Genomic DNA, 72,089 nt, shown 5'->3' with positions numbered 1-72,089 from the left:
AGAATTCTTTATCCAACAAAGGTGCCATTCAAAAGTGAGGGAGAGTTTAAAATTGTCACAGACAAATGCTGAGAGAATTTGTTGACACTGCCCTGCAAGAAATACCATAGGGAGTTCTACCATCTGAGAAAATAAGAAAGGAGAGAGAGGTCTGGAGAAGGACATGGAACTGAAGAATATTAATAAGGGTAATTTAAAGAATGAAAAGAGAGGGGGGAAATGCATCTGACAAAAAAGAAAGGTTAAGATGGTTGGTTCTTACTGCCTTTAAAGTAATAACTCTGAATGTGAATGGATTAAACTCCCCAATTAAAAGATACAGACTGGCAGATTGGATTAAAAAGTATAATCCATCAACAATCCTGTTTACAGAGACTCATCTTAGACCCAAGGACACCAAGAGATTGAAAGTGAAAAGGTGGAAAAAAAATCCCATGAAAGTTGTAACAAAAAGAAAGCAGGGGTTACCATAATAATACCAGAGAAAATAGACTTTAAATGCAAAGATAATACAAGAGACAAAGGACAGTATGTATTAATAAAAGAGACAATTCACTATTAAGAAATAACAATCATAAATGCTTATGCACTCAATCAAGGAGCTCCAATGTATATAAGACAAACATTGGCAAAAATGAAGGGAGCAATAAATGTTTCTACAATATTAGTGGGAGACTTCAAAACAACAGTCTCTTCTATAGATAGAACTGGACCGAGAACCAATAAGGAAATAGAGAACTTCAACAATATGATAAATGACTTAAACTTAATAAACATATATAGATCATTATATCCCAGATTACCATGATATACATTCTTCCTAGTACTCGTGGAACATTCCCTAGCATACATCAAGTGCAGGGGGACAAAACAAGTCTCAACAAATTTAAAAAGATTCAAATTATCCAAAGCACTTTCTCTGACAACAATGGAATGCAGTTCAAAATCAATAAGCACAACAGAAGCAGAACATTCTCAAATATATGGAGGCAAAACAATACACTCATAATCAATCAGCAGATAATAGAAAAAATTGTGAGAGATCAGTAAATATCTAGAGAAAAATGAAAATGAGAACACAACATATTAAAACATATGTGATGCAGTGAAGGCAGTGCTGAGAGGGAAATCTATAGTTTAAATGCACACATTAAAAGTGAAGAAAGACCTAAAATCAAAGATTTAACTCAAGACTGAAGAAGCTAGAGAATGAACAGCAAACTAATCCTAAAGGAAGCAGAAAAGAAATAACAAAGATTAAAGCAAAAATAAATGACCTGGAGCATAAGAAACAACAGAGAGAATAAATTAAAAGTTGGTACTTTGAGAAGATCAACAAGCTTGACAAACCCTTAGCTAGACTGACAAAGTAAAAAAAGAGAAGTCCCAAATAAATAAGAAATGAGAAGGGGGGTCCTTGCTATGAATCTCAAAGTAATTTAAAAAATCAAGAGGATAGGAGAGGCGGGGCAAGATGGCAGACTGGTGAGCTGTATGTTTTAGTTACTCCTCCAGGAAAGTAGGTAGAAAGCCAGGAACTGCGTGGACTGGACACCACAGAGCAATCTGACTTTGGGCATACTTCATACAACACTCATGAAAACGTGGAACTGCTGAGATCAGTGAAATCTGTAAGTTTTTGCAGCCAGGGGATCCGCGCCCCTCCCTGCCAGACTCAGTCCCGTGGGAGGAGGGGCTGTCAGCTCCGGGAAGGAGAAGGGAGAACTGCAGTGGCAGCCCTTATCGGAAACTCATTCTACTGATCCAAACTCCAACCATAGATAGACTGAGACCAGACACCAGAGAATCTGAGAGCAGCCAGCCCAGCAGAGAGGAGACAGGCATAGAGAAAAAAAAACAACACGAAAAACTCCAAAATAAAAGCGGAGGATTTTTGGAGTTCTGGTGAACATAGAAAGGGGAAGGGCCCTGAGGCGTATATGCAAATCCCGAAGAAAAGCTGATCTCTCTGCCCTGTGGACCTTTCCTTAATGGCCCTGGTTGGTTTGTCTCTTAGCATTTCAATAACCCATTAGATCTCTGAGGAGGGCCCGTTTTTTTTTTGTTTTTTTTTTTTTTAATCCTTTTTTCTTTTTCTAAAACAATTACTCTAAGAAGCCCAATACGGAAAGCTTCAAAGACTTGCAATTTGGGCAGGTCAAGTCAAGAGCAGAACTAGGAGAGCTCTGAGACAAAATGCAATAATCCAGTGGCTGAGAAAATTCACTAAACACCACAACTTTCCAAGAAAAGGGGGGTGTCCGCTCACAGCCATCATCCTGGTGGACAGGAAACACTCCTGCCCATCGCCAGCCCCATAGCCCAGAACTGCCCCAGACAACCCAGTGTGATGGAAGTGCTTCAAATAACAAGCACACACCACAAAACTGGGTGTGGACATTAGCCTTCCCTGCAACCTCAGCTGACTGTCCCAGAGTTGGGAAGGTAGAGCAGTGTGAATTAACAAAGCCCCATTTAGCCATCATTTCAGCAGACTGGGAGCCTCCCTACACAGCCCAGCAGCCCAGAACTGCCCTGGGGGGACGGCACTCACCTGTGACATAGCACAGTCATCCCTCAACAGAGGACCCGGGGTGCACGGCCTGGAAGAGGGGCCCACTTGCAAGTCTCAGGAGCCATACGCCAATAGCAAGGACTTCTGGGTCAATGGCAGAGACAAGCTGTGGCAGGACTGAACTGAAGGATTAGACTATTGCAGCAGCTTTAAAACTCTAGGATCACCAGGGAGATTTGATTGTTAGAGCCACCCCCCCACGTCCTGACTGCCCAGAAACACGTCCCATATACAGGGCAGGCAACACCAACTACACACGCAAGCTTGGTACACCAATTGGACCCCACAAGACTCACTCCACCACTCACCAAAAAGGCTAAGCAGGGGAGAACTGGCTTGTGGAGAACAGGTGGCTCGTGGACGCCACCTGCTGGTTAGTTAGAGAAAGTGTACTCCACGAAGCTGTAGATCTGATACATTAGAGATAAGGACTTCAATTGGTCTACAAATCCTAAAAGAACCCTATCAAGTTCAGCAAATGCCACGAGGCCAAAAACAACAGAAAATTATAAAGCATATGAAAAAACCAGACGATATGGATAACCCAAGCCCAAGCACCCAAATCAAAACATCAGAAGAGACACAGCACCTAGAGCAGCTACTCAAAGAACTAAAGATGAACAATGAGACCATAGTACGGGAGACAAAGGAAATCAAGAAGACCCTAGAAGAGCATAAAGAAGACACTGCAAGACTAAATAAAAAAATGGATGATCTTATGGAAATTAAAGAAACTGTTGACCAAATTAAAAAGATTCTGGACACTCATAGTACAAGACTAGAGGAAGTTGAACAACGAATCAGTGACCTGGAAGATGACAGAATGGAAAATGAAAGCATAAAAGAAAGAATGGGGAAAAAAACTGAAAAAATCGAAATGGACTTCAGGGATATGATAGATAATATGAAACGTCCAAATATAGGACTCATTGGTGTCCCAGAAGGGGAAGAAAAGGGTAAAGGTCTAGGAAGAGTATTCAAAGAAATTGTTGGGGAAAACTTCCCAAATCTTCTAAACAACATAAATACACAAATCATAAATGCTGAGCGAACCCCAAATAGAATAAATCCAAATAAACCCACTCCGAGACATATACTGATCACACTGTCAAACACAGAAGAGAAGGAGCAAGTTCTGAAAGCAGCAAGAGAAAAGCAATTCACCACATACAAAGGAAACAGCACAAGACTAAGTAGTGACTACTCAGCAGCCACCATGGAGGCAAGAAGGCAGTGGCACGATATATTTAAAATTCTGTGTGAGAAAAATTTCCAGCCAAGAATACTTTATCCAGCAAAGCTCTCCTTCAAATTTGAGGGAGAGCTTAAATTTTTCACAGACAAACAAATGCTGAGAGAATTTGCTAACAAGAGACCTGCCCTACTGGAGATACTAAAGGGAGCCCTACAGACAGAGAAACAAAGAAAGGACAGAGAGACTTGGAGAAAGGTTCAGTACTAAAGAGATTTGGTATGGGTACAATAAAGGATATTAATAGACAGAGGGGAAAAATATGACAAACATAAACCAAAGGATAAGATGGCTGATTCAAGAAATGCCTTCACGGTTATAATGTTGAATGTAAATGGATTAAACTCCCCAATTAAAAGATATAGATTCGCAGAATGGATCAAAAAAAATGAACCATCAATATGTTGCATACAAGAGACGCATCTTAGACACAGGGACACAAAGAAACTGAAAGTGAAAGGATGGAAAAAAATATTTCATGCAAGCTACAGCCAAAAGAAAGCAGGTGTAGCAATATTAATCTCAGATAAAATAGACTTCAAATGCAGGGATGTTTTGAGAGACAAAGAAGGCCACTACGTACTAATAAAAGGAGCAATTCAGCAAGAAGAAATAACAATCGTAAATGTCTATGCACCCAATCAAGGTGCCACAAAATACATGAGAGAAACACTGGCAAAACTAAACAAAGCAATTGATGTTTCCACAATAATTGTGGGAGACTTCAACACATCACTCTCTCCTATAGATAGATCAACCAGACAGAAGACCAATAAGGAAATTGAAACCCTAAACAATCTGATAAATGAATTAGATTTAACAGACATATACAGGACATTACATCCCAAATCACCAGGATACACATACTTTTCTAGTGCTCATGGAACTTTCTCCAGAATAGATCATATGCTGGGACATAAAACAAGCCTCAATAAATCTAAAAAGATGGAAATTATTCAAAGCACATTCTCTGACCACAGTGGAATACAATTAGAAGTCAACAACCATCAGAGACTTAGAAAATTCACATATACCTGGAGGTTAAACAACACACTCCTAAACAATCAGTGGGTTAAAGAAGAAATAGCAAGAGAAATTGCTAAATATATACAGACGAATGAAAATGAGAACACAACATACCAAAACCTATCGGATGCAGCAAAAGCAGTGCTAAGGGGGAAATTTATAGCACTAAACGCATATATTAAAAAGGAAGAAAGAGCCAAAATCAAAGAACTAATGGATCAACTGAAGAAGCTAGAAAATGAACAGCAAACCAATCCTAAACCAAGTAGAAGAAAAGAAATAACAAGGATTAAAGCAGAAATAAATGACACAGAGAACAAAAAAACAATAGAGAGGATAAATAGCACCAAAAGTTGGTTCTTTGAGAAGATCAACAAGATTGACAAGCCCCTAGCTAGACTGACAAAATCAAAAAGAGAGAAGACCCATATAAACAAAATAATGAATGAAAAAGGTGACATAACTGCAGATCCTGAAGAAATTAAAAAAATTATAAGAGGATACTATGAACAACTGTATGGCAACAAACTGGATAATGTAGAGGAAATGGACAATTTCCTGGAAACACATGAACAACCTAGACTGACCAGAGAAGAAATAGAAGACATCAACCAACCCATCACAAGCAAAGAGATCCAATCAGTCATCAAAAATCTTCCCACAAATAAATGCCCAGGGCCAGATGGCTTCACAGGGGAATTCTACCAAACTTTCCAGAAAGAACTGACACCAATCTTACTCAAACTCTTTCAAAACATTGAAGAAAATGGAACACTACCTAACTCATTTTATGAAGCGAACATCAATCTAATACCAAAACCAGGCAAAGATGCTACAAAAAAGGAAAACTACCGGCCAATCTCCCTAATGAATATAGATGCAAAAATCCTCAACAAAATACTTGCAAATCGAATCCAAAGACACATTAAAAAAATCATAAACCATGACCAAGTCGGGTTTATTCCCGGCATGCAAGGATGGTTCAACATAAGAAAATCAATCAATGTATTACAACACATTAACAAGTCAAAAGGGAAAAATCAATTGATCATCTCAATAGATGCTGAAAAAGCATTTGACAAAATCCAACATCCCTTTTTTATAAAAACACTTCAAAAGGTAGGAATTGAAGGAAACTTCCTCAACATGATAAAGAGCATATATGAAAAACCCACAGCCAGCATAGTACTCAATGGTGAGAGACTGAAAGCCTTCCCTCTAAGATCAGGAACAAGACAAGGATGCCCGCTGTCACCACTGTTATTCAACATTATGCTGGAAGTGCTAGCCAGGGCAATCCAGCAAGACAAAGAAATAAAATGCATCCAAATTGGAAAAGAAGAAGTAAAACTGTCATTGTTTGCAGATGATATGATCTTATATCTAGAAAACCCTGAGAAATCGACGATACAGCTACTAGAGCTAATAAACAAATTTAGCAAAGTAGCAGGACACAAGTTTAATGCACATAAGTCAGTAATGTTTCTATATGCTAGAAATGAACAAACTGAAGAGACACTCAAGAAAAAGATACCATTTTCAATAGCAACTAAAAAAATCAAGTACCTAGGAATAAACTTAACCAAAGATGTAAAAGACCTATACAAAGAAAACTACATAACTCTACTAAAAGAAATAGAAGGGGACCTTAAAAGATGGAAAAATATTCCATGTTCATGGATAGGAAGACTAAATGTCATTAAGATGTCAATTCTACCCAAACTCATCTACAGATTCAATGCAATCCCAATCAAAATTCCAACAACCTACTTTGCAGACTTGGAAAAGCTAGTTGTCAAATTTATTTGAAAAGGGAAGATGCCTCGAATTGCTAAAGACACTCTAAAAACAAAAACGAAGTGGGAGGACTTACACTCCCTGACTTTGAAGCTTATTATAAAGCCACAGTTGCCAAAACAGCATGGTACTGGCACAAAGATAGACATATAGATCAATGGAATCGAATTGAGAATTCAGAGATAGACCCTCAGATCTATGGCTGACTGATCTTTGATAAGGCCTCCAAAGTCACTGAACTGAGCCATAATGGTCTTTTCAACAAATGGGGCTGGGAGAGTTGGATATCCATATCCAAAAGAATGAAAGAGGACCCCTACCTCACCCCCTACACAAAAATTAACTCAAAATGGACCAAAGATCTCAATATAAAAGAAAGTACCATAAAACTCCTAGAAGATAATGTAGGAAAACATCTTCAAGACCTTGTATTAGGCGGCCACTTCCTAGACTTTACACCCAAAGCACAAGCAACAAAAGAGAAAATAGATAAATGGGAACTCCTCAAGCTTAGAAGTTTCTGCACCTCAAAGGAATTTCTCAAAAAGGTAAAGAGGCAGCCAACTCAATGGGAAAAAATTTTTGGAAACCATGTGTCTGACAAAAGACTGATATCTTGCATATACAAAGAAATCCTACAACTCAATGACAATAGTACAGTCGGCCCAATTATAAAATGGGCAAAAGATATGAAAAGACAGTTCTCTGAAGAGGAAATACAAATGGCCAAGAAACACATGAAAAAATGTTCAGCTTCACTAGCTATTAGAGAGATGCAAATTAAGACCACAATGAGATACCATCTAACACCGGTTAGAATGGCTGCCATTAAACAAACAGGAAACTACAAATGCTGGAGGGGATGTGGAGAAATTGGAACTCTTATTCACTGTTGGTGGGACTGTATAATGGTTCAGCCACTCTGGAAGTCAGTCTGGCAGTTCCTTAGAAAACTAGATATAGAGTTACCATTCGATCCAGCGATTACACTTCTCGGTATATACCCAGAAGATCGGAAAGCAGTGACACGAACAGATATCTGCACGCTAATGTTCATAGCAGCATTATTCACAATTGCCAAGAGATGGAAACCACCCAAATGTCCTTCAACAGATGAGTGGATAAATAAAATGTGGTATATACACACGATGGAATACTACGCGGCAGTAAGAAGGAACGATCTCGTGAAACATATGACAACATGGATGAACCTTGAAGACATAATGCTGAGCGAAATAAGCCAGGCACAAAAAGAGAAATATTATATGCTACCACTAATGTGAACTTTGAAAAATGTAAAACAAATGGCTTATAATGTAGAATGTAGGGGAACTAGCAATGGAGAGCAATTAAGGAAGGGGGAACAATAATCCAAGAAGAACAGATAAGCTATTTAACGTTCTGGGGATGCCCAGGAATGACTGTTGTCTGTTAATTTCTGATGCATATAGTAGGAGCAAGTTCACAGAAATGTTGCTATGTTAGATAACTTTCTTGGGGTAAAGTAGGAACATGTTGGAAGTTAAGCAGTTATCTTAGGTTAGTTGTCTTTATCTTACTCCCTTGTTATGGTCTCTTTGAAATGTTCTTTTATTGTATGTTTGTTTTCTTTTTAACTTTTTTTTCATATAGTTGATTTAAAAAAGAAGGGAAAGTTAAAAAAAAAAAAAGAAAAACAAGGAAAAAAAAAAGATGTAGTGCCCCCTTGAGGAGCCTGTGGAGAATGCAGGGGTATTCGCCTACCCAACCTCCATGGTTGCTAACATGACCACAGACATAGGGGACTGGAGGTTTGATGGGTTGAGCCCTCTACCACAGGTTTTACCCTTGGGAAGACGGTTGCTGCAAAGGAGAGGCTAGGTCTCCCTATGGTTGTGCCTAAGAGCCTCCTCCCGAATGCCTCTTTGTTGCTCAGATGTGGCCCTGTCTCTCTAGCTAAGCCAACTTGAAAGGTGAAATCACTGCCCTCCCCCCTACATGGGATCAGACACCCAGGGGAGTGAATCTCCCTGGCAACGTGGAATATGACTCCCGGGGAGGAATGTAGACCTGGCATCGTGGGACGGAGAACATCTTCGTGACCAAAAGGGGGATGTGAAAGGAAATGAAATAAGCTTCAGTGGCAGAGAGAATCCAAAAGGAGCCGAGAGGTCGCTCTGGTGGGCACTCTTATGCACACTTTAGACAACCCTTTTTAGGTTCTAAAGAATTGGGGTAGCTGGTGGTGGATACCTGAAACTATCAAACTACAACCCAGAACCCATGAATCTCTAAGACAGTTGTATAAAAATGTAGCTTATGAGGGGTGACAATGGGATTGGGAAAGCCATAAGGACCACACTCCACTTTGTCTAGTTAATGGATGGATGAGTAGTAAAATAGGGGAAGGAAACAAACAGACAAAGGTACCCAGTGTTCTTTTTTACTTCAATTGCTCTTTTTCACTCTAATTATTATTCTTGTTATTTTTGTGTGTGTGCTAATGAAGGTGTCAGGGATTGATTTGGGTGATGAGTGTACCACTATGTAATCGTACTGTAAACAATCGAAAGTACGATTTGTTTTGTATGACTGCGTGGTATGTGAATATATCTCAATAAAATGAAGATAAAAAAAAAATCAAGAGGATACTATTAACAACTGTATGCCAACAAAGTAGAACAACTTAAAGGGAATAGGCAATTTCCTGGAAACACATGAGCAACATAGACTGATGAGAGGAAATAGACCTCAAAATAACCAATCATAAGTAAAGAGATCCAATCAGTCATCAAAAATCTTCCTAAAAATAAAGCTCAGGGCCAGATGGCTTCACAAGGGAATTTACCAAACTTTCCAAAAAGAAGTGACACCATTCCTACTCAAACTCTTTCAAAAATTGAAGAAAAAGGAACAGTACCTAACTCATTTTATGACGCTAACTACTCTAATACCAGAACCAGATAAAGATATTATAAGAAAGGAAAGCTACAAGCCAATCTCCCTAATGAATATAGATGCAAAAATTATCAACAAAATGCTTACAAACTGAATCCAAAGGCACCTTAAAAGAATTATATAACATGACCAAGGGGGGTTCATTCCAGGTATGCAAGGGTGGTTCAACATAAGAAAAACAATAAAGGGGGAAAAATCAAATGATCATCTCAATAGATGCTGAAAAAACAATCGATAAAATTCAGCATCTGTTTTTGATCAAAGCACTTCAAAAGGTAGGAATTGAAGGAAACTTCTTCAATATGTTAAAGGGTATATATGAAAAACCCACAGCCAGCATCATTCTCAATAGTGAGAGACTGAAAGCTTTCCCCCTAAGATTGGGAATGAAACAAGGATGCCCCCTGTCACCACTATGATTCAACATTGTGCTAAAAGTTCTAGTAAGAGAAATTAAGAAATAAAAAGAAATAAAAGGAAATCAGATTGGAAAGGAAGAAGTAAAACTGTCATTATTTGCAGATGATATGTTCCTATATTTGGAAAACCCTGAGAAACTGATGACAAAGCTACTTGGACTAATAAACAAAACCAGCAAAGTGGCAGGATACAAGATTAACGTGCAAAAGTTAGTAAGTCCCCATACACTAGTAATGACCTAACTGAAGAGGCAATCAAGAAAAAAAAATTCCATTTACTATAGCAACTAAATGAATCAAGTATCTAGGAATAAACTTAATCAAGGAGGTAAAAGACCTCTTTACAGAAAATTACAAAAATTTACTAAAAGAAATCAAAGAAGACCTAAATAGGTGGAAAGGTATTCCACGTTCATGGATAGGAAGGCTACATTTCATGAAGATGTCAATTCTAACGAAACTGATCTACAGATTCTACACAATTCCAATCAAAATTCCAACAACCTACTTTGCAGACAGCTAGTTATCAAATTTATTTGGAAGGGAAAGAGACCTCAAATTGCTAAAAACATTCTAAGAAAGAAGAATAAAGTGGGAGGACTTACACATACTGACTTTAAAGACTACTACAAAGCCATAGTGGTCAAAACAGCATGGTACTAGCACAAAGATAGAAATATTGATCAATGGAACTGAATCAAGAGTTTGGAAATAGATCCCCAGATCTATGGTCAACTGATTTTATGCAAGGCCCTCAATCCACTGAACTGGGGCAGAATAGTCTCTTCAACAAATGGGGCTGGAAAAACTGGATATCCATACCCGAAAGAATGAAAGAGGACCCCTACTTCACACTCCTCAAAAATTAACTCAAAGTGGATCAAAGACCTCAATATAAGACACAGTACCATAAAACTCCTAGAAGATAATATAGGAAATATCTTCAAGACTTAATAGTAACAAGAGTAGCTTCTTAGACCTTACATCCAAAGCACAAGCAACAAAAGAAAAACTAGATAAATGAGAACTTCTCAAAATAAAAAACTTCTGTGCCTCAAAGGACTCTGATAAAAAGATGAAGAGGCAGTAAACATGGGAGAAAAAAATTGGAAATCATATATCTGATAATAGACTGATAACCAGCACATATAAAGAAATCCTATAACTCAACAACACTATTATAAACAGTCCAATTATAAAATGGGCAAAAGCTATGAAAAGACATTTTTCCATAGAGGAAACACAAATGGCTAAAAAACACATGAAAAATATGTTCATTTTCATTAGCTATTAGGAAAATGCAAATCAAAACCACAGTGAAATATCATCTCACATGAATAAGAATGGCTTCCATTAGACAAAGAGGAAACTACAATTGCTGGAGAGGATTTGGAGAAATTGGAACACTTATCTACCGCTGGTGGGAATGTATAAAGGCACAGCCACAGTGAAATACAGTTTGGAGGTTCCTCAGGAAACTAAATATTGAGGTCCCCTATGATTCAACAATTACATTACTCAGTATATACTCAGAAGATCTGAAAGCAGTGACACAAACAGACATTTGCACACACCAATGTTCATAGCACCATTATTCACACTTGCCCAAACATGGAAACAACCCAAGTGTCTTTCAACAGATGAGCAGATAAACAAAATGTGGTATATACATACAATGGAATATTATATAGCAGTATGAAGGAGTGAGGTCCTGACTCATGTGACAACATGGATGAACCTTGAGGACATAATTCTGAGTCAAGTCAGACACAAAACGAGAGATATTGTATGTTACCACTAATATGAACTCCCTGAATAATGTAAAATCAGTGTCTTAAAATGTAGTATATAGGGTACCTGGAGATAGACGGAAGCTAGAGAAGACAGAAGGAAATCTAGTATGCACCATTTATCTCACCGATAAACACTACAAATATAAATAAGTGCTTGTACGATCTACTTTCAAGGTATGACATTGGTACCAAGAGTAAACAACAGAGTGGTATATGGGAAAAAACTACCTACTGCCTACTATGGACTATATTTAATGGGAATACCTTACTAGTACTACACTAATACTCGATAATAATTCGGGGGTGATAAGAGCTTTGGTGTGTTTTGGGTTATAATTGTTTAAAATTGATAGTGATGATGATTGTACAACTAAGTGAAGATGGTGTGAGGAATTGATTGTTTTTATCATGGACAAATATGTTCTATGTGAAATTAGGAACCCCCTACTTAATAATTCAGGCCCTTGATCTTTAGGCCTGCTCTTTTGAAACTTGTGACTGCTAAGACTTCTTTCTTCTCATTACCTTCCATTTCTCCCTCCTGCTTTTTAACACCTCCAACCTTCCATTTAGCTGTTTCAAATCCTTTTCCATCTCATGCCAGCCCCTCAACTCCTTATAGTCACTTGAACTTCAGTACCCTTCTCCCCATTAGGGAGTCTCCAGGGGCTCATGGTCAACAAAAATACCATCTGGTAGTAAAAAATGTTACCTGGATACAGACTGGTTATTTGATCCACTCATATGGACTTTGGAGCCACCAGATGGCTGCTTGGTGTCTCCTAAGTCCCTCATTCAAAATTTAGTCTACAGCCTCCACAGGATTTTAATTCATGGCAAAACAAAACAAAACAAAACAAAAAAAATCTTAACGGTCTCTTCCACAAATACTAATGTGGAAGCTTGAGACATCACATTAAAGTAACCTTAACTTGTCAGTTCAGTAGAATCACTCTGTAAAATCATCTGGGTTCAGGTGTTTTATTGGTGGAGTTTTTTTTTTTTTTAACACTTTTTATTGTGAAATATAACATACAAAAAACTAATAAATTTCAAAGTACAGTTGAACAAGTGGTTATAGAGGAAATTTCAAAGTATGGTATGGAATACAGTTCCACAATTACAGATGTTTCCTTCTACCCATTCTAATACATTAGAGACTAAAAAGAAATAACTATATAGTGATTCAGGAGTCATAGTCAATTGTTAAATCCTATCTTCTCTGTTACAACTCCTCCCTCTCTTTTGATCATTCTCTCAATCTTCAGGGATATTTTGGCAATGATCATTCTAACTTCATGTTGGAAAGAGCTGTCAACATTATGGGGTAGCGATATGCAACTGGTTGATGTTCTTGGAGAGACTGGTACCTCTGGGTTTCCAGGCTTATCTCACATAGGAACAATCTGAAGGTTTTAAGTTTCTGAAAAAATGAATGTAATGAGTGAAACTTTATAGAGTCTCAGATAGAGCCATGGATATTCTCCAGAATAGCCTCTTGACTCTATTTGAAATCTCTTAGCCACTGAAACCATATTTTGTTACATTTCTATTCTCCCTTTTGTTCAAGAAGGACTTATCAATCCCACCATGTCAGGGCCATGCTTATCCCTGACAGTCATGTCCCACATTACCAGGGAGACTTACACTCCAGGAAGTCATGTCCCACACAGTGGGGAGGATAATGCGTTTGCAGAGCTTGGCTTAGAGAGAAAGAGAGAAAGAGACAGAGACCACATCTGAGCCACAAAAGAGGGTCTCTGGAAATGACTCTTAGGCATAATTATAAGTAGGCTTAGCATCCCCTTACGGAAATAAGTATCATAAGAGCAGGTCTCAAGATTGAGGGCTTGGCTTATTAAATTGGGAGTCCCTAATGCTTGAGCAAGTATCAAGAATTTCCCAGGTGGGGAAGTTTAATAGCTCCAGTTTAATTTAAATTAAATTAAATTTAATTTAATTGTTTAATTTTTCTTCTCCAGTCCCTCAAGGGACTTTGCAAATACTTTTTTATTATCTGTCTAACATACTCTGGAATGTATCAAGGTATTTCATTAGGCTATATGGAATTACAAGGTCTCATTCCCTATTCTAGGCTCTGTGTGTTTAGGTTGTTTAAATGAACTGGCCAGACAGATTAAATTAGACAGTGTGTACAGAAAAATTTAAATTTTGTACAAAATAAGCATCTCTTCCTTTGATCTCACACAGGAGGTAATGTTTTATAATACAAACATTATAATACTATATGCTGCATTCTGGTTTACATTTGTTCTGACCCACTCAGCTTAGTTCTTATCACAATTTGAAGTCTGATCTCTTTTTCAGCTTCTTTAAGAGTTGCTGTATGGAGTAATGCTGACTTTCAGAGCTGCAGAACTCTAACTTTGAGTCTTAGGTGTTACACAGGTACCCAAATTTCCAGGGAAATGCCAGGTCATACACATAGAGCACAGTATCTCAGAATTTAGAAATAACATTTAAAACTCAGGAATGAATATGACTGCTGTAAAAGCTTATAATCTAGGCCCTAATTTTCTTATAAATATTTTCTAAATGAGATCATACAATATTTCTCCTTTCTTGCTTATTTTGCTCAACATAATGTCCTCATGGTTCATTCACCTTGTTGCATGCTTCACAACTTCATTCCTTTCTGTAGCTGCACAATATTCCATCATAGCTATACACCACAGTTCACTCTTCCAATCTTCAGTCAATGTAACTTTCAGCCACTCCATCCACTGGCTACTGTGAATAATGCCACCATAAACATCAGACTGCAAGTGTCTATTTGAGTCCCTGCTTTCAGTTCTTCTGAGTATATTCCTAGTAACAGTATTACCTAATCATATGGCACTGTATACTTAGGCTCCCGTGGATCTGCTACATTAGCCTCTGGAAGGCATGCACCATTCTGCTACTCTACCAACAATGAATAGGTATACCTCTCTCTCCACATTTTCTCTAGCAGTGGAATCCTATCTATCTATCTATCTATCTATCTATCTATCTATCTAGAATCTGCAGATTTTGTTGGGATATATTCACATATATATCCTATCCAAAATAAAGTATTGTCTCACAGTATCCTCACTAGTTGTACAATCATCACTCAATTTTAGACAATCTTCATTGCTCCAAAGAGAAAAATAACAGATAGACAGAGCCACACAAAAGAGAAAACCCAAAACACCCTGTAACTCTTATCCCTTCCCTCCATGCAACTATTTACCCTAGAACTAGTGTGGTACCAGTGAATATGGGTTGTTAAATATAGTCCATAACATGCAATAGGTAGTTTCTCCTCTATACCACTCTATTATTAACTCCTTGTAGAAGTGTCCTACCTCCAGAGTAGTTCATGCAAGAACTTATTGATATTTGTAGTCCTAATTGGTGAGATACCTGACTTTAAACACCACCTCTCAATCATATTCACCTTCAATACAGCACTATTATTTATAATCCCACTAACAAACTACCATCACCTCTATCCATTCCCATATATTTAAGTTCAACATTGTCAACAACCTATACATATTAGGTAACCACTTCCCCTTCTTTAGCCTCTGTCTATCTCTAGGATCCCTATATTCTATATTTTAAGACTCTCAGTTTAAATTTTTAAGGGGTGCATATTAATGAAATAATATGTTATCTATCTTTTTGTGTCTGGCTTATTTCACTCAGCATTATTCCTTAAGGTTTGTCCATGTTGTGACATGCTTCAGGATCTCATTCCTTCTTAATGTTGCATAATATTCCTTCATATGTATATACTACATTTTGTTTATCCACTCATCTGTTCAAGGACATTTGGATTGTTTCCATCTTTCGGCAGTTGTGAATAATGTTGATACGAACATCGGTATGCAAATGTCTGTTCATGTCACTGCTTTCAGATCTTATGGGTATATACTGAGTCGCAGAATTGTCATGTTATAGGGCAACTTGATGTTTAGTTTTCTGAGGAAGAGTCAAACTGTATTCCACAGTGGCTTTAACATTACACATTCCCACAAGCAGTGAAAAAGCATTCCAATTTCTCCACATGCTCTCCAACAATTGTCGTTTCCTGTTTGTTTAATGGCAGCCATTCTTATAGGAAGGAGATGATATCTCATTGAGGTTTTGATTTGAATTTCCCTAATAGCTAATAAAGATGAACATCTTTTACGTGCTTTTTAGCCATTTGTACTTCCTCTATGGAAAAGTGTCTATTCGTAACTTTTGCTCATTTTATAATTGGGTTGTATATTATTTTGTTCTTTATATATACTAGATATCAAACCCTTATCAGAGCAATGGCTTCTAAATATTTCCTCCCATTGAACTGGCTGCCTCTTTACCTTTTTGACAAAGATTTTTGAAGTGTAGAAATTCTCAGTCTTGAGGAGTTCCCATTTATCTATTTTACTTTTGTTGCTTGTGCTTTGAGTATAAGGTCTAAGAAGCTACCTCCTATTACTAGGTCTTGAAGATATCAAGATTTCCTATATTTCCTTCCAGGACTTTTATGGTACTGGCCTTTATATTTAGGTTTCTAATCCACTTTGAGTTAATTTTTGTGTAGGGTATAATGTAGGGGTCCTCTTTCATTCTATTGGATATAGATATCCAGTTCTCCCAGCTGCATTTGTTGAAAAAACTGTTCTGTCCAGTTCAGTGAATTTGGAGGGCTTGTCAAAATCAATTGACCGTAGATTAGTGGGTCTACTTCCAAATTCTCAATTCAATTCCATTGATCAATGTGTCTGTCTTCGTGCCAACACCATGCTGTTTTGACCACTGTGGCTTTATAATAAGCTTTAAAGTCAGGAAGTGTAAGTCTTCCCACTTCCTTCTTTTCTAGGATGTTTTTGGAAATTTGAGGCCCCTTTCCATTCCAAATAAATTTGATAACTGGCTTTTCCAAGTCTGCAAAGTAGGTTGTTGGAATTTGGATTGGTACTGTGTTGAATCTGTAGATAAAATTGGGCAGAATTGACATCTTAATGGCATTTAGCCTTCCTATCCTCGAACACAGAATGTCTTTCCACCTATTTATGTCTTCTTTGATTTCTTTAACAAGGTTTTGTATTTTCTGTGTAGAGGTCATTTACAACCTTGGTTAAGTTTGTTCCTAGAGACTTGATTCTTTTAGTTGCTATTGTGAATGGAATTATTCACCTCAGTTAGGTCATTATTATATATCCTCAATTAGGTAATTACTAGTGTAGAGAAACATTACTGATTTTCACACATTAATCTTGTATCCTGCCATTTTGCTGAATTTTTTTATTAGCTTAACTAGCTTTGTCATAGATTTATCAGAATATTCCAAATATAGGATCATATCATCTGCAAATAATGAAAGTTTACTTCTTCCTTTCCAATTTGTATGACTTTTCTTTTTCTTGTCTAATTGCTGTATCTAGAACTTCTAGCACAATGTTGAAAAATAGTGGTGACATACCCCCAATCTTAGGGGGAAGAATTTCAGTCTCTTTCTGTTGAGTATGATGCTAGCTGTGTTTCTTTTTTAGATAAGCTCATTATGATATTTAGGAAGTTTCCTTTGATTCCAACTTTTTGAAGTGTTTTTATCAGAAAAGGATCCTGAATTTTGTCAAATGCTTTTTCAGTGTCAATTGAGATGATAATGTGAATTTTTTCCTTTTGTTTGTTAATGTGTTGTGTTACTTTGACTGATTTTCTTATGTTGAACCACCCTTGCATGCCTGGAATGAACCCTACTTGCTTGTGGTGCATAATTCTTTTAATGTACCTTAGGTTTGATTTGTAAGTGTTTTGTTAATAATTTTTGCATGTATAGTCATTAAAGAGATTGGCCTGTAGTTTTCCTTTCTTGTTTTGGTATTATGGTGGTGTTAGCCTCATAAAATGAGGTAGCTAGTGTTCCTTCTTTCTCAGTATTTTAGAAGAGTTTGAGCAGGAATTGTTAGTTCTTTATGGAATGTTTGGCAAAATTCCCCGGGGAAGCCATCTGGCCCTAGGCTTTTCTTTCTTTCTTTTTTTATATTCATTTTATTGAGATATATTCACATAACACACAGTCATACAAAACAAATCGTACATTCGATTGTTCACAGTACCATTACATAGTTATACATTCATCACCTAAATCAATCCCTGACACCTTCATTAGCACACACACAAAAATAACAAGAATAATAATTAAAGTGAAAAAGAGCAATTGAAGTAAAAAAGAACACTGAGTACCTTTGTCTGTTTGTTTGTTTGTTTCCTTCCCCTATTTTTCTACTCTTCCATCCATAAACTAGACAAAGTGGAGTGTGGTCCTTATGGCTTTCCCAATCCCATTGTCACCCCTCATAAGCTACATTTTTATACAATTGTCCTCAAGATTCATGGGTTCTGGGTTGTAGTTTGATAGTTTCAGGTATCCACCACCAGCTACCCCAATTCTTTAGAACCTAAAAAGGGTTGCCTAAATTGTGCATAAGTGTGCCAACCAGAGTGACCTCTCGGCTCCTTTTGGAATCTCTCTGCCACTGAAACTTATTTCATTTCCATTCACATCCCCCTTTTGGTCAAGAAGATGTTCTCCGTCCCACGATGCCAGCTCTACATTCCTCCCCGGGAGTCATATTCCACGTTGCCAGGGAGATTCACTCCCCTGGATGTCTGATCCCATGTAGGGGGGAGGGCAGTGATTTCACCTTTCAAGTTGGCTTAGCTAGAGAGAGAGGGCCACATCTGAGCAACAAAGAGGCATTTGGGAGGAGGCTCTTAGGCACAATTATAGGGAGGCCTAGCCCCTCCTTTGCAGCAACCATCTTCCCAAGGGTGAAACCTATGGTAGAGGGCTCAACCCATCAAACCACCAGTCCCCTATGTCTGTGGTCATGTTAGCAACCATCGAGGTGGGGTAGGCCAATACCCCTGCACTCTCCACAGGCTCCTCAAGGGGGCTCTACATAGTTTTTTCCTTGTTTCTTTTTTTAAATCAACTGTATGAAAAAAAATTAAAAAGAAAAAAAAAAAAACATACAATAAAAGAACATTTCAAAGAGACCATAACAAGGGAGTAAGAAAAAGACAACTAACCTAAGATAACTGCTTTACTTCCAACATGTTCCTACTTTACCCCAAGAAAGTTACCTAATATAGCCACATTTCTGTGAACTTGTTCCTACTATATCCATCAGAAATTAACAGACCATAGTCATTCCTGGACATCCCCAGAACGTTAAATAGCTTATCTGTTCTTCTTGGATTATTGTTCCCCCTTCCTTAATTGCTCTCTATTGCTAGTTCCCCCACATTCTACATTATAAACAATTTGTTTTACATTTTTCAAAGTTCACATTAGTGGTAGCATATAATATTTCTCTTTTTGTGCCTGGCTTATTTCGCTCAGCATTATGTCTTCAACGTTCATCCATGTTGTCATATGTTTCACGAGATCGTTCTTTCTTACTGCCGTGTAGTAGTCCATCGTGTGTATATACCACATTTTCTTTATCCACTCATCTGTTGAAGGACATTTGGGTGGTTTCCATCTCTTGGCAATTGTGAATAATGCTGCTATGAACATTGGCGTGCAGATATCTGTTCGTGTCACTGCTTTCCGATCTTCCGGGTATATACCGAGAAGTGCAATCGCTGTATCGAATGGTAACTCTATATCTAGTTTCCTAAGGAACTGCCAGACTGACTTCCAGAGTGGCTGAACCATTATACAGTCCCACCAACAGTGAATAAGAGTTCCAATTTCTCCACATCCCCTCCAGCATTTGTAGTTTCCTGTTTGTTTAATGGCAGCCATTCTAACCGGTGTTAGATGGTATCTCATTGTGGTCTTAATTTGCATCTTTCTAATAGCTAGTGAAGCTGAACATTTTTTCATGTGTTTCTTGGCCATTTGTATTTTCTCTTCAGAAAACTGTCTTTTCGTATCTTTTGCCCATTGTATAATTGGGCTGTCTGTACTATTGTCATTGAGTTGTAGAATTTCTTTATACATGCAAGATATCAGTCTTTTGTCAGATACATGGTTTCCAAAAATTTTCTCCCATTGAGTTGGCTGCCTCTCTACCTTTTTGAGAAATTCCTTTGAGGTGCAGAAACTTCTAAGCTTGAGGAGTTCCCATTTATGTATTTTTTCTTTCGTTGCTTGTGCTTTGGGTGTAAAGTCTAGGAAGTGGTCGCCGAATACAAGGTCTTGATGTTTTCCTACATTATCTTCTAGGAGTTTTATGGTACTTACTTTTATATTGAGATCTTTGGTCCATTATGAGTTAATTTTTGTGTAGGGTGTGAGGTAGGGGTCCTCTCTCCCAGCCCCATTTGTTGAAAGGACCATTATGACTCAGTTCAGTGAATTTGGGTGCCTTATCAAAGATCAGTCAGCCATAGATCTGAGGGTCTATCTCCGAATTCTCAATTCGATTCCATTGATCTATATGTCTATCTTTCTGCCAGTACCATGCTGTTTTGACAACTGTGGCTTTATAATAAGCTTCAAAGTCAGGAAGTGTAAGTCCTCCCACTTCGTTTTTCTTTTTTAGAGTGTCTTTAGCAATTTGAGGCATCTTCCCTTTCCAAATAAATTTGGTAACTAGCTTTTCCAAGTCTGGAAAGTAGGTTGTTGGAATTTTGATTGGGATTGCATTGAATCTGTAGATGAGTTTGGGTAGAATTGACATCTTAATGACATTTAGCCTTCCTATCCATCAACATGGAATATTTTTCCATCTTTTAAGGTCTCCTTCTATTTCTTTTAGTAGAGTTATGTAGTTTTCTTTGTATAGGTCTTTTACATCTTTGGTTAAGTTTATTCCTAGGTACTTGATTTTTTTAGTTGCTATTAAAAATGGCATCTTTTTCTTGAGTGTCTCTTCAGTTTCTTCATTTCTAGCATATAGAAACATTACTGACTTATGTGCATTAATCTTGTATCCCGCTACTTCGCTAAATTTGTTTATTAGCTCTAGTAGCTGTATCGTCGATTTCTCAGGGTTTTCCAGATATAAGATCATATCATCTGCAAACAATGACAGTTTTACTTCTTCCTTTCCAATTTGGATGCATTTTGTTTCTTTGTCTTGCCGGATTGCCCTGGCTAGCACTTCCAACGCAATGTTGAATAACAGTGGTGACAGCGGGCATCCTTTTCTTCTTCCTGATGTTAGAGGGAAGGCTTTCAGTCTCTCACCATTGAGTACTATGCTGGCTGTGGGTTTTTCATATATGCTCTTTATCATATTGAGGAAGTTTCCTTCAATTCCTAACTTTGGAAGTGTTTTTATCAAAAACGGATGTTGGATTTTGTCAAATGCTTTTTCAACATCTATTGACATGATCATTTGATTTTTCCCTTTCAAATTTTTAATGTGTTTTAATATATTCATTGATTTTCTTATGTTTAACTGTCCTTGCATGCCTGGAATGAACCCCACTTGGTCATGGTGTATGATTTTTTTAAAGTGTCTTTGGATTCGATTTGCAAGTATTTTGTTGAGGATTTTTGCATCTATATTCATTAGGGAGATTGGCCGGTAGTTTTCCTTTTTTGTAGCATCTTTGCCTGGTTTTGGTATTAGATTGATGTTCGCTTCATAAAATGAGTTAGGTAGTGTTCCATTTTCTTCAATGTTTTGAAAGAGTTTGAGTAAGATTGGTGTCAGTTCTTTCTGGAAAGTTTGGTAGAATTCCCCTGTGAAGCCATCTGGCCCTGGGCATTTATTTGTGGGAAGATTTTTGATGACTGATTGGTTCTCTTTGCTTGCGATGGGTTGGTTGAGGTCTTCTATTTCTTCTCTGGTCAGTCTAGGTTGTTCATATGTTTCCAGGAAATTGTCGATTTCTTCTACATTATCCAGTTTGTTGCCATACAGTTGTTCATAGTATACTTTTACAAATTTTTTAATTTCTTCAGGATCTGCAGTTATGTCACTTTTTTCATTCATTATTTTGTTTATATGGGTCTTCTCTCTTTTCGGTTTTGTCAGTCTAGCTAGGGGCTTGTCAATCTTGTTGATCTTCTCAGAGAACCAACTTTTGGTGATATTTATCCTCTCTATTGTTTTTCTGTTCTCTATGTCATTTATTTCTTCTTTAATCCTTCTTATTTCTTTTCTTCTACTTGGTTTAGGATTGGTTTGCTGTTCATTTTCTAGCTTCTTCAGTTGATCCATTAGTTCTTTGATTTTGGCTCTTTCTTCCTTTTTAATATATGTTTTTACTGCTATAAATTTCCCCCTCAGTACTGCCTTTGCTGCATCTCATAGGTTTTGGTATGTTGTGTTCTCATTTTCATTTGTCTCTATATATTTAGCAATTTCTCTTGTTATTTCTTCTTTAACCCAGTGATTGTTTAGGAGTGTGTTGTTTAACCGCCAGGTATTTGTGAATTTTCTAAGTCTCTGATGGTTATTGACTTCTAATTGTATTCCTTTGAGGTCAGAGAATGTGCTTTGAATAATTTCAATCTTTTTAAATTTATTGAGGCTTGTTTTATGTCCCAGCATATGATCTATTCTGGAGAAAGTTCCATGAGCACTAGAAAACTATGTGTATCCTGGTGATTTGGGATGTAATGCTCTATATATGTCTGTTAATTCTAATTCATTTATCAGATTGTTTAGGTTTTCAATTTCCTTATTGGTCTTGTCTGGTTGATCTATCTGTAGGAGAGAGTGATGTGTTGAAGTCTCCCACAATTATTGTGGAAACATCAATTGCTTCCTTTAGTTTTGCCAGTGTTTCTCTCATGTATTTTGTGGCACCTTGATTGGGTGCATAGACATTTACGATTGTTATTTCTTCTTGTTGAATTGCCCCTTTTATTAGTATGTAGTGGCCTTTTTGTCTCTCAAAACATCCCTGCATTTAAAGTCTACTTTATCTGAGATTAATATTGCTACACCTGCTTTCTTTTGGCTGTAGCTTGCATGAAATATTTTTTTCCATTCTTTCACTTTCAATTTCTTTGTGTCCCTGTGTCTAAGATGAGACTCTCGTATGCAACATATTGATGGTTCATTTTTTTTTTTTGATCCATTCTGTGAATCTATATCTTCTAACTGGGGAGTTTTATCCATTTACATTCAACATTATAACCATGAAGGCATTTCTTGAATCAGCCATCTTCCATTGGTTTATGTTTGTCATATATATTTTTCCCCTCTCTCTATTAATATCCTTTATTGTACCCAAACCAAATCTCTTTAGTACTGAACCTTTCTCCAAGTCTCTCTGTCCTTTCCTTGTTTCTCTGTCTGTAGGGCTACTTTTAGTATCTCCAATAGGGCAGGTCTGTTGTTAACAAATTCTCTCAGCATTTGTTTGTCTGTGAAAAATTTAAGCTCTCCCTCAAATTTGAAGGAGAGCTTTGCTGGATAAAGTATCCTTGGTTGGAAATTTTTCTCACTGAGAATTTTAAATATATCATGCCACTGCCTTCTCGCCTCCATGGTGGCTGCTGACTAGTCACTACTTAGTCTTATGCTGTTTTCTTTGTATGTGGTGAATTGCTTTTCTCTTGCTGCTTTCAGAACTTGCTCCTTCTCTTCCGTGTTTGACTGTGATCAGAATATGTCTCGGAGTGGGTTTATTTGGATTTATTGTATTTGGAGTTCACTGAGCATTTATGATTTGTGTATTTATGTTGTTTAGAAGATTTGGGAAGTTTTCCCCAACAATTTCTTTGAATACTCTTCCTAGACCTTTACCTTTTCTTCCCCTTCTGGAACACCAATGAGTCTCATATTCGGACGTTTTATATTATCTATCATATCCCTGAGGTTCGTTTTGATTTTTTTAACTGTTTCCCCCATTCTTTCTTTTATGCTTTCATTTTCCGTTCTGTCGTCTTCCAGGTCACTGACTCATTGTTCAACTTCCTCTAGTCTTGCACTATGAGTGTCCAGAATCTTTTTAATTAGGTCAACAGTTTCTTTAATTTCCATAAGTTAATCTATTTTTTTATTTAGTTTTGCAATGTCTTCTTTAAGCTCTTCTAGGGTCTTCTTGATATCGTTTGTATCCCGTACTATGGTCTCATTGTTCATCTTTATTTCTTTGAGTAGCTGCTGTAGGTGCTGTGTCTCTTCTGATCTTTTGATTTGGGTGCTTGGGCTTGGGTTATCCATATCATCTGGTTTTTTCATATGTTTTATAATTTTCTGTTGTTTTTGGCCTCTTGGCATTTGCTTAACTTGTTAGGGTTCTTTTAGGATTTGTAGGCCAATTGAAGTCCTTATCTCTAATTTATCAGATCTACAGCTTCGTGGAATACACTTTCTCTAACTAACCAGCAGGTGGCGTACACGAGCCACCTGTTCTCCACAAGCCAGTTCTCCCCTGCTTTGCCTTTGTGGTGAGTGGGGGAGTGAGGCTTGTGGGTTCCAATTGGTGTACCAAGCTTGCATGTGTAGTTGGTGTTGCCCGCTCTGTATATGGAGCGTGTTTCTGGGTGGTCAGGGAGGGGGGTGGCTCTAACAATCAAATCTCCCTGGTGATCCTGGAGTTTTAAAGCTGCTGCAATAGTCTAATCCTTCAGTGCAGTCATGCTGCAGTTTGTCTCTGCCACTGACCCACAAGTCCTTGGTATTGGCGTATGGCTCCTGAGACTTGCAAGTGGGTCCCTCTTCCAGGCCATGCACCCCCTGGTCCTCTGTTGAGGGATGACTGTGCTATGTCACAGGTGAGTGCCATCAACCCAGGGTGGTTCTGGGCTCCTGGGCTGTGTAGGGAGGCTCCCAGTCTGCTGAAATGATGGCTGAATGGGGCTTTGTTAATTCACACTGCTCCACCTTCCCAACTCTGGGACAATCAACTGAGGTTGCAGGGAAGACTAATGTCCATGCCCAGGTTTGTGGTGTGTGCCTGTTAATTTGAAGCACTTCCATCACACAGGGTTGTCTGGGGCAGCTCTGGGCTATGGGGCTCGCAATGGGCAGGAGTGTTTCCTGTCCACCAGGATGATGACTGTGAGCGGACACCCCTTTTCTTGGGAAGTTGTGGTGTTTAGTGAATTTTCTCAGCCACTGGATTATTGCCTTTTGTCTCAGAGCTCTCTTAGTTCTGCTCTTGTCTTGACCTGCCCAAATTGCAAGTCTTTGAAGCTTTCTGTATTGGGCTTCTTAGAGTAATTGTTTTAGAAAAAGAAAAAAGGATTAAAGAAAAAAAAAGGGCCCTCCTCACAGATCTAATGGGTTATTGAAATGCTAAGAGTCAAAGCAATTAGGGCCTTTAAGGAAAGGTCCACAGGGCAGAGAGATCAGCTTTTCTTCAGGATTTGCATATGAGCCTGAGGGCCTGAGCTCTGCCCTTCCCCTTTCTATGTTCACCAGAACTCCAAAAATCCTCCGCTTTTATTTTGGAGTTTTTCGTGCTGTTTTTTTCTATGTCTGTCTCCTCTCTGCTGGGCTGGCTGCTCTCATATTCTCTGGTGTCTGGTCTCAGTCTATCTATGGTTGGAGTTTGGATCAGTAGAATGAGTTTCCGATAAGGGCTGCCACTGCAGTTCTCCCCTTTCCTTCCCGGAGCTGACAGCCCCTCCTCCCACAGGACTGAGCCTGGCAGGGAGGGGTGCGGGTCCCCTGGCCACAAAAACTTACAGATTTCACTGATCTCAGCAGTTCCACATTTTCATGAGTGTTGTATGAAGTATGCCCAAAGTCAGATTGCTGTGTGGTGTCCAGTCCACGCAGTTCCTGGCTTTCTACCTACTTTCCTGGAGGAGTAACTAAAACATACAGCTCATCATTCCGCCATCTTGCCCCACCTCCTCCCATTTTTTTAATCCTACCAAAAGTAACTATACTTGCATGTGCTTTGTCTATCCATATATATGTGTATATGTGTATGTGATTCATATATGGGTATATTTTATGTGCAGCACATGTGCTTATGTGCATATGTTATATACCAATATGCATTGGTATTGCTTAAATATGTTTTACAAGGGTTATATGTGTGTGACTTTTATTTCATTACTGCATGTATTGAACAAACAGCATTCAGTAACTTTTTTCATCCATATCAGTGACAGGTAGGAAAAACATTTTAAAAATTGTATGTGTTTCTTAGCATTTACTTATGTAAGAAAACTTCTAAAATATGTTAAGAAGGACAAAAGCATCTGAACCATCCTTAGTGATTCTGAGTACTTGTAGAAGTTATTCTATTAAAATAATAAAGAGAGATATTAGATAGATTCCAAAATGGAAATAAAATTCTAGAATAAAAAGAGAGATAGAGAATCTTGGAAGAGGAGGGCTATTACTTGTAAAAAGAAAAAAGTACAAGGTACATAGGACTTATCAGGTACCATTACTGGAGGATGCATTTAACAGGAAAGCACATGATACAGTGTATTTATTCTAACAATAGCCACTATAATGTATTTGGATAATGTTCAAATACTGAGTTTGCCTTTTGTTCCCTCTGATAGAGTATATTTTAAAATTCAGAAGAAAAGAACCAGTTCCTCACATACAATTACTGGTTTTATGAACCACAAGTATGTCACAGCAATGGACTTGAGACAGAATCAACCTTTAATTTCTGTATTAGTTATAAGCAGGTTTGTCTGAGAGTCTCGCACACACACACACATATATGTGAAGAGATTCATTTGGCAAGTTGAAATTTATATGGCAGATCAGCAGGCAGAATTTCTTCTTCTCTAGGAAACCTCAGCTTTTGCTTTTATGGCCTTCAACTGCCTGGATGAGGCCCATCCAAATTGTGGAGGGTAATCTCCTTCACTTCAAATCAACTGATTACAGCTGCTAATCATATCTACAAAATCCCTTCATAGCATTATCAAGACTACTGTTTGACCAAACAGCTGGGAACCATAGCCTAACCAAGTTAATAATAAATTTAACCATCATATACAGAAATAAAATAATCTATGTAATGCGTGATGTGTTTCCATTGTCCCTCAACAATTCTTTCTCTGTTTGTTTTTAGAATAAAAAACATCATCATCTGTCCTTGTTAGGTTTGTTGGAATCTCCTTTTGGGTATATCTGTCAGGTAATTTTATTTGCCTCCAAATTAAAACTTTTACACAATACTATGAGTACATCATGGTAGATAAATAAAGTTAGTAAAGATCAATTTAATAAAACTTTCAAATCTTACATAGTAGTTTCTTTTCCCTGGTTTTCAATTTTTCTCCTTCTGGACATGACTCTATAAAATGCCTTTAATCTATGTCTTCAAAATTTCCTAAAGGTTTAAGTCTTTAAATGACCTAGCATTAAACCCAATGAAGTGCTAGTAATACATCACATCCTTATTTCCAACCACTATTCTAACAAGAGCAATAATCATGCCTACAGAAAACTGTTAAACACTTGGGAGCTAATGGAGGAAAAGGGACACCCTAATTGTATCTTTTCCCAAGAGTTATTACCTGTGGGGTAAAATTCTAGTGGGAAGCCATTATTATTGTTGTTTCTTTCTAATAAGGCCCCCAGTATTTATATAGAGAGTATAAAATATTGATGTCACATCAAGCAATCTTTGCAGAGGGCCAGGTGATCTTGGCATGCACATCTTCAGAGATCAGGAGAAGTGACTCAGAATAATAGTCAAAGGAGACTTATAGGTGCTTACACCCTCAGCATCAAGGAGTATTACAAGGTTAGTACTCAATTATCCACCAGCATCTTTAGAATCATTTCCCCTCCAGAGCAATGGAGGAGAAAAATGCACAGCACTGAGCTCTCTAGGAAGAAGGAGGGGTATGTCTGAATTTCAATATCTGACTCATAAGCTCTTAGAGTCCCCTAAGCTAGCCTCCCCTTCCAGAGCATGTAGACATACACATTGAGATACATATATCCATCCCCACCTGTCCTGTAAGTTCACCCTCCCTAAAGGGCACACGTTCTCTTATCATTGCCCCATCCTCTACATTATAAAATTATGGTAAACACTTTGTTCATTGCAACTCTGGCACAGACATGTCTTTGTTCACTTATATTGAGTCTATGCTAACTTATCTCTAAATTTCTTTCAAAAATGTCATTGGACACATACATATTGCGGCTTGCTATAAGAAAGGCACTGTGGTAGACACTTAATTAAGTTTATAGGCTAGTGCAGAAGAAAAATCAATAAATAACTCTATAATTAATCAGTTACAGAATTAAATGATGAATGCAAATATAAGAAACAAATTCATGGATCCAAAGAACATGGGGTTTTTAGTTATACCTTAACTATGACATAGGAATTCATAGGGTAGAAAGTTTAGAAGAAAATTAGCAATGGGGGAACAATGCGGGGTCAAGAGTGAGAGCCTTTCAAATATCCATTTGTGGAACAGCCAACACATGTGATATCTTTGGGGACAGAAAAAAAAGAAACGTTAAAGGTAATATATTGTCAGTTGAGACAAATCTGAGAATGATATGACGGTTGGTAGATATTTATTTGGAGACCATGGAGAATATTGATGACATTTACGAGGTTACTATGCAGTGAAATAATCCTGCACCTCTGTATTATTGTGCATATTAACGCAGAAAAAAGGAACAGTTTCAACATACTGAGAAAATAAATTATGGTCATGAACATGGGAATGAAAGTTGTGAGTAAATGTGTGGAGAGCCGCTTCCCGGGTTGGGGCCTAGTGAACGAGCCGCGACCTGCTCTAGAGTTAGGGCCTGTTGGACACGCCGAGACCTGCTATCGAGTTACCCCCGCCCATCGAGTGAGCCAAGATGGCGCCTGCATCCCGTTTCCGCATATGACGCTTAGGGCGGCGGCTGCCTGCTAGCCTATTGTACACGCTTACGTAGTGCCTGCACATTGGTTGTAACTATCGTATATAAGAAAGTGCCCGCGCTAGCCTCGGAGAGACAGCCCACAGGGAGCCGTGCCTGACGGCCGCATAGAGGTTGTTCTCCCACGGGGTGTAGGGCCTCGTGTGGAATATGTAACAGAGAAAGTTTTCTTCCTGGCTCCAGTAAAAGGCTTGCATTTACTACCGCTGTGTGCCTCAAGTGTTGGTTTGTCTGTGTCTCTCCCTCTTTCCCTCTGTTCTCCTCGCCGGCCGAGGACAGGGCGTGTGGGACCGAGCGAGAAGGCGCCGGACAAGTGGTGGCCCGTACGGGGACTTCGAACACTCGACCAAGCTCTGACCAGCTGAGCTGGTGGTGGACAGCGGACTTCCTGCGCCCGGCCAGCGCGAGAAGGTGAGTGCTCCTTTTACGTGAGAGTCAGGGCCCGTGGATTCTCAGGCGGTCCCGGGGACTCGGAAGAGCTCTCCGAGTGGTTGAAAGTACAGTGCCGACTGCAAGCATGGGGCAGTCTGAAAGTTTACCCTTGTTAGCTCCTTTAAAAGCCCTCCTGAAGCAGAGGGGTATTTCAGTTAGGAAAAGCTCCCTACAGAAGTTTCTTAATGATGTTGAAATTTTTGCCCCCTGGTTTCCCTCCTCCGGCAGCCTCGGTCTGCCTTCTTGGCTGAAGTTTGGTCACGATATAGATTGGGCGCGTCGGACTAACGTTTGTCTGAATCCACCTTTAGTCCCTATATGGGAGACCGTTCGCGCGATCCTTGAACTGGGGGTTGGCCGCGAGCCACCCGGGAGGCGAGAGTGTGTGCAGCGGTCCAGGCACTTAGAGGAAGAGAGAGCCGGCGAGAAAGGGTGGACTGGATGCAGATGGGAGCTCCCACCTGGGCAATGTTTCCTTGACATTGAGAACACACTGCTAAGGGCGGCCACATTCTTAGAATTGTGTTCCATGTGTTACTTGAGAAACTCTCCTTTCTTACAGTAGGCATTTCAATGCTGTTGACTGAAATGAATACATTCATGTTATAGTACTGCTTTGAGGTGGCGCGCGCCTGTAGTCCCAGCTACTCGGGAGGCTGAGGCAGGAGGATCGCTTGAGTCCAGGAGTTCTGGGCTGCAGTGCGCTATGCCCATCGGGTGTCCGCACTAAGTTCGGCATCAATATGGTGACCTCCCGGGAGCGGGGGACCACCAGGTTGCCTAAGGAGGGAGTGGAGCAGGGAGATCGGTCTGTGGCTGACTGTGAACAATCGATTGAGATGACTCACTGCCTTCGGACTGTCTATTTGCATAAGAGAAGGAAATGTCCTGATAAAGAGTTTGAGGTCTTGCTTTCCAGAGAGATGATTTAGAATTGTCTTTAAAACATAACATAAAACAAAACAAAAACCTCATTTTACTATCACAGTGCAAATCATTTCCATAACATGCACTGGAAAGTTTTTCCCTGATGGATTGTCTTTAGAGTTTAAAGGAATCTTATCATATAGCTGCATGCACTCTGTACTAAAATGATGAACTCTTTTAATTTACAGATCTTTGTTTGCTGATAATTTTATTTTGCAGCGGCATAAAAATTTAAGATTGTGGATTAAAAGAAACTCTATAAGGTGGAAAAGGAAAAATTTGCTCTGAAATAATATGATTTTGAGGTTTTAAAGCTATAATTAAAGGCCTTAGCCATGCCCCAGATTTTACGCTGGCCATCTTGTAATTTCACAAGTATCCAAAATTAAGCTCCCCTTAATAATAACCTTTCCAGGGTAGAAGTCTCTCCCTGAGAAAAATGTTTTTCTTTTCTCTTCCAGCGCATCAATAACTCGTGCTGTAACCCATCAGGAGACAACCCCTCGGAGTGCAATTGGAATACCTCTACTGTCCCCCTAACTTTCCATTCAGTCTCCTTTACAGGAAAGTGCATCCGCCCTCGCTCAAATAACTCTCCCAACCTCACAGCCTGTGCCAGCTATTCATCTCCCAGCGATACGGCAAAATTTCTCATTCCTCATAACTCCTCCCAATGGCTCTGCTCCTCTACAGGACTTACCCCCTGTCTCAGCACGACTGTCATCAATGAATATAAAGAAACTTGCCTCCTGATTGTCCTTATCCCTAGGGTCCTATACCACAGTGAGGAAGACTTCTTCCTCCGCCTGGAAACAACTGCAGTTCCTGCCACTCTGCAAAAGCGAGAACCCATCACCGCCCTCACGATTGCCTCCCTCCTAGGTCTTGCAGGCGCTGGCACCGGGATTGCTGCATTAGCCAGTCAAAGTTCCGCCCTAACTCAACTCCGGGCTGCTGTCGACGAAGACATCCGTCACCTACAAGACGCTATTTCCCATCTTAAAAATTCTATTAATTCCCTCTCTGAGGTGGTGCTCCAAAACCGCCGAGGCCTCGATCTTCTGCTCCTCAAAGAGGGAGGCCTCTGTGCCGCCCTAGGGGAAGAGTGTTGTGTGTATGCCAATACCACAGGTCTTGCAGAGAACAGTCTAGAGAAGGTCCGGGAAGGACTGGAAAAACGTAAAAGAGATCGTGAGGCTGCCAGTTATTGGTCCAGTTTCTTCGCTCCCGTCCTCCCATATATCCTTCCCTTTCTTGGCCCCCTAATAATAATTATTCTAGCTCTTGCTTTAGGACCATACATCATTCGCAGAATCGTCCAACTTGTGAGGAAGCAGACCGGTGCTATCTTTTACCAGCAACTCGCCACCTCTGATGACCACTGCTCCGGAGGACCAGCCAATCCTCCGCGACCCCGTCGCCATCGGTCGGCTCGACGGCCACGAGGCTTTTCTCGGTCGCAAAAGCATCGCACCGACGCCGCGCTCCGGCTTCTCTGAACTGTTGGACTTTGAACCTCCCTCCGCCTGTGATTCCTTCACCTAGCCCGCAGCAGCTAAGCCATCGACAATCGACAAACCGCCTTGTCACTGCTGAGCCCCCGACTCGCTGAACTATCGTTGATTCCCTTTACTCCTCCCTCATATTGAACAGCAGGCTCTCGACTGATCGATCCCCTTCGGGGTGGGGCACTCTGGGGCAGGGTTCGCGGCAGAGTCCATAGCCATATCCCGGATTTAGCTGATAGTTCCAGCAGTCTCAAATTTTGTCTCAGGCGAGTCTCGTAGGCGGGAGCCCGGTGACGGCCGCACGGGGCTCTGGCCATTGCACAGAGACGCCTAGTGACGCCTTTGACGCTGGATGCCACTCTCCTGTCCCAACTATCACTACCCAGTTACAAGGCAAAGTCCGGTAGGGAGAGTCACGTCGTTTCCAGCTCACGGGCTCTCCGGTCTCTATATGAGGTAAGCATTCTGGTCGGTGCCAGAGGTTCTGCCGTGAAATGGCAGGGGCCTAGTCCAGACTCCCCAAAGCACCAAAACATGTAGTGGGTCACTCAAGCCCACGGGAGTACACTCATCAATGGAGACACTGGGTGAAATATATAAAAAAGGGGGAGATGTGGAGAGCCGCTTCCCGGGTTGGGGCCTAGTGAACGAGCCGCGACCTGCTCTAGAGTTAGGGCCTGTTGGACACGCCGAGACCTGCTATCGAGTTACCCCCGCCCATCGAGTGAGCCAAGATGGCGCCTGCATCCCGTTTCCGCATATGACGCTTAGGGCGGCGGCTGCCTGCTAGCCTATTGTACACGCTTACGTAGTGCCTGCACATTGGTTGTAACTATCGTATATAAGAAAGTGCCCGCGCTAGCCTCGGAGAGACAGCCCACAGGGAGCCGTGCCTGACGGCCGCATAGAGGTTGTTCTCCCACGGGGTGTAGGGCCTCGTGTGGAATATGTAACAGAGAAAGTTTTCTTCCTGGCTCCAGTAAAAGGCTTGCATTTACTACCGCTGTGTGCCTCAAGTGTTGGTTTGTCTGTGTCTCTCCCTCTTTCCCTCTGTTCTCCTCGCCGGCCGAGGACAGGGCGTGTGGGACCGAGCGAGAAGGCGCCGGACATAAATGAAAGATATTTTAGACAAAACTCAATAGATTACAAGTATAAAACAATACTAAATTTATTAAGTTCTCACCAAGAGCCAAGAACTATACTAATCAACTTGCAAGCAACATTTTATTTAGTTTCACAACACCCCCAAGAGACAGATATTAGCAGTTCCATTTTTTAGATGCTAGGAGGGTGAAAAAATTGCCCAAGTCAAGCACTAGGTATATGGTGGGCTGCGATTTGAATCAAGGACTGTGTAAGGTAACATCAGTCCACAATAAAATTATAAAATCTTTAAATATTGGAATTGGATGATATAATAAAGGTGATTGAATGAAATATCCCATCCAGTATTTGTGCCCTTGAATAATATCTGCTATGTGATTATTCAGGCTGTGCTTGAATATTTCTGGTTATGAGTAGTTTCCCGCACATTAGGACAGTTGAATCCATGATAATCCAGCTGATGCTTGAGTGTTAAGGAAGACTATGGCTTTCTGTTTTGTAGATTCTATTTGTTTCCTTTGGAAATAAATAGACTAGTATTGAACTTAGACTAAAATCATGAATTGCATTTTAAATGTGGTCTACTAATCCATTTCTTTAACTTCTGTAGAACACATGCAAAGTACATGACTAAAAAAGTGAGCCGCATGGAAGACGCTTATTGTTTGTCATACAAAACCCCTTCTCGTGTTGGGAGCTGTAGTTAGTAGTCTTCTGGCCTCTACCCCTTTCAACCAGGAAATCAAGTTACGGTAGACCAATCATAGGCTATTGCTACCTTAGGCACAGGAGAGGAATATATGTCCTAAATTTAGGCTATGATATTATTTCCCTGGGATTATTCAAATTATCAACAAGGCAAGACAGTTTCTCACTGTTGATGAAGTTGTTGAGTTACAAGTATGGCATTGGTCAAGAAGTTATTTTCTTGGCTTGTAGAATGAAGTTCTGTATGAAGGAAGCTGGGACCATGGAGCTACAAAGAATCAAGGAAAGGCACTACCAGCTGTCCAGCCAGTCCGCTATTTTGAGTTGGGATTTTAGGAAGGAAAGTTAACTCAGACTAATATAACTAGTTTTCACAGAGTATGAATCCTATGTTTATTAATTAAAGAACTCATTCACTACCTTTTCTTACTACAGTTAAAAGAAAATTTAATCATTATGACTTAATATGCATGACATCAATATATACATGTTAAATATGAGAGGAAAAGACAAGAGCCCTTAGAAGAACCTCCTTCATTTGACTTTTAAATTCCTAAGTTGACATTTTCTATTAAAAAGTTTTGAGATGTCAATTACAATGCCCTTGAAGTCTCTGATTCCTACTCTGGTCAACCTCAATAACTTGTTTTCCCAGAGAAGATGGAAAACTATGCACTATGAATCTCTTCTGAGGAGGAAGAAAATAGTGTTCTCCACAGAATTTCCCTTCCCCCTGCCCATACATACATGCACTTGTGCACACACTAGAACACAAACATGCACACATGCACACAAGAAAGTGCACTTATTTTCTCTTTTTTAACTTTAGAACCTGCCGAGAATATAATGGATCCCAGAAATTATTCCACAGGGACTATGTTCATCCTTGCAGGGCTGACAAAATGCCCTGAACTCCAGCTGCCCCTCTTCCTCTTCTTCCTGGGAATCTATGTGGTCACAGTGGTGGGGAACCTGGGCATGATCACACTGTTTGGGCTCAGTTCTCCCCTGCACAATCCCATGTACTATTTCCTCAGCAGCTTGTCCTTCCTTGATTTCTGCTATTCCTCTGTTATTACCCAGAAAATCCTGGTGCACTTTGTGTCAGAGAGAAATATTATCTCCTACGCAGCATGCATGACTCAACTCTACTTCATTGTTTTTACGATTGCAGAATGTCATATGTTGGCTGTAATGGCATATGACCCTGTGCTGCCATCTGTAATCCATTGCTTTATAATGTCACCATGTCCTATTCAGTCTGCTCCTGGATGGTATTTGGGGTGTATATGATGGGCTTGATTGGTGCCACAGCTCACACAGGCTGTAGCCTAGGAGTGATTTTCTGTAAGGCTGATACAATAAACCATTACTTCTGTGATCTTTTTCCACTACTGGAGCTCTCCTGCTCTAGCACTTACATCAATGAAGTGATAGTTTTGTGCTTCAGTGTATTTAATATCTTTGTCCCAACTCTTGCCATCCTTGGCTCCTACGTCTTTATCATTGCCAGTATCCTGCGAATCCGCTCCAGTGAGGGCAGGTCTAAAGCCTTCAGCACATGCAGTTCCCACATCTCAGCTGTCACTGTTTTCTTTGGTTCTGCAATGTTCATATACCTACAGGCATCAACTGTCAGCTCCATGGACCAAGGGAAAGTGTCTTCTGTGTTTTATACCATTATTGTGCCAGTGTTGAACCCCATAATCTAGTCTGAGGAATAAGGATGTCAAAGTTGCACTAAGTAAGATTTTTGAAAAACGAACGTTCCCATGAAAGAGAACATTTTGTTTTCACAAAAAGTTATAATTCCTTGAGAAAGTTCAATAAGGAAACAATCCAGGGACAGCAATGTATGTAAAGAAGTAACGAGATTATTGCCAGCACTACATTATTTGGAAGAAAGTTGCCAAATAGGACTTGATTCATAGTGTCACTCACATGGAAGGCCTGGTCATTTCTGGGATGCCCTAGTGTCCTTTCAGAGTAAACCATGTTAGCTAAAATCATTGCTTTAATCTTCAAAGGCTTTCATGTGGGCACTCATAGTATATATGGATAGAATATTGCACTTTGTTTTGCAAGACTTATCTATCATAATTTATGTAGTGGATCTACCTAGTCATTATTCCTTGATCTTCTGAATACTCTATGTACCTGGGCTTGTTTACAATATTTTTGAAAAAGTGATCTCTGAAATAAATAATTTTAACCATTTGAAATCTACAAAATTCAACCCTTAATGCTTACTAATTGCACAGAATTATGTTACAGGATACAGAATATGGAGGGATATGCTTCATGATAAGACATAGCTTCTACCCACAATGAGATAACACTCTGGTGGAAAAGACTGATAATGATATTCAAGGATGAATACATCATGTGTATTTTGACATTTTTTTATGCAATATTCTTTCATCCATAGGAGAGAACCTCCATTTTCCTGAGAATACTACCCTCCTTACTCCCTTTCCATGATGATCTCTTACTTTCCTATTCACATTATTATAGAATCTCAGATTTAAAAGTGACCTTCTTTGACTATGCATCAAAACCATATGGATCGTTTATTCCATGGACAACTTAAAGTTGGAAAATTGTTTTCTGATCAATAACAATAACCTTCTTACCGAAAGACTCACTATCCATCTTGGAAAAACAATAAGCAGAAAAATATTTTCAAGTAGCATATAACTTCCTGAAACTTCAACTGAGAATTTGTGAGTCTCCTTCCCTACCTAGTAGAGGGATAATATAAATATAAAGGTGACTCAAACTTGGATAATAGTTTGAGGTGACATCCAAGCCAGCAACTCCCTTTTCTACCCACCTTCCAATTAAGCTCTCACCTGATCTTGAGAAGAGCACCCAGAAAACTCTTGCTATTTTTCCTGGGAAGTAATAGTTCTCATTAATAAGTCTCAGCAGCCCTTGGTGGCAATAGTCCCCAGTGTTTTCCCCTGTCAGCTGCTCAGCTCATACATCTTCTTTTGTTGGTAGTAGCAGTGCTTCGATATTTTTCCCAATTCTCCCATGAAGAGCGACTCTGAGACGAAGACCAGATTTTTTTTCAATATTATTAGAATGTCTTCTAGATGACAGCTTGTGATTGTGTTCTTTCTGATGATCTGAACATCAAAGTTTCCAAAGAAGTGACATTAAGGAGACAAGCACAGGCATCTTCATATAACATCATACCCTTGGCTATTCATTACCTTTATGCTGTGCCCAGAGAGCAGGGATCCTGACCCCTCTTTGACCCAGCATGAGCATTTGCATACCATTCAAGTGTCTATTTAAAATCATCTGACTTGTCTCACATGCATGAAACTGTGCTGGTTTTGTCATGAGCTTTCCATCCAAAGTGAGATGTTAATACCCCTAGAGATATCAACCTTTAACTTTCCCTATAAAACCCAAAGTTGTGATGAGAACGAGGAAGGTATTCTCCTCCTTGAAACCTAGTAGAAACTTCCTTCTTGGCTTTCTATGTACTAATGAGTCCTTATCTCCATCCCCCACTTTTTCAAAAAAATTCAATTTTATTGAGATATATTCACATACTGTAGAATCATTCAAAGTGTACAACCACTTGTTCACAGTACCATCATATAGTTGTGCATTCATCACCCCAATCTATTTTTTGAACATTTTCCTTCTACCAGAAAAAGTGAAAATAAGAATAAAAAAATTAAAGTAAAAAAACACAAAATCATCCCCCACTCCCACCTTATTTTTCATTTATTTTTTTGTCCCCATTTTTCTACTCATCCATTCATACACTGGATAAAGGGAGTGTAATCTATGTCATTTATTTCTGCTTTAATCCTTGTTATTTATTTTCTTCTACTTGGTTTAGGATTGGTTTGCTGTTCATTTTCTAGCTTCTTCAGTTGATCCATTAGTTCTTTGATTTTGGCTCTTTCTTCCTTTTTAATATATGTGTTCAGTGCTATAAATTTCCCCTCAGTACTGCCTTTGCTGCATCACATAGGTTTTGGTATGTTGTGTTCTCATTTTCACTTGTCTCTATATATTCAGCAATTTCTCTTGCTATTTCTTCTTTGACCCACTGATTGTTTAGGAGTGTGTTGTTTAACCACCAGGTATTTGTGAATTTTCTAAGTCTCTGATGGTTATTGACTTCTAATTGTATTTCATTGTGGTCAGAGGATGTGCTTTGAATAATTTCAATCTTTTTAAATTTATTGAGGCTTGTTTTATGTCCCAGCATATGATCTATTCTGGAGAAAGTTCCATGAGCACTAGAAAACTATGTGTATCCTGGTGATTTGGGATGTAATGCTCTATATATGTCTGTTAATTCTAATTCATTTACCAGATTGTTTAGGTTTTCAATTTCCTTATTGGTCTTCTGTCTGGTTGATCTATCTATGGGAGAGAGTGATGTGTTGAAGTCTCCCACAATTATTGTGGAAACATCAATTGCTTCCTTTAGTTTTGCCAGTGTTTCTCTCATGTATTTTGCGGCACCTTGATTGGGTGCATAGACATTTACGATTGTTATTTCTTCTTGCTGAATTGCCCCTTTTATTAGTATGTAGTGGCCTTCTTTGTCTCTCAAAACATCCCTGCATTTAAAGTCTATTTTATCTGAGATTAATATTGCTACACCTGCTTTCTTTTGGCTGTAGCTTGCATGAAATATTTTTTCCATCCTTTCACTTTCAATTTCTTTGTGTCCCTGTGTCTAAGATGAGACTCTTGTATGCAACATATTGATGGTTCATTTTTTTTTGATCCATTCTGCAAATCTATATCTTTTAATTGGGGAGCTTAATCCATTTACATTCAATGTTACAACCGTGAAGGCATTTCTTGAATCAGCCATATTCCTTTGGTTTATGTTTGTCATATATATTTTTCCCCTCTCTCTATTAATATCCTTTATTGTACCCAAACCAAATCTCTTTAGTACTGAACCTTTCTCCAAGTCTCTCTGTCCTTTCTTTGTTTCTCTGTCTGTAGGGCTCCCTTTAGCATCTCCAGTAGGGCAGGTCTCTCGTTAGCAAATTCTCTCCGCATTTGTCTGTCTGTGAAAAATTTAATCTCTCCCTCAAATTTGAAGGAGAGCTTGGCTGGATAAAGTATCCTTGGTTGGAAATTTTTCTCACTCAGAACTTTAAATATATCGTGCCACTGCCTACTCACCTCCATGGTGGTTGCTGAGTAGTCACTACTTAGTCTTATGCTGTTTCCTTTGTATGTGGTGAATTGCTTTTCTCTTGCTGCTTTCAGAACTTGCCCCTTCTCTTCCGTGTTTGACAGTGTAATCAGAATATGTCTTGGAGAGGGTTTATTTGGATTTATTGTATTTGGAGTTCACTGAGCATTTATGATTTGTGTATTTATGTTGTTCAGAAGATTTGGGAAGTTTTCCCCAACAATTTCTTTGAATACTCTTCCTAGACCTTTACCCTTTTCTTCCCCTTCTGGAACACCAATGAGTCTTATATTCGGACATTTTATATTATCTATCATATCCCTGAGGGCCGTTTCGATTTTTTCAATTTTTTTTCCCCATTCTTTCTTTTATGCTTTCATTTTCCATTCTGTCATCTTCCAGGTCACTGATTTGTTGTTCAACTTCCTCTTGTCTTTTACTGTGAGTGTCCAGAATCTTTTTAATTTGGTCAACAGTTTCTTTAATTTCCATAAGATCATCTACATTTTTATTTAGTCTTGCAATGTCTTCTTTATGCTCTTCTAGGGTCTTCTTGATATCCTTTGTATCCCGTACTATGGTCTCATTGTTCATCTTTAGTTCTTTGAGTAGCTGCTCTAGGTGCTGTGTCTCTTCTGATCTTTTGATTTGGGTGCTTGGGCTTGGGTTACCCATATTGTCTGATTCTTTCATATGCTTTATAATTTTCTGTTGTTTTTGGCCTCTTGGCATTTGCTTAGCTTTTTAGGGTTCTTTTAGGATTTGTAGGCCAATTGAAGTCCTTATCTCTAATTTATCAGATCTACAGCTTCGTGTAGTACACTTTCTCTAACTAACCAGCAGGTGGCGTCCATGAGCCTCCTGTTCTCCACAAGCCAGTTCTCCCCTGCTTTGCCTTTGTGGTGAGTGGGGGAGTGAGTCTTGTGGGGTCCAATTGGTGTACCATGCTTGCGTGTGTAGTTGGTGTTGCCCGCCCTGTATATGGAGCGTGTTTCTGGGCAGTCAGGGAGGGGGGTGGCTCTAACAATCAAATTTCCCTGGTGATCCTGGAGTTTTAAAGCTGCTGCAATAGTCTAATCCTTCAGTTCAGTCCTGCCACAGTTTGTCTCTGCCACTGACCCACAAGTTCTTGGTATTGGCGTATGGCTCCTGAGACTTGCGAGTGGGTCCCTCTTCCAGGCCATGCACCCCCTGGTCCTCTGTTGAGGGATGACTGTGCTATGTCACAGGTGAGTGCCATCCTCCCTGGGTGGTTCTGGGTTCCTGGGCTGTGTAGGGAGGCTCCTAGTCTGCTGAAATGATGGCTGAATGGGGCTTTGTTAATTCATACTGCTCCACCATCCCAACTCTGGGACAATCTACTGAGGTTGCAGGGTAGGCTAATGTCCATGCCCAGTTTTGTGGTGTGTGCCTGTTATTTGAAGCACTTCTGTCACACTGGGTTGTCTGGGGCAGCTCTGGGCTATGAGGCTGGCGATGGGCAGGAGTGTTTCCTGTCCACCAGGATGATGACTGTGAGCGGACACCCCCCTTCTCTTGGGAAGTTGTGATGTTTAGTGAATTTTCTCAGCCACTGGATTATTGCCTTTTGTCTCAGAGCTCTCTTAGTTCTGCTCTTGTCTTGACCTGCCCAAATTGCAAGTCTTTGAAGCTTTCTGTATTGGGCTTCTTAGAGTAATTGAATTAGAAAAAGAAAAAAGGATTAAAGAAAAAAAAAGGGCCCTCCTCACAGATCTAATGGGTTATTGAAATGCTAAGAGACAAAGCAATTAGGGCCTTTAAGGAAAGGTCCACAGGGCAGAGAGATCAGCTTTTCTTCAGGATTTGCATATGAGCCTGAGGGCCTGAGCTCTGCCCTTCCCCTTTCTATGTTCACCAGAACTCCAAAAATCCTCCGCTTTTAATTTTGGAGTTTTTTGTGCTGTTTTTTCTATGCCTGTCTCCTCTCTACTGGGCTGGCTGCTCTCAGATTCTCTGGTGTCTGGTCTCAGTCTATCTATGGTTGGAGTCTGGATCAGTAGAATGAGTTTCCGATAAGGGCTGCCACTGCAGTTCTCCCTTCTCCTTCCCGGAGCTGACAGCCCCTCCTCCCACGGGACTGAGCCTGGCAGGGAGGGGTGTGGGTCCCCTGGCCACAAAAACTTACAGATTTCGCTGATCTCAGCAGTTCCACATTTTCATGAGTGTTGTATGAAGTATGCCCAAAGTCAGATTGCTCTGTGGTGTCCAGTCCACGCAGTTCCTGGCTTTCTACCTACTTTCCTGGAGGAGTAACTAAAACATACAGCTCACCAGTCCGCCATCTTGCCCCTGGGCTTTTCTTTATAGGAAGATTTTTGATGACTGAATGTCTTTACATGTGACTGGTTTGTTGAGGTCTCCTATTTCTTCTCAAGTGAGTATGGGCTGTTCATATGTTTCTAAGAAATTGTCCATTTCCTCTAAGTTGTCTTGTTTACTGGCATACAGTTGTTCATATTATCCTCTTATGAGTATTTAAATTTTATTTTTGGATCCATGGTAATAAATTCCCTCTCATTTAAGATTTTATTTGCATCTTCAATCTTTTTTACTTTGTTAGTTTAGCTACGGGTTTGTCAATCTTGTTGATCTTCTCAAAGAATAAACTTTTGGTTTTATTGATTCTACTGTTTTATTGTTCTCCAGTTCATTCATTTCTGTTTTAATCTTTCTTTTTTTCTTTTCTTCTACTTGTTTTAGGTTTAGTTTCCTGTTCATTATATAGCTTCCTTGGTTGTTCAGTTAGATCTTTGGTTTTAGCTCTTTTTCCTTTTAAATATTTGCATTTAAAGCTATAAATTTCCCTCTCAGCACCACTTTGCTGCATCCCATTGGTTTTGATATGCTGTACTCTCATTTTCATTCATCTCCAAATATTTTCTGATTTCTCTCACAATTTTTTCTTCAACCCACTGATTGTTTATGAGTGTGTTGTTTAAACTCCATATATTTTGAAAGGTCTGGTTCTTAGTAGTTATGGAATTCCAGCTTCGTTCCATTATGGTAAAGAAAGTGCTTTGTATAATTTCAGTCTTTTTTTAATTTACTGAGACCTATTTTTTGCCCCAGCATATGATCTATCCTGGAGAACATTTAATGAGCACTTCATGGAGTTTTGTGATGCAATAATCTATATGTATGTTAGGTCTAATTCATTTATCACATTGTTTATGTTCTCTATTTCCTTACTGATCCTCTGTCTGGTTGCTCTATCTATAGAAGGGAGTGGTATATTGAAGTCTCCCACTATTATTGTAGAAACATCTATTGCATCCTTCAGTTTTGCCAAGGTATGCCTCATCAACTTTGGAGCTCTTTGGTTGGGTGCGTAAGTATTTGCGATTGTTATTTCTTCTTGGTGAATTGTCCCTTTTATGAAGTGTCCTTCCTTGTCTCTTATGACATTTTTGCATTTAAAATCTTTTTTGTTTGATATTAATATAGCTACCCCTGCTTCCTTTTTGTTACAGCTTGTGTGGAATATTATTTTCCATTCTTTTACTTTCTTTTTCCCTTGGGTCTAAGATGAGTCTCTTGTAAGCAGCATATAGATGGATCATACTTTTCAATCCATTTTGCCATATGTATCTATTAATTGGGGAGTTTAATCCTCTTACATTCAAAGATTTTACTGTAAATGCAGTAGGAACCAATCATCATATCCTTTGGTTTTTATTTGTCAGATTTATTTTTTCCCTCTCTCTTTTTATACTTTAAGTTACTCTTATTAATACTCTTAAACTCTGTGCCCTTCTCCAGACCTCTCTCTCCTGTCTTTTTCTTTCAGCCAACAGAACTACCTTTGGTATTTCTTGCAGGGCAGGTCTCTTGTTAAAAAATTCTCAGTATTGGTCTGTGAAAATTTTAAACTCTTCCTCATTTTTGAAGGACAGCTTTGCTGGATAAAGAATTCTTGGCTGGCATTTTTTCTCTTTCAGGATCTTGAATATGTGATACTGCCTTCTCACCTCCATGGTGCCCACTGAGTAGTCAGAACTTAATCTTATGTGACTTCCCTTGTTTGTGGTTAATCACTTTTCTCTTGCCACTTACAGGATTTTCTCCTCTTCAACATTTGACAGTCTGATTGGTATGTGTCTTGGAATGGGTCTATTTGGATTTATTGTATTTAGAGTTCAGTGGTCTCCTACGATTTGCGTAATTATGTCTTTTATAAGGGTTTGGAAATTTTCCCTAATTATCTCCCCAAATACTCTTCCCAGCTCTTTACTTTTTCCATCTCCTTCTGGAACACCAATGAATCTTTTGTGTACTTCACATTGTCCATCATTTCCCTGAAATCTAATTTAAATTTTTCCATCTTTTTCACCACTTGTTCTTTTGTGTGTCTGCATTCAATTGTCCTGATGTTTAGTTCTCTTATTCTTTCTTCTGCCTCTTCAAGTCTGCTGTTGTGTGTCTCTACTATATTTTAATTTGATCTACAGTATCTTTCATTTCCATAAGAGCTGCTAATTTTCCATTTACACTTTCAAATTCTTCTTTATGCTCTTCCAGTTTCTTCTTGATGCCCTTTATGTCTTTATCCAACCCACCGAAGTTATTGTGTAGATTTGTATGTATTTCTTTGATAATTTGTTCCAAATTCTGTGTCTCCTCCACCTTTTTAATTTGGTCATTTGGCTTGGCCATATCTTCTGTATCTTCATGTGCTTTTTTATTTTCTTCTTTTTTGGAATTTGATTATCTTCATAAAGGTATTTTGACAACTGATTTCCCTTGCTCACCTAAGATTTTATAGTTGCTAGTGTTTGCATTGAAGGTCTCCTTTGGCACTTGGTTTACCTGTAATTCCCTGCCAGACCAGGACTCAAGCCTCCTGGAGGAGAAGCAAGCCTATTTGGACATCTGCAGAGAATTTGGCAGAATAGCAGTTTGTCAGAGTGCACTTTACCTGTCTTCTCAACAGATGGCACTCTTGGGCCACTTTCTCCCCTCATGCCTGCTTTTCACCGACTATGGCTGCTGGCTAAGTGGGGTCAAAAACAGGTAAAAATCCAGACAATGCAGCAGATCTCTGTGCATGCTGGAGTCTGCAGCCCCAGGGGTTTGGGGTTAGCATTGTGCATGTTGGTGGAGAATCCACTTGAGGGCATCATGGGTCTGGTGATTTCAGGCTTCTGAGTGGAACTACCTCGGGCTGTGGGACTGAGAGATTCACTTTCCTCAGACCTCAGCTAGCTCAGAAGAGCCCTGTTATTCATCAGCCCACAACATCCCTGCCTGCCGTGCAACCATGGACATCTGCGGTGGGGGAGAAGCTCTTAGTGCTTCCATGTGGCTCTCTCTCATCTCCAACTCTCCCCCTGTGCAAACTATGAGTGCCGCAGGCTCCATGGAGAAGGGATGCAGGCTGTGCAACAGAGAATGTCTCTCTCACCTGCTACTTGTCATATAGGCTCTGTTTTGCTCTGCATCCCCTCTCCTTCCAAAGGGAAGGTCCTCCACTCTTCCTCAAACTTAGGTCCCCATAGTGGCCTGCCTCAGGGTTTGGGATAGTCACTGTATGCCACAGTAATGTCTCTGTGTGTGGCTAAAACAAGTCTGTTGGTTCCCAAGACCCACATGGCTGTTCCTTGAAGCAGGAGTGACAAGGGTGCCCTCCTGAGCTGGTTGTGAAGATGGGAGGGTGGGAGTGCACAGTTCCTCCCTCACCCACTCTAGCTGACACATAGCAGCCAGCCCCAAGGTGGTCACAATTAAATAAACTCACCCTGTCCTTTCAGTTGCAATGTCTCCAATTTTTCATCCAGATCTTCCCTATGTAATGTAGAAGTCCCTCTCTGGCCACTTGTTCCCTGGAGCCACTATCCCAGTCATTTTTACCTTTTCTCTAGTTATTCCAAGGTGGAGAAGTCAGCTCTGCCTCTACTATTCCACCACTTACCCAGAAGTCCCACAGCACAAAGGGTCCAAAACTGCAAGGGAAGGGATCTCATCACTGCTGGTTCCCCAGAAGACCAAACTGCTTGGGTCAGAGTCAGTAGATGGCAGCTCTGCAAGCCCTTCTTGTTGAAGAGGAGAGGTCTGCTGAGAGTTTTAACTACAAATTTGATGTATCTTCTTTATTAATAATTTCTGTTCCCACTTGTATTATCTTTACCCATTTTTCCTTTAATTTATTTCTTTGCCATTTTCCAACTAATTTTATGCATTTTATTTTTGTATTGCAAGTATTCAAGGCTCTCATTTCTCTCTATACACTACTTCTGTTGCATCCCATTCATTTTGATATGAAATATATTCATATTATTCTTTCCCTTTGACCCATAGTTTATTTAGAAGCATTCTTAATTGTTGAATCCATAAATGAAGATGAAGGTGTTTACTTTTTGTAAACGATTTCTAGTATGATTTCATTACGATTAGACAAGCCAGTCATTTTTTTCCCATTCTTACCATCTTTTATATTACATAATTGACTTATTTATTTTGCTCATGGTAGGTGGGCTGAAGACAGAGATTTGGGTGTGTTTTATTTGTTGGTATATCTTTAGTGCCTAGAACACTGCAAGGAATAATAATATTTGCTGTATGAATGAATGAATGAATGGGTAAAATATTTTGCTGCTTTCTGGTTTATTATCACTTTTAAGAGGATCTGTCACTTTGTCATTCCTTTCAAAGTCATCTGGCTTCTCTCTGTTCACTTTAATTTTCTTGCTTTTTCCTTTTCTACAGCATCAATAAAATGTCAAGGAATAGTTTTATTTTGTTTTCCCTGCTTCATCTATGCTGTCCTTCCTCATCTCTACATGATCTGCCCATCCCTCTTTAACATTTGGACTTCTTATCTAATAATGTCCCCTCATTTGCTCTGCTCCAACTACATAAGCCTGTATCTGCAGATTCACATCTCTCATTGGTCCTGGATGGTGCTCAGCAATCAACTCTTCAAACATCTTCTTTCTATCATGTTCTCTATTGTCTCCTTCTCTTTCATATTTTCTATTTTCTGATGTCTCTGAGCTGCAGTCTAAGTAATTTCTTCAAATTCTTCTAGTCTTTTCGAATTTGGCTGCTCCAGTTTCAGTGAGTTTTTTAAAAATTTCTCTAACTTCTTTCCTTCCTTCTATTCTTCCTTCCTTCCTACCTTCCTTCCTTCCCTCCCTCCCTCCCTCTTTCTTACTGTCCTTGGACATTTACCATATATCCTGTGCACAGAACAGTTCAATGAACATTATGTTTTAAGGAGGATCTAGTTATTTTGTATCAAGATGGTCCACCAGAGTATCTAGTTCACCATACAGCAGGGAGTGAAATTAATATATTTTATTTGTTATTGTTGCCTTTATAGAAATTTATCATTGTTGGCTTAAAAATGTTTTTCCTTTTATTCCTCCTTCTGCCTGAGATTAGATGAATCTTCACATATATATTCTCTAGCTCTTCTATTGTTAAAGCTTCATTTTTTAATTTAATTCTTTAATCCACATGGAATTTATTTTGGCATGTGGAATATAATTATATATATACATATATATATATTGTTTTTTCTAAATAGCAAACACATTAACCTAGCACTATTTATTAAATGTTCTACCATTCCCTTATTGGTTTGAGCTGTAATCTTTTCTTTATTGTGTTCTACATAGTTATAGTTTTGTGGTATTATTTCTGGGATTTCTATGTTTTTCCAATGGTCTATCATTCTAATACATTTTGAATGAGTAAGCTATGAATAGTTTCTCTACTTCCTTCCTCTCCATGGCTCCCTAATCAATTGCAATCAATTTTCTGCTTCTACCAGTTCCATGAATCTTCTCTTCCCATATCTGTGGATTTTCAATACAAAAAGCATGATCTGATGCTTACCTCACCCAACCACTCTCCAATATTTAACACTACAGTACTTAGCACTACCTTTTTTCTTTATAAATAATTCATTTATTAACTTTTCTGTTACCAGGAAAATTTTTTTTCAGTAAAATGTGCAAGTTCCCACACATGTGCCTCTCCAGATACAGTTTTAGAATTGCAGAATGCTCTGAAAGGAAGTTCCAAATCACCGGTCACTCAAACAGTAATGTCATATTGTGATGAAAAGCTTTTTAAATGACACTCATGAGGTCTGCCCACAACATGTTCTGATGGAGTAGGTCTGAGATGGGACCAGGGGCTCATCATTTCAAATGGCACCTGGATGGATCTCACTTATAGCCAGGTTGTGAATCTTTGATTCATCCCAGCCCTATTATTGTATAAATGAAGAAATTAAAATAGTTATTACAAGATTTTAAAAATGGATCAAACAGACAAACCTATCTTGAAAGTTGTTAATCTGAATGAAAAATGGCTCTGCTATATAGCGGCAAATCCAGAACTGTACTCCATTTAATATGGCTTGAGTGCAAAACAAGTAGATTACAATATCCATAAAAATTCCTTTGAAATAGATACTATTCTTATTTTGAGAGGAGGAAACTGAGATCCTGAAGGGATAGTAACTTTTTCAAAGTCTGATATTTAACAAATGACAGAGTTGAAATCCAAACCCAGGTAGGTCCAACATCAGTGACCATGAGCTTTCCCACTGCTCTGCTCTGCTTTGAAGCCTGTCCTGGTCATATCCACAAACTACAACCTCGCTAAAACCAAATAAATCTTTTTTTCTATTATTGTGCTATAAGGGAGGATGGGAAAAAAATCCTGATGAAAATCAATTATTACAAAAATCATTCTGTAAAGGATAAGTGTGATAGTGAATAAGAATCATGTGGGTCTGCTCTCACAGTATTTAAAATCTAACAGAGAAGAGAGACAATTAATCAGGCAACTACAAAATGTGAAAATCATAATTATTGTGACCTTTACTTTGTGTCAGGATGAACTGGTCCACTCTGGGTAACACAAAATAAGAGCATCTAAATGTTGCAAGATGGATTATGCAGTGCTTCATTTCAGCTGATATCTGAAGTATTAATAGATAACATAAAGGGATAGGAACAAATAATAACAGTGTTCTAGGAAAAGAAAAACATATATAATATAACCATGGAGGAAGCAGCATTGTTCAATGAGCAAGATGTATCTTCAAAGAAGAGTAGACAAAAAAAAAAAAAAAAGGCAAATCTCAAATACACTTTATAATATTCTCAAATAATTCCCTTGCAATTTTTGAAAAGCGAAAGTGGAAAAATGTCCTTCTTAAACAACAAACTCCTTTTTATAAAAGTGACAATTTTCCTGCAATTGAGTTTCTTAAAATTTTCTCATAATTTAAGTAAGTAGAATCACAGTGTAAATGTAATATTTAAGTGCTTGCTCCATGTCAGGGAATTAGGTTCAAGAGATACATAGTGAACAATACAGAGTTTCTGCCCATATTCAGGTGGGGGAGGTAATGAAGTAGAAAAGAAATTTTGATACAGTGGGGTAGGCACAATAGGGTAGGCAGGGAATGTTATGACAACATAGCTGAAGGTCTTCAAACCTGGTCTTTCTGTCAAGGAAAGACTTCCCAGAGGTTCTCAGTAACTTAACGCAAAAGCATGGATCGATTGAGCAAGTAAAAGGAAGAAGATGTGGGAGGGTGTTCAGACTGAGGGAGAGCTTGCGGAAAAGTGTGCAAGTGAAACAGGCCCCAAGACTGTGCTGTACACTTTATCTGAATTAACTTATTCTTCCTGAAAATCTTGATAATATCATGCATTTTTTTTCAGAGCTTTAACCCAGGATTTCTGATTCCAAATCTAATGCTGATTCCATTATACCTCACTTCTTTTTCTAAGGGAAAAACAAGACAGGATAAAGAGAAAAATGTGTTCTCTTAACATAACTAATACTGCTTCAACTTAGGAAAATGTTTTTCTATTCAAGCATTTCTTCAGGGCAACTTTAACCTCCTTGTTCCTGAAGCTGTAGATCAGAGGATTAAGCATGGGTGTCACAATGGTATAGAACAGAGTGGACACTTTCCCCTGGTCCATGGACAAAACAGAAGAAGGATTAAGATACATGAATGCTCCTGATCCAAAGAAAATAGAAACAACAATAATATGTGAGCTACAAGTGTTGAAGGCTTTGGACCTTCCTTCAGTGGAGCGAATGCGAAGGATGCTAGAGATGATGAAACTGTAAGAGACAGTGATGTTGAGGGTGGACACCCCAACAGTAAAGCCCACAACAATGAAAACCACCAGTTCATTGATGTGAGTGCTGGTGCAGGAGAGCTCCAGGAGGGCAAGGATTTCACACATGTAGTGGTTGATGGTGTTGGCATTACAGAAGGTCAACCTCAGCATGCATCCTGTGTGGGCCCAGGCACCAATGAATGCCACCACATACACAATTGCAGCCAGCAAAGAACAGACCTGAGGGGACATGGTGACCGTGTAAAGCAGGGGCCTACAGATGGCCACATAGCGATCATAGGCCATCACCATCAACACATAGCACTCTGCAATGACTAAGAAACAGTGGAAAAAGAGCTGAGTCATGCATCCTCCATAGGAGATGATGTTCAATGTTGACACAAAGTTTATCAACAGTTTTGGGGTGATGACAGAAGAATAACATAGATCAATAAAGGATAAATTAAAGAGGAAGTAGTACATAGGAGTATGGAGGTTAGGATTCAGTCCAATTAGAGTGAGCAAGCCTAGGTTGCCTGCCACAGTGACAATGTAGATTCCTAGGAAGAAGAAGAAGAGGGGGAGCTTGATCTTTGAATATTCTGTTAAACCTGCAAGGATAAACTCTGTCACTAATGAACTGTTTCCAATTTCCATTCTCTTGCAAAGGAATCTGTGAAAATAGGAAAGTAGGGTCACATTTGAGGTGGAATGTTTTCTCATGCAAGAGCATATTGTATCCCTTCCTGGAGCTAAGAAGCCCAGAGATGTAGCTGGAGTTAACTATTACACAGAGCTGGATCAGGCTCTGCCCGTATAAGGAGGGCAGGTGCATGGGAGGCTTGAGCAGAGCACCAGTTAACACTGGGAGAAATGGGTCAAAGGGGGAAGAAGTGCAGGGATTTCTCATCTTTTGTATGCTTCAATTTGCCATTAATGAAGTTTATTCCCTTCCTAACTCGGGTTTATGTTTGTTAAATTTACTTACTATTCTTCAGCTACCCTGTACTGGCCACCAACCCAGATTAGATGCTGCATAGGGTGGGGACCATAAACAGTCGGTCCACAGCAGAGTTAAGGAATCAGTCTCAGAGATGCCCTTGGCTTCCAGAAGAGGCACAGCAAAAAAGTCATTATATCAGGAATGGAAACTGGATCTCCTTCATAGGAAATGCTCTAAGGGGCAGAGGGAATGGAGGCATTGCAAACCCAGCACTACTTCTAACCTCTACTTTCCTCCCATACAGACCCTTCAACCATCTACATTTCAGGATTAGAACTGGAGAAAGCAGAAAGGTCCATTAACTCTCTATAGCTCTGGTTTGAAGGGTATAAAAACACAAAGGGGTCAGTGCTCACCCTTCTTCCAACTAGAGGCATCAGAACTGTCCTGGTTTTCTCTCCACCATTGTTTTCCAAAGAGAAATGACTGTTGCTATTTGAAGTATTAGCCCTGAATTAAAAAATCTCTCCTCTTCCTTTCGTGTGGAGAGGCTCAGGGCATTTATAAATCTCAGTCTTTGAATTTTTCTGAGAGTCACTCAGATGAAGGTCATGATACTTAATTATGATTTTTTTCTAGAGGTAATCATTAACCTATAAAATGGAATGTGAATAACACCCTTTGTTTTCTATGCAGTAAGAAGTAGAATGATGTAAGTTATTTATTTTGGAGCATCAAGGTCTCAGAGGTGTGATGTAGAATCTTACCTAGGAGACCCTCCATAATTCAAATCCTTTAGGGAAGACAGAATTAGGAAATTGTTTATACATAGATGAAGATGCTTTTATCTGGGTGCCTTTTGGGAGGCCCACTATTCTACTCAAAATTTCACCTCAAGGACTGTATATTCCCTTAGGGCAAAAGAGTAGAATCTTTTCTCTTTTCCTTCTAATAGTGCTGGTTTGACTTTTAGCTACAATCTCTAACACCTAGCTAATGACTTAATTGAAATAGCTCTCAAAAGCATATATTATGCACACACATACACTTTCCTATATATATTCAATGTTAATTTATAGCACACATATATGCATATTTTCTAATCTTTAGATTTAATCTTTTAGATTTAATCTATTCAGCAACTTTCCATCCCATCACCCCCAGTTATTCATGTTTATGACGTAGCACACCCCCTCCCATGTTTTCTGACATGGTCATCCAACCAATTATATTTATAGGGCTTTAACCTGGATTTTAAAAGAACAGATTATTCAACCTCTAGATTTTGTCATTTATCAATACTTCACTGAAATCTCTCCAATATTCAACATTGTAGCTATATCATAACTTATCCAATCACTCCACATAGATACAAATTCACCCTTTCCAGTTCTCTACTATTAAAAACAATGCTGACAAAATCATGATTACACATACACCTTTATATACCAGTACTTCTATTTCAATGAAAGAAATTACCAGAACATCGTCTTCCAGCTTTGTATGGTTTTCTCGAAGGTCATAATAATTCACATTCCTTCAAGCAAGGTATGAAACTCCCTTTCCTTTTCCCAGCATTTCTACCACCAAAAGTGGTATTGGTTTTGTTTACAGGTGTGTCCGTTTGAAAGCTGTAAATAATTTGTCACACTTAAATTCCATTCCCCTTCCTATTCCTGAGCTTGAACATCTTTTCATAAACTTAAAAAGTATTTGAATTTCCTCCTCTGCAATTTGCCTATTTATGTCCTTTTCCTATTTTTCGGTGGGTTGTTTTTTTACTTCCTGTGCTATTGTAGCATATGATGGATATTGACCCAATGTCCACTGCCTGCATTTAAACTAAATTTTTTCCCCATCTTCTATCAGTTTACTATTTCCTTAAGGTATTTTTTGCCAAACAAATGTCTTAAAATCCAGAATACTTCTACATTTATTTCCATATTTCAACATGTCTTACCAGCTTCAGTATTACGGCCTGGAACAAATGTCTTAAAATGTGAATAAATCTACATTTATTTCCATATTTCAACATGTCGTTTCAGCTTCAGTGTTACTGCCTTGACTTGATTAACTTTATTCCTAAATACTTGATTCTTTTGGTTGCTATTGTAAATGGGATTTTTTTCTTGATTTCCTCCTCTTGTTGCACATTACTTGTGTATAGGAACACTACAGATTTTTGCGTGTTGATCTTGTAGCCTGCTACTTTGCTGTATTCGTTGACTAGTTCTAGTAGCTTTGCTGTAGATTTTTCTGGATTTCCTACATATAGAATCATGTCATCTGCAAATAGTGAAAGTTTTACTTCTTCCTCTCCAATTTGGATGCCTTTTATTTCTTTTTCTTGCCTAATTGCTCTAGCTAGAACTTCCAGCACAATGTTGAATAACAATGGTGATAGTGGGCATCCCTGTCTTGTTCCTGATCTTAGAGGAAAAGCTTTCAGTCTCTCCCCATTGAGTGTAATGTTAGCTGTGGGTTTTTCATATATTGCCTTTATCATATTGAAAAAGGTCCCTTCTATTCCTATCCATTGAAGTGTTTTCATCAGGAAAGGATGTTGAATTTTGTCAAATGCCTTTTCTGCATCAATTGAGATGATCATGTGGTTCTTCTGCTTTGATTTATTGATGTGGTGTATTACATTAATTGATTTTCTTGTGTTGAACCAGCCTTGCATACCTGGAATAAATCCCACCTGGTCGTGGTGTATAATTCTTTTAATGTGCTGCTGGATTCAATTTGCGATAATTTTGTTGAGGATTTTTGCATCTATATTCATTAAAGAAATTGGCCTATAATTTTCTTTTTTTGTAGTATCCTTGGTTTTGGTATTAGGGTGATGTTGGCTTCATAGAAAGAGTTAGGTAGCTTTCCCTCTTCTTCAATTTTTTTGAAGAGTTTGAGCAGGATTAGTACTAATTTGTTCTTGAATGCTTGGTAGAATTCACATGTGATACCATCTGGTCCTGGGCTTTTCCTTTTTGGGAGCTTTTTGATGACTGACTCAATCTCTTTACTTGTGATTGGTTTGTTGAGGTCATCTGTTTCTTCTTGAGTTAATGTTGGTTGTTTATGCTTTCCTAGGAAGTTGTCCATTTCATCTAAGTTGTCTAGTTTATTAGCATATAGTTGCTCATAGTATCTTCTCATTATCTCCTTAATTTCTGCAGGGTCGGTAGTTATATTTCCTTTCCCATTTCTGATTGCATTTATTTGCATCTGCTCTCTCTTTTTTTTTGTTAGCCTAGCCAGTGGTCCATCGATTTTATTGATTTTCTCAAAGAACCAACTTCTGGTTTTGTTGATTCTCTCTATTGTTTTCCTGTTCTCAATTGCATTTATTTCTGCTCTAATCTTTGTTATTTCTTCCCTTCTGCTTGCTTTGGGGTTAGTTTGCTGTTCTTTCTCTAATTCCTCCAGGTGAGGAGTTAACTCTTCAATTTTTGCTCTCTCTTCTCTTTTAATATAGGCATTTAGGTCAATAAATTTCTCTCTCAGCACCGCCTTTGCTGCATCCCATAAGTTTTGGTAAGTTGTGTTTTCATTGTCATTTGCCTTGAGGTATTTACTAATTTCTCTTGTAATTTCTTCCTTTACCCACTGGTTATCTAAGAGGGTGTTGTTTAGCCTCCAAATATTTGTGAATTTTATGACCTTCTGCCTTTTATTTATCTCCAACTTCATTCCATTGTGGTCTGAGAAAGTGTTTTGCATAATATCAATATTTTTAAATTTGTTGAGACTTGCTTTATGACCCAACATGTGGTCTATCCTAGAGAATGTTCCATGAGCACTTGAGAAAAAAGTGTATCCTGCTGTTGTTGGATGTAGTGTTCTATAGATGTCTGTCAAGTCTAGTTCATTTATCATACAATTCAACATTTCTGTTTCTTTAGTGATCCTGTCTAGATGTCCTATCCATTGATGATAGTGGTGTATTGAAGTCTCCAACTATTATTGTAGAGGTATCTATTTCTCCTTTCAGTGATCGCAGTGTTTGCCTCATGAATTTTGGGGCATTCTGGCTTGCTGAATAAATATTTATGATTGTTATGTTTTCTTAATGAATTGACCCTTTTATTAATATATAGTATCCTTCTTTGTCTCTTTTAATTGTTTTGCTTTTGAAGTCTAACTTGTCTGATATTAATATACTTACTCCCACTTTTTCCTGGTTGTTGTTTGCATGAAATATCTTTTTCCAACCTTTCACTTTCAGTCTATGTTTGTCCTTGTGTTTAAAGTGAGTTTCTTGTAGACAGCATATAGATGGGTCCTGTTTTTTAATCCATTCTGCCAGTCTGTGTCTTTTTACTGGGGAGTTTAATCCATTTATGTTTAGTGTTATTACTGTAAAGGCAGTACTTTCTCCTACCATTTTGTTTTTTGGAATTTATATGTCATATCTTATTTTTTCCTCTCCTTTTACCTTTCCTGATAATCTCCATTTCTGCACTCTTCTCCAACTCTCTCTCTCCTATCTTTTCCTGTCAGCCTGTAGCACTCCCTTTAGTATTTCTTGTAGTGCTGGTCTCTTATTCACAAACTCTCTCAGTGTCTGTTTGTCTGAAAATGTTTTAATCTCTCCCTCATTTTTGAAGGAAAGTTTTGCTGGATATAGAATTTTTGGTTGGCAGTTTTTCTCTTTCAGTATCTTAAATATATCATGCCACTGTCTTCTTGCCTCCATGGTTTCTGCAGAGAAATCGGTACATAGTCTTATCGACCTTCCCTTGTATGTGATGGATCGCTTTTCTCTTGCTGCTTTCAGAATTCTCTCTTTGTCTTTGTCATTGGACAATCTGACCAGTAAGTGTCTTGGAGTAGGTCTATTGGGATCTATTCTATTTGGGGTAAGTTGTACTTCTTGAATCTCTAATTTTCTGTCTTTTATAAGAGTTGGGAAATTTTCAGTGAATATGTCTTCTATTACTCTTTCTGCCCCTTTTCCCCTCTCTTCTCCTTCTGGGATACCCATAACACGTATATTTGTGCGTTTCATGTTGTCACTCAGCTCCCTAAGACCCTGCTCATATTTTTCCATTTTTTTCACCATCTGTTCTTTTGTGTGTATGAATTCGAATGACCTGTCTTCCAGTTCACCGATCCTTTCTTCTGCCTGTTCAAATCTACTGTTGTGTCCCTCCATTGTGTTTTTCATCTCCTCCATTGTGGCCTTCATTCCCATGAGTTCTGCCATTTGTTTTTTTAAGTTTATGAATTCTTCTTTATGGTCATCCAGTGTCTTCTTTATATCCTTCAGCTCTTTTGCTATATCTTCCTTCATTTCATCGAATTTATTTAGCATTAGTTGCCTCCACTCCTGTGTCTCAGTTGAGCTAGTAGTTTGTTCCTTTGGCTGGTCCATGTTTTCATGTTTCCTGGTATGGCTTGTTATCTTAAGTTGTCTAGGCATCGGATTTTCTTGATTAGTTTATTTTGGAGCTTGCTTTCTATCTTTTACCTAGTGGTTTACTTGTTGGTTGGCTTTGTTCTCTGGCCTCTGTTATTCAGTTCAACTTATTCTAGACCTCTAACTTAGGTTCTATTTAGTTGATCAGAATTTTTCCCCTCTTTTTTTTTCTGTTTCTTGCTCTGCCTCTATGTAACCTTTTTGTGAGTGGGTCTCCTCAGATATGGTCAGCCCTAGTCAGATTTTCCCAGTCTAGTGAGGCCTAGGTCTCATTGGGAGGGTATGGAGTTTTCCTGAGAATGAGACCCTCCTATGAGGCCTTTAGAATTGGTGCTTTTCCTCTCCTGTCCAGCAGGTGGTGCTGGCCAGCCCGCAGATCCCCCACCAGTGTAAGGAGGTATGTAGACTTTGGTTCTCCTGGTGACTCTGATCCTGTCAGGGGCGTGACTGACTGAAGCCCGAATCTGAATTCCTGCCCCTGGGGTCTGAGTTCCCAGAAGGAGGACTGCCAGTTGAGCTGGACCTCCCTCCACTCTCCCAATCCTCAGAACTCCAGTTGTCTCTCAGGGGCACTATTCCCTTCTCCCCTCTCCTCTTTGGGGCCTCTCCAGGTAGATTCCTTGGTCAGCCTGAGTTGCCAATTAAAGACAGGGGTGGAGGCCTTCAGTAGTGAATACGGAACTCAAAGACACTGTGGGTACTCCGTCTCCCCCAAGCCCAGCCTAGTCCCTCAACCTGGGCTTTCCGATAGAAAATAACCACATATATTACTTTTAGATTAAAAAAAAAAAAATAGAAAAGAAAAACAAGAAAAAGAAAAAAGAAAAAAAAGAGTCTCTTTTAAAAGTCTTTCCCCAGCCTGGAAGTTTTCTCAGTGTCAGAATAGAGCATTTAAAGATATGCTTTGGGCTATTTCTGATAATTACTCTCCAACAGCTTCAGTTCCACCCCTGCAGGGGGCTATTGAAATGCAAAAAGATAAGGGATCAGTGAGAAGCCAGAAGGGACAAAATGTAGGGGAAAAAAAATGGCTTTTTTGGAGTCTGGGAATGGGTGCCCACTTTTACATGCCCCAACTTCTCGGAGCCCAGCCCTTCTTTAGCACCCCAGCTCACAAAATTAGTTAATTAATTTGTAAATTAATTCTGCAGTTGAGGCTGGGTTGAGCCTCCCTTCTTGCCCTCAGCAGATTGCTGTTTTTTGGTTTTTTTTTTCCCTCCATTTCAGGGAGCTGGCAGCAAGACAGTCTGTGAGGTCTGGGTGGGGAGGGGCGCCAGACCCCTGGTCTGGGGAACTTACAATGTTCACTGCGATCTCAGCTTTTCCTCCAATTTCAAACTTGCGTCCAATATGTGACTGATTACTGGAGACCCCGAAAACACTGTTTCATATAGTTCTTGGGTAATTGCCAGCTGCTCTAGGGGAGAGATGAAATTCTGCTCCTCACCACTCTGCCATCTTGCCCCACCTCCCCGCCTTGACTTGAGAGACCATTGTTACTGAATTACTACAAAGGCATCTTAATTAGCTCCCTGCTTTATCCATTGTCCCTGACAATCTATTTCCAACACAGCAACCACAGTCGTTTTTAAAACGTAAGTCAGATTGTGCCTTAAAGTCCCATGCTTCATTTCATACAGAGGAAGAACAAGTTGCACAATGGCCAAAAGATCCAACTAGGTCTTGCCCCTTGCTGAGTCTCTGCCCTCAACTTCTATGACTCTCTCCCCAACTCCTTTCATTATAGCCACAATAGGCCCCTTACTGTTCTTCAAACATGTCAAGAGGATCAACTTAGGAGCTTTGCATTGACTATCACTCCTGCCTAAAAGGATCCTTTCCCAGATTTCTATTACAGATGTTATCTTCTAAACAAAGTAGGATCCATGTGCAATGCATCTTTCTATCTTCAACATATAACATGTTCTCTGGTGTAGGGTTTTATTCTAGTAATATTTACATCCAGATGTTTCCTTTGTAAATCTCAGTGATCTACAGAGTTCAGTACTATTTATTACACTCACAATAATGTGCTAACATTGCCATCATCCATTTCCAAACCTTTGTCATCAGCTTAAGTGGAAAATCTGTTCAAATTAAGCATCAACTCCCCATTCTATCTCCTGGTAACCTATAATCAAGATTCTAATTCTATGAGTTTGCTTAATATAATTAGTTAATAACAGTGAAATCAAACAATATTTGTCCTTTTGTGTCTGTCTTATTTCACTCAGCATAATGTCTTCAAGATTCATCCATGTTGTCACATGCATCAGGGCTTCACTACTGTTACAGTTGAATGATATTACAATGTAGGTACATACCACATTTTCTTTATCCATTTATCAGTTGATAGACACTTGGGTTGCTTTCATCATTTGGCAATTGTGATTAATGCTGCTATGAACATTGGTGTGCAAATATCTGAAACCCTACCTTCAGTTCTTCTGGGTATATAACCAATAGCAGGATTGCCAGATCATATGGTAAGTCTATACTTAGCTTCCTGAGGAAGTGCCAAACTGTCTTCCACAGTGGCTGCACCATTTTACATTCCCACCAGCAATGAATAAGGGTTCCTATTTTTCCATATCCTCTCCAACACCCGTAGTTTTCTGTTTGTGTGTTGTTGTTTTTTTTAAATAGTGTCCATTCTGGTAAGTATGAAATGATATCTCATTGCGTTTCCCTAATGATAGTGATGTCAAGCACATTTTCACACATTTTTTATCCATTTACATATCCTTTTTGGAGATAGGTCTATTCAAGACATTTTGCCCATTTTTAATTGGGTTGTCTTTTTATTGTCGAGTTATAGGATTTCTTTATATATTCTGGATATGAAATCTTTATATGTACCAGATATGAAACCCTTTTTGGGTATGTGGTTTCCCAATATTTTCTCCCATTGTGAAGGTTGTCTTTTCACTTATGTGACAAAGCCTTTTTATGTACAAAATTTTTAATTTTGAGGATGTCCCATTTATCTATTTTTTTCTTCCCTTGCCTGTACTTTGGGTGTAACATCTAAGAAATGTTTTCCAACCACAAAATCCCTTCCCTACATTTTCATCTAGGAGCTATATAGTCCTGGTTCTTATATTTAGTAGATCCACTTTGAGTTAATTTATGTTTTAATCTTTGTAATTTCTTTCCTTCTGCTTGCTTTGGGATTAGTTTGCTGTTCTTTTTCTGCCAGATGTACAGTTAGATCTTTAATTCTTTCTTCTTTTTTATTGTATGCATTCGAGGCTGTAAATTTCCCTCTCAGCACTGCCTTCACTGCATCAAATAAATTTTGATATCTTGTTATCTCATTTTCATTTATCTCAAGATATTTACTGATGTCTCTTGCAATTTCTTCTTTGAGCCATTCATTAAGAGTTTGTTGTTTAACTTCCATATATGTATAATTTTGAGTGAAACTGAAGATACATGAAACCTAAAACTTGAATGAACCTGAGTGTCTTTTTGGTCCTTCTAAATCAGTACAGACTGCTTCATGTAAACAAACAAACAAACAAACAGAAAACCTTTCCAAAGATTTTGTGTCTTTTCTATATCTAACACTTTAATAATGCACCCAAAATAAGATATTAGATTTAACTTAAAACACATGCTTACAACACGCACACTCACATGGCACTTCATAAAAAAATCTTTCAATATCTCCAATGCATAAGAGCAGCCCCATGTTATTTGTTATTCCTTTCTTCAAGCTCTCCAAAAGCCCTCCTCTTAGTAAATGTTGACACTAGTTTTTTCATTATCAGAACTCTTTCTGTAACTTCATTTTTATTTTCCTATTTTATTTTCCACATTATTTTATTTTTCTCAGCCCATTCCATTTTCCATTAATCTTTCCTTCCCTGCTTATCCAGCTCTCTCCTTACCCCACACAGTGATTATAGAGCTGGGGAAGGGCAAGCAAAGACAGAATTCCCAAATCAGGTAGAAGCAGGAAAAAGATTGTAATATTTATGTCTTACTTTTCTGTTACCATGCAAGTGTATCTATGTAAAAATGAATGATTAACATAAGGGTTAAAAATGAATAATACGAATTGGTGTGATTTTTATTTTTCATTACTTTTTCTGCATTGTTTTCATTATTTTACAATGAGTTTATAACATTTATTTTGCAAAAAAGCTATTTTAAGAGAGAAAAATAACATTTAACATGGCTTCAAATGATGCTGATTATCTGAACCATGAAGTTTAAGAAAAAAAAATCCAAAGGTATCCCTTAGGAGAAAAAATGTCAGGCATTTTTAAACCCAAAGGAATAATACGTGTTTATGTTTTTTTAAATAAACTGTGCCTAAACCAATTTACAGTAAAATAATCTAATCCTACAGAGTCACATATTTTAATTTTCATTCTCACCTTGTTGCTGTCCTCTGTGGGTTCTAATCCTCTGAGTGTTCCAGGAATATCTGTGTGGAGCCCCTTCCCTGAGTATTAGAATAAAAATCTGCTTCTAAGTGGACCTTCAGGTAGAGAACTTACAAAGCATGAAATGAAGATCTTTTATGATGTCATCAGATTACACTAATATATATTCCCATAGCTTTTCTCTGACCTAGGGGTTACCATTTCTTCCTCATATTCTATTTTGATTATCTCAAAATGCTATAGTCCAACAACATTCCTTATGTCTCCCTGATGCTCCTGTGCTCCCCCTGACTCTCTCCCCATTGGGGTTAGAATGGTCTCTTCATATTCTCTATCTCTGTCACACAGGTACACTCAAACACAATGCTTCTCTTTTTGCCTTTGTCATTCTAAGGGGTCACCAAAGAACCAAATTTGGTTTTCTCAACTATTGTTTTTTTAAATTCTCTATTTCATTAATTTCTGCTCTAATCTTTGTTGTTGTGCTGGTTTGTATATATTATGCCCCCTCAAAAAAGCCATATTCTTTAGTGCAATATTGTAGGGGCAGACATATTGGTGTTGATTCAGTTGGAAACTTGTGATTGAATGTTTCCATGGAGATGTGACCCACCCTACTGTGAGTGACACTTTTGATTAGGGTGTGACCTCTTGATTGAATGTTTCCATGGAGATGTGGCTCCACCCATTCAGCATGGATCATTATTGGATCACTGGAATACTTTAAAAAGAGCCACAGAGGCCCAGATGCTGCTGCAGTCTAGAGAGGAATGTCCTGGGAGAAAGCCTTTTTGAAACCAGAACTCCAGAGCAGATGCCAGCCACATGCCTTCCCAGGTAACAGAGGTTCTCTGGACACCAACGGCCATCCTCCAGTGAAGATACCGGATTGCTGATGCATTACCTTGGACACTTTATAGCCTTAAGACTGTAACTCTGTAACCAAATAAACCCCCTTTTATAAAAGCATATCCATTTCTGGTGCTTTGCATTCCAGCAGCATTAGCAAACTGAAACAGTTGTTGTTGTTTTCCTTCTGCCAGCTCTGGGATTAGTTTCGCATTCTTTCTCCAGTTTCTCCACTTCTTCAGTTAGGTCATTGGTTTTAGCTCTTTCTTCCTTCTTAATGTAGGTATTTATGGCTATAAATTTCTCTCTCAGCACTGCCTTTACTGCATCCCATAAATTTTGATAAACTGTATTCTCGTTTTCATTCGTCTTAAGATATTTGCAGATTTCTCTTGCAATTTCTTCTTTGACCCACTGATTGTTTAAGCAGGATATACCTTTTTTCTCAGGTGCTCAAGGGTCCAGGATAGATCACATGTTGGGTCACAAAGTAGGTTTGCTGGTTTGGATATATCATGTCTCCCACGAAAGGTATGTTCTTTAATGCAGTCTTGTGGGGGCATACTTAGTCTTTTGATCAGAGTGGAAACTTTTACTTCAGTGTTTTCATGGAGATGTGACACCCAACTGTGGGTGAAACTTCTGATTAGATTATTTCATAGAGGTGTTACCCCAGGTGGGTCTTGATTAGTTCACTGGAGTCCTGTTAGAGGAGAAGCTGAGAGAGACATTTTGGAGATAGAAGCCAGGATGGGTGGTCCAGAGTTTGCCCCTGGGAGAAGCTAAGAGCCGACACCAATGCTGAAGCTTGGAGATGCTTGAGATGCAGACAGAAAGCTGTTTGGAGAAGCTAAGCTAGAAGATGAAGCCCAGAGTTTGCCCTGGATAAGCTAAGAGAGTACAGCCAGTAGCTTACAGAGAAGAGCCATGGGAGAAAGCAGCAAGGATGCACAGGAGCTGAGAAGAGTAAAGACAGAAGCCAAGAAACATTTTGAAGAAAGCCATTTTGAAATACAACTTGGGAGCAAAGGACCAGCAGACACCAGCCATGAGCCATCCCTATGAAAGATATATTCTGGACACTATTGCCCATTCTTCAGTGAAGGCATCCTCTTGTTGATGCCTTAGTTTGGACACTTTTATGGCCTTAGAACTATAAATTTGTAACATAATAAATCCTCTTTATAAAAGCCAATCCATACCTGGTATTTTGCATAATGGTAGCTCTAGCAAACCAGAATAGTAGGTCTACATAAATTTAAAAAGATCAAAATTATACAAAGCACTTTATCGGATCATAACGGAATGAAGTTGAAAACCAATAACAGGAGGAAGGCTGGAAAATTCACAAATATATGGAGGCTAAACAACACACTTAAACAACCAGTGGGTCAAGGAGGAAATTACAAGAGAAATCAGTAAATATCTCAAGGCAAATGAGAACAAAACATATCAAAACATATTGGATGGGAAGGGTGGTTACATCTCTATTTTCACTGAATCTGAGGAGAGGCTTTCAGTAGCTGTCCTTTGTCACCATGCTGAAGACATCATGTACCAGCAGCTTATCAGCTTCAACAAACCAACCACAAGTAAAGAGATTAAGTCAGTCATCAAAAAGCTCCCAAAAACAAAAGCCAAGGATGAGATGGCTTCCCATGTGAATTCTACCAAGCATTCAAGAAAGAATCAATACCAATCCTGCTCAAACACTTCAAAAAAATTGAAGAGGAGGGAAAGCTACCCAACTCATTCTATGAAGCCAACATCACCCTAATACCAAAATCAGAAAAAGATACTACAAAGAAAGAAAATTATAGACCAATCTCTTTAATGAATATAGATGCAAAAATCCCCCCAAAAATACTCATAAATCAAATACAGCAGCACATTAAACGAATTATACACCACAACTAGGTGGGGTTTATTCCAGCTATGCAAGGCTGGTTCAACATAAGAAAATCAATTAATGTAATACATCACATCAATAAATCAAAGCAGAAGTACCACATGATCACCTCAATCAATGCAGAAATGGCATCTGACAAATTCGACATCCTTTCTTGATGAAAACACTTGGAAGGATAGGAATAGAAGGGAATTTTCTCAATATGATAAATGCAATATATGAAAAACAAGAGTTAACATCATAGTCAATGGGGACAGACTGAAAGCTTTCCCTCTAAGATCAGGAACAAGACAGGGATGCCCACTGTCACCATTGTTATTCAACATTGTGCTGGAAGTTCTAGCTAGAGCAATTAGGCAAGAAAAAGAAATAAAAGCCATCAAAATTGGAAAAGAAGAAGTAAAACTTTCACTCTTTGCAGATGACATGATTCTATATGTAGAAAATCCAGAAAATTCTACAGCAAAGCTATTAGAACTAATCAATGAATACAGCAAAGTGCCAAGCTACAAGTTCAACATGCAAAAATCTGTAGTGTTCTTACACACAAGTAATGTGCAAAAAGACGAAGAAATCAAGAAAAAAATTCCATTTACAATAGCAACCAAAAGAGTGAAGTGTTTCAGAATTAACTTAATGAAGGCCACAAAAAAACCTATATAAGGAAAAGTACAAGAAATTACTAAAAGAAATCAAATAGCTCCTAAAGAAATGGAAGAGCATATCTTGTTCGTGGATTGGAATACTAATATAATTAAGATGTCAATTTTACCTGAACTTGTAGATTTAATGCAGTACCAATTAAAATCCAAATACCTTACTTTGCAGAAATAGAAAAACCAATAACCAAATTTATTTGGAAGGGCAAGGTGTCCCGAATAGCCAAAAATATCTTGAGTAAGAGGAACCAAGTGGGAGGTCTCACACTACCTGACTTGGAAGCATATTGCAAAGCTACAGGTCTCAAAAGAGCATGGTACTGGCATAAGGATAGATATACCAACCAATGGAATCAAATTGAGTGCTCAAAAATAAGACTCTCACATGTATGGACAATTGAACTTGGATCAGGCAGTCAAGCCAAAGCAACTGGGACAGAGCAACTTCTTCAATAAATGGGGTTTGGAGAACTGGATATCCATTTCCAAAACAATGAAAGAGAACCCCTATCACACACCTTATACAAAAATTAACTCAAAATAGATCAAAGACCTAAACATTAGTGCCAATACCATAAGACTCTTAAAAGAAAATGTAGGGCAATTTCTTAAAGATCTTGTGATAGGAGGTGGTTTCCTAGACCTCACACCCAAGGCACGAGCAACCAAAGCACAGATAGACAAATGGGATCTTCTCAAAATCAAACACTTTTCTTTATCAAATGACTTTGACAGAAAAGTAAAAAGGGAGCCTATACAATGGGAGACAATATTTGGAAACCACATAACAGATAAGGGTTTAATAACCTGAATGTATAAAGAGGCCCTACAAATCAACAACAGAAAGACAAACAACCCAATTGAAAATGGACAAAAGACATGGACAGACACTTTTCTGAAGAGGGAATACAAATGGCTCAAAAACATAAGAAAAAATGCTCAGCTTCACTGGCTATTAGGGAAATTCAAATCAAAACCACCATGAGATACCATCTCACACCTACCAACAGATGGAAATGGCCCAAATATCTATCAATGGATGAGTGGATAAACAAACTTTGGTATATACACATGATGGAATATTACACAGCTGTAAGACAGAAGAAAGACACAGAACATATAATAACGTGGATGAATCTTGTAGACTTTATGTTGAGTAAAGTTAGAAACAAAAGGACAAATACTGCATCATCTTACTAATATGAACTAACATTAATGAGCAAACTTTGAGAATTAAAAGCTGATAACACAGGCTATCAGGAGATAGAAAGAGGGTAGAGATTGGACATTCAATGCTGAAGGACTAAAAAATGTTCAGCAGGCTTGATTATATAGACCCAGAAATTGATAGCATAACACTGTTTGATGGTAGGACAATACTGTAACTACACTGAACAAAGATGTCCATGAGTAAAGCTGAAAGAGCTGGGCTAGTAGCATGTATGACACCCAAAGTAAAGACAGAAGATAAAACTGGGACTGTTTAACTCAGCAAAAACTGGAGTGGCCAATGATTGTGACTAAATGTACAAATACAAAACTGTTCTTGCATGTGGGAGAACAAATGAATGTCAACCATGCAGAGTGTTGGAAAGGGATGGTAGTGGGGAAAAAATAATCAAAGCAAACTGGAGTCTATGGTCAACAGCAACACTGTAATATGCTTTCATTAAATGTAACAAAGGTAATATACCAAAGCTAAATGAGTATGAGAGGGGGATATAAGGGAGGGATATGGAATTCTTAGTGGTGGTGTTGTCTGACCCTATTATTATATTGCATTGTATGATATTTTATTTTTATTAACTTTTTCATTATTTGTAAAAACCAGCTTTTTTATTCATAGTAATCAATATGTTCAAGTGTTGACTGTGGTGATAAATGCACAACTGTATAATGACACCATGAACAACTGATTGTTTACTGTGGATAATTATATGGTATGTGAATATATCTCTATGAAATTATATGGAAAAATATAAACAGAGATAAAAGTGCTGGAGAAAACATGGAGAGAGGGATGTACATATTTACTGTTGGTTAGGAGGCAGAATGGTATAGCCTTTCTGAAGGACAGTGGGGTGGTTCCACATGAAGCTAAGCATGTGGGTGCCATAAAGTCCCGCAGCCTCATTAGGGGGCATTTACTTGGAGGATCTGAAATCAGGGACAGGAATGGACATTCGCACACTGGTGTTTATGGAGAGAATATACATGATCTGCAATGGTTAGAGGTGGCCTAAGGGTACATCAACTGAGGAACACAATGGTGACATGTTGTGTGTGCATACAATGAACTATTGAGTTACTATGAGAAGGGGTGAAGCTGTGAGACACACAACGAGGTGAATGGAATCTGTAGACAGCATTTTGAGTGAATTACACCAGAAACAAAGGCAAACACTATAATGCCTCACCAATATGAACTAACTACAATGTGTAAACTCGGAATTGAACCTTAGCGCACAGCTTATCAGGGGAATACTTATTGTAATGGTCCATAGATTATAAGCCTACAGCAATCACATCTATTCCTGAATTGTAATGGCTATTTCTAGATTTTGAGATGCTGATCCCTTAGTGTATAAACTGATCAATCCCTGGAACTTTGGGTATTTGTATGACACCTGAATCTCAGAGCTAGAGCTCAGTATATATGAATGTTAGTATTAGCACATATAGCAACCATGAAAAATGCTGAAAAAGATTTCAGACCCCAACTAGAGATATGAATGAAGCAGAAGAGGTTAGGATGAGGGTAAACTGGGTCAAAGGGTAAAGGACAATACTGACTGCATTTTAAAACTTCAAATTCCATGTGAGACCAAGGGAAGCGATGTTTAGTTGGTGCAAGATCTGTATTTCCTAAACAATTTAACTCTCACAGTTCATTCAAATACCATAATTACATGGAAGTTTTAATTGGAAGTGAGACCTGGTAGGTTTGCATAGGTTAGTGTGAAATACCAACACACCCCAAAGTAATTTGGACAGAGAATAAATATATATACAGGACCTCCCAGAGGAGCTGGGGGAAAGTGGAGAGGTTGGGCTTCCTCACCTGGATTGTTGCAGATGTTCTCACAAACACTGAAGGACGGGCAGTTTGATGTGCCAAGCCCTCTATCATGGGACTTGCCATTCTGAAGCCCATCACTGCAAAGGAGAGGCTAAACCTGCTTATAATTGTGCCTAAGAGTCTCCCCCTGAGTACTTCTTTGTTGCTCAGACATGGCCCTTTCTCTCTAGCTAAATCAACTTGGTGGGTGAACTCACTGCCCTCCCCGCTATGTGGAATCTGACTCCCAGGGCTGTAAATCTCCCTGCAATGTGGGATATGACTCTAGGGGATCATTCTGGACCCAACATCATGGGATTGAGGACATTTTCTTGAACAAAAGGGGGATGCTGAATATAATGAAATGAAGTTTCAGTGGCTGAGAGATTCCAAATGGAGTCATGGAGTGGAGACATCACTTTGGCGGGCATTCTTATGCACTATGTAGATATCCTTTTTAGGTTTTAATGCATTGGAATAGCTAGAAGCAAATACCTGAAACTATCAAACTGCAGCCCAGTAGCCTTGACTCTTGAAGACAACTGTATAGAAATATAGCTTATAAGAAGTGACAGTGTGATTGTGAAAGCCTTGTAGATCATACTCCCTTTATCCAGTGTATGGATGCATGAGTAGAAAAATGGGGACAAAAAACTAACTGAAAAATAGGGTGGGAGGGGTCTTTTGGGTTTTCTTCATTCATTTTATTTTTTATTCTTATTTTAACTTTTTCTGGTACAAGAAAAATGTTCAAAAAATAGATTGGGGTGATGAATGTACAAGTATATGATGGTACTGTGAACAATTGATTGTACACTTTGGATGACTGTATGATCTCAATAAAATTGAATTAAAAATCATTTTCTTGAAAAAAATTAATAGTAGCTACAAGGCCCAATAGACTGTCTTCCAGGGGTGACAAAATATGTCAGCTAAAGGTTTTCTGTAACATTAATCAGGATATTTTATTACTTGGTGTACATTAAGATAGATGTAATTTATTTTTTAAATGGCTAATTCTTAGAAGAATGGTTTATATGGCTTTTTTTTTTATTTTTTTATTTTTTTATCTGAGATTGTTCAGATACCATACAACTATCCAAAGATCCAAAGTGTACAATCAATTAGCACCACCATACATACAGCTGTGCATCCAACAACACAATTAATTTTTTTTCAATTTTTAGAACTACTCCAGAAAAGAAGTAAAGACCAAAAAAGGAAACTCAGATCTTCCCATACCCATAACCATGCCCCCATTACTGATTCATAGTTTTGATATAGCACATTTGTTACTGTTGACGAAAGAATGTTAACATGCTACTAAATGTAGTGTATAGTTTGCAATAGGTATATACTTTTTCCCTATATGCCTCTCTATTATTAACTTCTAGTTATAGTAACATACATTTGTCCTAGTTTGTGAGAGAGATTTCTAATATTTGTAGAGTTAATCATGGACATTGTCCACCACAAGATTCACTGTTTTGTACATTCCCATCTTTTAACCTCCAACTTTCCTTCTGATGACATGTGTGACTCTGAGCTAACCCTTTCCACCACCTTCACACACCTTTCAGCACTGTTAGTTATTCTCATAACATGTTACCATCACCGCTGTCCATTTCCAAACATTTAAGTTCACCCTAGTTGAACATTCTGCTCATAATAAGCAATCACTCCCCATTCTTTAGCCTCATTTCTATATCCTGGTAACTTATATTTCATGTCTATGAGTTTACATATTATAATTAGTTCATATCAGTGAGATCCTGCAATATTTGCCTTTATGTGTCTGTCAGATCTATTCTGTTTGGGGTATGCTGAGCTTCTTGGATCTGTAATTTTATGTCTTTGATAAGAGATGGGAAATTTTCATCGATTGTTTCCTCTATTATTGCTTTTGCCCCATTTCCCTTCTCTTCTCCTTCTGGGACACCAATGACACATAAATCCTTGCTTTTCATTTTGTCTTTAAGTTTCTGGAGACATTGCTCATATTTTTCCATCTTTTCCCTATCTGTTCTTCTGTATATAGGCTTTCAGGTGCCTTGTTTTCCAGTTCCTGAGTGTTTTCTTCTGCCTCTTGAGATCTGCTGTTGTATGTTTCCAGGGTGTCTTTCATCTCTTGTGTTGTGCCTTTCATTTCCATAGATTCCGCCAGTTGGGTTTTCGAACTTTCAATTTCTACCTTATATATGTCCTCTGTTTTCATTATATGGTTCAGCTCTTCCACCATATCAGCCCTAAACTTTTTGAATTGACTTATTATTAGTTGTTTCAATTCCTGTATCACAGTTGAAGTGTAAGTTTGTTCCTTTGACTGGGCCATAACTTCTTTTTCCTTAGTGTAAGTTGTAGTTTTCTGTTGTCTAGGCATGGTTTCCTTGGTTACCCCAATCAGGTTTTCCCAGACCAGAATGGGCTCAGGTCCCAGAAGGAAGAAATATTCAGTATCTGGTTTCCTTGAGGATGTGTCTTAGAAAATTGGTACACCCTGTGATGCCTCAGGTCACTGTGCTTTTCTGCCCAGCAGGTGGCACCCACCAGCCTGTAATTCCAGATTGGTGTAAGGAGGTTTGGCTGTTTTCCCCCAGGCTCCGGGGTCTGGCTCTGAATGGAAGGTGGGCAGCAGAGCTGGGCCCCACCCCTTTCCTCCCAGAGAAGACAGACCCCATAGGAGAGGACACCAGCACTACAATGGTCTCTCTCTGCCTGTGCTATCTCCACCCCTCCAGGTCACAGCACTGGGGACCAAAAATGGCTGAGGCTTTCTCCACTGAGCTGAAAAAGAAACAGAAAGTCCCCCTCAGACCCAGTCTGAGGTGACCCTCTGGCTCTCCAAGGTCAGTCATCAACCAAAGCCTCCATCTGCCCCCTGGGGATTCATACCTCACAGTGAGCAGTTCACACTCACCAATTAAAACTCCAGTTGGAGCTCAGCTGAGCTACACTTGCCCGCTGGGAGAGAGCCTCTCTCCAGCACCACAAGTCTCCACAGCTCAGGCTGCAGGGGGAGGGGTCTCCCGACCTGGATCTGCAGCTTTCACCCACAGATTCTATGCCGCTATCTCGGGCATTTGTCCCAACTCAGGCTGGTGCATGAGGAGTGGATGGCCATGCCTTTACCCCCACAGTCACTCCAGAGCATTCACTAGTTGTTTCTCATTTTTTTTATGTGTTCCAGGGGGACCACTTAGCCTCCACTCCTCTCTATGCTGCTATCCCAGATCCTCCTCTGTATAGTTTTTTAATGAAAGAAACACCTGATCATTGACTCAGACAAAATAAAGGTGAAGAGAATTCTCTGGACACAGACCCTTTCCAACACTCTGCTGCATGACACCTGACTATAAAGTACCCATAGCACTAATATGTTCTCACTGTTATTTTTGTTAGTGTACTGTTGAAATGAACATGTTAAAGTTTTAGTCTCTTTATTTGCCACTAACCAAAAAAACAAAGCACGACAGGACCTCACATTGACCACTGACCTCTTGATCCAGTGGAGATGCATAATCACCCCTCACAAAATACAGGTGCCCTTCACCTCCATCAAATTTCTGAGCTGCAATTAAAAAGAAAAAAAGTTTAAAGACCCCCCAGCTATTACTTCTCACACTCCTCACTCTCAGAGCTACCACATCGTCCAAAGAGGCCCAACACATTGTCATGTTAGGGGCTTTGGGTGACAGAGTCCACAGAGATCAAAAATGTACCTTAGACCCTGTCTAGTATTTTAACAGGTTAATTTAAACAGCACTCTTACAAAAATAACTACAAAACATGTTGGCATCATGAATGCTTTTCAGTCTGTGGGACATACAACCAACTGACTGAGGGTCTCTGTCCAAATTCTGAAAGTCATCTCCAGTCAGAGTTCCTCCTGGTCAGTCAGGTGTACAACCCCTGACTGTAAAGTGCCCAAGACACCAACATGCTCTCATTTTTACTCTTGTAAGAATGCTGCTTTATGGATCAAAGACCTCAATATAAGAGACTGTACCATAAAACTCCTGGAAGATAATGTAGGGAAACATCTTCAAGGCCTAGCATTAGGAGGTTTCTTCTTACACCTTACAACCAAAGCACTCTCAATGAAAGACAAAAACAGATAAATGGGAACTTCTCAAATTTAAAAGCTTTTGAACCTCAAAGGAATTTGTAAAAAATGTAAAGAGGCAGCCATCTCAATAGGAAAAATATTTGGAAACCAGGTTTCTGTAAAGAGACTGATAGCATGCATGTATAAAGAAATCCTACAACTCAATGGCAATAGTATAAACAGCTCAACTATAAAATGGGCAAAAGATATGAAAAGACATTTCTCTGAAGAAGAAATACAAATGACTAAATAAAAAACATGAAAAAATGTTCTTCACTAGCTATTAGGGAGATGCATATCAAGATCGCAATGAGATATCATCTCACACCAATTAGAATAGCTGCCATTAAACAAACAGGAACTACAAATGCTGGAGAAGATGTGGAGAAACTTGAAATCTTCTTCATTGCTTGGGACTGTATAATGGTACAGCCACTCTGGAGAACACTTTGGCAGTTCCTCCGAAAATTAGATATCGAGTTACCCTATGATCCAGCAATTTCACTTCTCGGTATACACCCAGAAGATCTGAAAGCAGTGACACAAACAGATAATTGCACACCAATGTTCACAGCAGCATTGTTCACAATTGCAAAGAGATGGAAATAATGGATGAACTTTGAAGACATAATGCTGAGTGAAATAAGCCAGACACAAAAGAAGAAATATTGTATGTTAGCACTAACATGAACTCTGTGAAAAATTTAAAATGAGTGTCTTAAAATGAAGAACATGGGACCTAGAGATAGTAAGAACCTAGTGAAGGGGGAATAATAATCTAATATGTACAGATATGATAGTTAGGGTGATCCTAATGGTATAGGAATGGTCAGGAGTAACTATGGTTCGTTAATGGATTTTAAGTATCAGTGACACGTCGAAGGTGAACATGTTCATAAATGGTTGTTTAAACTCAAGTAACCCACAGAGTAGCACCATAAACCTAAATAAGTGATAGCATGATATACTTAAAAGGTATGACATTGCTGCATAGGGTTAACAGAGTGGTAAGGAAAAACTAACCATTATGTATTAATGACTATATTTAATAGGAATATCTTATCAACTCTGCACTAATACTAGGGATGAATAATTCACAGCTGATAAGGGCTCTCAGATGTTTTATGTTATGATAATTGTTTAAAATTGAGTGTGATGATGACTTTCAAGTAAGTGAATATAATGTAAGAAACTGACCATTTATCTTGGGATAGAATGTATATTAAGTCAAGTTAGGAACCTACTATTTAATAAATCAAGCCCTTGACTTGAGACTTGCTCTTGTAAACAGGAGGCTGAGCCCTTCTATCATTATGCTTAAGAGGTGCCTCCAGGCAACCTCTTTGTTGCTCAGATGTAGCCTTTCTCTCTCTAAGTCCAACTCTGCAAGAAAATTCATTAAACCCTTCCCCCACCCCCATGAGGCACATGACTCCCAGGGGACTCCCTGGTGACATGGGACATGATTCCCAAGAATGAGCCTGGCCTCAGCAGTGAGGGATTGAAAATGCCTACTTGACCAGAAGGAGGAAGAAAGAAAGGTAAAAAGCTGTGCTGATTTGAATGTATTATGTCCCCCAAATGCTATTATCTTTCATGTAATCTTGTGTGGGCAGATCTATCAGTGTTAATTAGATTGTAATTCTCTGAGTGTTTCCATGGAATGTGCCCCACCCAACTGTGGGTGATGACTCTGATGAGATAATTTCCATGGAGGTGTGGCCCCACCTATTCAGGGTGGGCCTTGATCAGTGGAGCCATATAAATGAGCTGACAAACAGAAGGAACTCAGTGCAGCTGAGAGTGACATTTTGAAGAGGAGCTACAGCCAAGAGGGACACTTTGAAGGAAGCACAGGAGCTGCAGATGAGAGGCATTTGGAGATGGCCGTTGAAAGCAGACTCTTCCTCCGGAGAAGTTAAGAGAGGACAAATACCCCAAGTGCAAGTAAGAGTGACATTTTTGAGGAACTGCAGCCTAGAGAGGAACATCCTGGGAAAAAGCCATTTTGAAACCAGAACTTTGGAGCAGACACCAGCCACATGCCTTCCCAGCTAACAGAGGTTTTCTGAACACCACTGGCTATTCTCCAGTGAAGGTACCTGATTGCTGACGTGTTACCTTGGACACTTTGTGGCCTTAAGACTGTAACTGTGTAACCAAATAAACCCCCTTTTATAAAAGCCAATCCATT

The 72,089-nt window shown here is 38.9% G+C and overlaps 1 protein-coding gene and 1 pseudogene across 1 annotated transcript; one reads left to right on the top strand and one right to left on the bottom strand.

The window, feature by feature from the left end:
• The first annotated feature begins 34,102 nt into the window (after window positions 1-34,102).
• On the top strand, window positions 34,103-35,032 carry LOC119537342 (annotated as a pseudogene).
• Window positions 35,033-48,280: 13,248 nt separating this feature from the next.
• Window positions 48,281-58,924, bottom strand: LOC119536505 (olfactory receptor 145-like). Its single transcript, XM_037839328.1, has 2 exons — window positions 58,911-58,924; window positions 48,281-49,199 (listed from the first exon to the last, which is right to left on the bottom strand). The coding sequence occupies exons 1-2, from the start codon at window positions 58,922-58,924 to the stop codon at window positions 48,281-48,283; spliced, it is 933 nt and encodes a 310-aa protein (XP_037695256.1).
• Window positions 58,925-72,089: the final 13,165 nt, after the last annotated feature.

The sequence above is a fragment of the Choloepus didactylus genome, chromosome 6 (genome assembly GCF_015220235.1).
Source record: "Choloepus didactylus isolate mChoDid1 chromosome 6, mChoDid1.pri, whole genome shotgun sequence".
In the NCBI taxonomy this organism is placed as follows: domain Eukaryota; kingdom Metazoa; phylum Chordata; class Mammalia; order Pilosa; family Megalonychidae; genus Choloepus; species Choloepus didactylus.
This window is presented reverse-complemented; position numbering and strand designations above follow the sequence as displayed.